At 33.2% G+C, this 72089-nt stretch overlaps 4 protein-coding genes across 5 annotated transcripts in view; 3 read left to right on the top strand and 1 right to left on the bottom strand.

Annotated features, from left to right (window-relative positions):
- Window positions 1–1304, top strand: part of LOC119840758 (dynein heavy chain 7, axonemal) — a 53336-nt gene extending 52032 nt beyond the window's left edge. Inside the window, exons 73-75 of the mRNA XM_038367494.1 lie at window positions 9–146; window positions 621–764; window positions 1069–1304. Of these exons, the coding sequence (XP_038223422.1) occupies window positions 9–146; window positions 621–764; window positions 1069–1275 (489 nt within the window). The 3' untranslated portion in view covers window positions 1276–1304. The remainder of the gene's footprint in view (window positions 1–8; window positions 147–620; window positions 765–1068) is intronic.
- Window positions 1305–32070: 30766 nt separating this feature from the next.
- On the top strand, window positions 32071–35695 carry LOC119830042. The gene is made up of 2 exons (XM_038352876.1): window positions 32071–32848; window positions 33844–35695. The coding sequence occupies exons 1-2, from the start codon at window positions 32825–32827 to the stop codon at window positions 34345–34347; spliced, it is 528 nt and encodes a 175-aa protein (XP_038208804.1). The 5' UTR covers window positions 32071–32824; the 3' UTR covers window positions 34348–35695.
- A 19468-nt stretch (window positions 35696–55163) lies between these two features.
- Window positions 55164–61297, bottom strand: LOC119831337 (centromere protein I-like). Of its 2 annotated transcripts, none has more exons than XM_038354643.1 (13): window positions 61055–61297; window positions 60812–60964; window positions 60590–60675; window positions 60385–60492; window positions 59779–59925; window positions 59616–59681; window positions 59245–59360; window positions 58874–59034; window positions 58277–58434; window positions 57699–57845; window positions 57492–57624; window positions 56867–57095; window positions 55164–55851 (listed from the first exon to the last, which is right to left on the bottom strand). In XM_038354643.1, exons 1-13 carry the CDS (start codon window positions 61221–61223, stop codon window positions 55473–55475), a joined length of 2052 nt encoding a protein of 683 aa, XP_038210571.1. In that variant the 5' UTR covers window positions 61224–61297; the 3' UTR covers window positions 55164–55472. The 2 variants fall into 2 exon arrangements, with proteins under 2 accessions (XP_038210571.1, XP_038210578.1); XM_038354650.1 differs by having other exon boundaries at window positions 59616–59678; window positions 61055–61296.
- An 878-nt stretch (window positions 61298–62175) lies between these two features.
- Window positions 62176–68163, top strand: LOC119830289 (BRCA2-interacting transcriptional repressor EMSY). The gene is made up of 6 exons (XM_038353253.1): window positions 62176–62353; window positions 62491–62665; window positions 65020–65314; window positions 65387–65555; window positions 65642–67519; window positions 67586–68163. The coding sequence occupies exons 1-6, from the start codon at window positions 62293–62295 to the stop codon at window positions 68053–68055; spliced, it is 3048 nt and encodes a 1015-aa protein (XP_038209181.1). The 5' UTR covers window positions 62176–62292; the 3' UTR covers window positions 68056–68163.
- Window positions 68164–72089: the final 3926 nt, after the last annotated feature.

The following is a 72089-nucleotide window of genomic DNA, read 5'->3' as shown; positions in this document are numbered from 1 at the left end:
TTCCCCAGCACTGGCACCAGTACGGGCCGCCGGTGGTGTTCTGGCTGTCGGGCTTCTACTTCCCGCAGGCGTTCCTCACCGCCGCGCAGCAGAGCTACGCGCGCAAGTACCGCATCCCCATCGACCAGCTCGCCTTTCACTACGAGGTACACCGTCACCAACTCCAACCAACTCCTTCTCTCCCCCCCCCTCTACCAGCCTCCTTACTATCTTGACTTGTTGCACTATGGAACGCGCTAGTTGGATGTGTTGTGGCCATAGGATTAAGGTTTTACTCAATGCATCTGATAAACAGCCGAGGAATAGAGTTGACACGATGTTAAAGCTATTTTCATAATTTATTATGAAAAACAGTTACAAAATACAATGGTAATGCCTTAAAAGAGGGTCGTTTGTTGTTGGTGTTTAAAGGTTTGGATTAAACTACAAGTCTTATCTTAATTGTATTAAAAATAATTAATTCACATTAATTTTTTTGCGTTTAATCATTATTTTATATCTTATTTAAAAGACAACCCCAATGTTCATTATATTAAATTGGAAAATCTTTCCCAAAACTATACCTGTATGTTTCGCAAATTATCACAACTACCGGCATTTACCTGATACCCAATTGTTAGGTCCAACGCTCATTTACAATAGAGGAGCCGCCGGAGGAAGGCGTGTACATCCGCGGGCTGTTCATGGAGGGCGCGCGGTGGAATATGGAGGACTACTACGTGGACGAATCGTATCCCACTGTGCTGTACGACGAATTCCCTCCTGTAAGCGATTTTTTTATTAAAAACTGCTTATAAGCATTTTAGAAAAGAAATATTTTTTTCTAATGAATAATTTCTTTTGGCTATTCCGAGATGTTGTATTGTATTGTAATTGTGTGTGGAACGAGTGTGTGAGAACACATGGGTGATTGTGACAAAAAAGGAGTTACTTTTAGGTCATAACTATAAGATAAACTATCTGCCCGGTATTCTGTTTCATTTCGAAGAATATTTTACCATTCAACCTGTATATTTTATGTTCGTGGTATGAATGCTACCTATTAATGTGTACATTGTGGCCGGCCAGGTGTGGCTGATCCCGCTGAAGCGCGAGGACATCCCGCAGGCCGTGTTCTACAACTGCCCGCTGTACAAGACGGGCGACCGGCGCGGCGTGCTCTCCACCACGGGCCACTCCACCAACTACATCCTGTTCATGCGCCTGCCCACCGCGCAGCCGCCCGACCACTGGATCATGCGCGGCGTGGCGCTGCTCACGCAACTGCCCTTCTAGTTGTGTAACAATAAAGCTATCGAGCAAAGTGTGTGTTACTGTAACCCACCCCCCACTGTGTCACGCGAATCGCGCGAACATACATATAAAATAATATAGTAATTTAATATTTAATATGTTTATTTAAATAAGCGGTTTTTTATAAAAAGGCCTCATCCATCTAGGATGAGGCGATTGATCGTAATTTCTATCTAAATGGTTGTCAATACATCCAATAAGTACATTGGACCAGCAGAGATTTGCCCGAGTGGCCCCGCTAGGTAGAATACAATACTGGAAGCATTACTAAGATAACTGATGACGCCATTTGTAATTGGCAAAATCAAACTATTTGCCTGTGACATACATTATTGTCTATATTTTACTGATGGTCTACCTCGGCTTAGCCATAGTGCCTACCTGCATTCTGGACTCACGTATAAAACCAACGGTGAATAAATGATTTGAAATCGGACCAGTAGGGACTGATTTCAAAACATCGCTTCCAGAGATTAGCGCAGTCAAACAAACAAACATTTCAGCTTTATATTATTAGTATTAAGAGATAGAGAGAATAGATTATATGCATTACGAAAAAAAGTTATCGCAAGTTATTATCTAGTAAATAAGTTTGGAAATAATAATTGAAAAATGAGTCTATGAAAGGAAACAGCAAACCAACACCCAGAATTTCAAGTATCTATCATTTAATATATTAAGTAAATTTTACGTTTAAGTCAATGTTAAAACTAGCTTATCATTATCAAATCAATCGAATCAGTGAAACAGGTGTTGGCAATATAAAAACCACATGCAAACACCAAATTTGTGAAACAAAGCGGGAGAAAGTGCTCTCTTGGAATTCCTATCAAAACTTTTTTCTAATTAACTCTTTATTCTCGTAAAGATCATTGTTGAGTACTTAATGCTACTTAACATAACGAAATTTTTGTCCTGCTACGATACACTGCATTCAAAATTTAAATAAGACGCCAAAGCCAGGCCAAAGTTAGCTACGAATTAATGACGTGGAAGGTTTCTCATAGGGGTCAATGTCATTGCAATTTTATATTCGACTGAGGGAGCCCGTGGCCACGTCGGCCATTACGGACGCGGTGACTCGGAGTTTAAGCGTATTACGTTGCCCTGTCATTTAGCATGAAAAACCTCGCATCCCAGATACGGCATGTATTAAATAAGCGAGTGGGGTTGAAAGGACGTTATTCTAGGGCTGACGAGTTTGAATTCAGGAACGATTTAAACCTAAATGTATGCATAATAATATGTTTAAGAAATTTCCTTCTATTCAACATCTCAAAATTGTTATGGTTGTCTTGACAAAAGCAGCACTTATTTTAAACACAACATAGCTAGGGCGAATGTGGGCGTGAATAATAAAATCTTCATTCATTTTGTAAATTGCTTTTCACATCCATCTAATCAAACAAAGAAACTGAACTATACACACATTTATGAATATATTATGTGTATTTATTTTATAACGGGATATTGATCTAGAATTTTTATAAACATTTTCTTTACTGAGTTTGACATGTCTGTTACAATATTATGGCTTTGTTCTGACATTTAATTTTCGTCACAGAGTAGCCCTAGCGCAGGGGGAATACGGGAGGCACTCGGTCTGGCTCGGCGTCGCCCCGGCAACGTGAGATATTGATCTGCGCGCGCGTCCCACTCCCCGCGCCGCCCCCGCGCAGCTTCCCTGCTCCCCTCTCGCTCCCCACCACCCCACCCGCGCCCTTGATTCTGCACGGCCGCCGCCCTCTCACCCCATACAAATATGTACTTATTACACTTCACACTACATACTCTCGTAATCCAATGAAGAAATTTCACTTGAGCTTTTAAAATAACGTAAAACGCACCCCCTACTGTATACTTCCCAAAATCTAGTCACGCTAGTCTTGAGGGCATGAACTGCGGTATATCACATTATATTCAAATAATTTGTACTGCGTAACAAACGCGGCCTATTTCTGTTGTTTGTGTAGGTGTTATCCATGACAAAATTAACACTTATAAAATCGAAGCTTAAGCTTAAGCTTAGCTGGAACCAGTGCAAATATTATGATAACCTCCATTTTGCTCGTTAATATTATAAAAAAAATAAAGGTAATTCTTTTGAATAACAGATCATAGAATGAAAATGAACCACACACTCGGCATGCTTAAAAGTGTGAAAAGTAGAGACGAGCAGAACTTCCAGTTTATCAGAAGAATCTAATAGTGATGAGAGAACGAACACTCAGCACAACATGTTGGTGTGGAATATCCGATATAATCAAACTCTTTTTTCTTCATCATAGCATCCAAAATTCACTTACATTATATGTGTTTAAGATTTTGGAAGAAACGAGATACGAGAATGAATAGAAGGATAAACAGATTTTTAGGGACATTACATGACAAAATGTACTTAACAAATCAGCCATAGTTTCTGAATACTTTTAAAGTTGAAGTCCATTTTCATAAATACAATTTTGAGCTAGAAAAAAATATAAAAAACGGTTCTCCTAGTTATCTAATTTTAAGATCGTAAAATGCGTGACAGGGAGAATGGTATTCTTAATATTCTATTGATAAATTATGTAGGAACTTGCTAATCACTCCTTGATTGTATGTAGCTTGAAGAGTGTTGGTAGATTTTCCTAATAATTATTTAATAAAATTGTATCTATTACTGAACATATATCTTGTATGTATTAAAAAACATGTATGGTGTAACTATAGGAAAAGTTAAACAAACCGTTAAATTGATATAATCTGAAACATGAATATTCTACCCTATTTAATTTTTGTTTAATACATAATGTACTGAGAAGTATATTTTTAAAGCTTTGGCTTTCAACTTCACTCAATTTATAGTAAATCAAGAACGGTTGGACTGATTTCAATATTCTCTTATTTCTTGTCTCAGATCATTTTAGTACTGTTAAACTGTAAGCCATTATTGAAATTCGAAATGTCTGTAACACATTGTCAGCTGTAAGCCTACGTAGTACTTATAGTAGCGAAATTCCATCTGTAATTCTCTCAGGTTAAATTGATCATAGACAATGCTTTAGTGTTCAGAACAATGAAGCTGTGTTACATACCTACCTTATATATTTGTTTGCTGCACAGAAGCATGGTGCTCTTTTCAATGCAAATACAAATATTTTACAGTTTAAATAATAAAGAAAGATGATATCAGACAGATTGAATTACAGAATGATCAATTGTTATCATTGTTACCTAACTGAGGAATAACTATAAGTGAACGACGAGGAATAACTTATTATAATTATAATTGATAAGTAGCCACATTTACCTAGCCGAAGAACAAATGTACAAAGTACGAATGTTTGCCCCAATGTAGGGAAAAAACAAAGCGTACGTCGTTATGCCGTGTTAAGATGTAGCTGCTGGAAATTATATTAAATTGATTTATAATATCCTGAATAAACTACAAACCAGTTAATTAAAAAACGCATAATGTCCCATACAAAAAATTAAAGTTATTTTGTTTGGATGATAATTTCATATCACAAATAAAGAAGAATTCTCTTCAAAAGATAATCGCTAATTAAATTTACTCGTCACGGCGCTCTACCTACTGAGTTACTGACTATAGGTGCTTTTTAGTTTATTTTCCCGGAGAGCTCAGGAGTCAGGGGTGGCTCCCGATACCTGCGTCCAATTTGCCCGTTGCTATGACGAGAGACATGCTATTATCTCAGCGCGAGTATTGTATTTCATTTAGAACGTTTGAGAGGAATTAATTAGCCCGCCAACTCGACCTCTGATTGAAACACGCTGGTGTATCTAATTGAAATTGTTAGCAGAGTTGTTCTTTGTTCACGTTTTACACAGGTTTCAAATCGAAACAGTTAATATTTTTTATTTATTACATCAAATGCTGCAAATTGCGAAAGAACTCTTTTAGCTATGTTTGTTTATATTACCCAATATTATTCATAAACTTTTCAAATATTGTGTTATGTAAAAGTTGCCAAAAAATATATAAATGAACAACGCAGGAAACGAAGTTCTCTTATAAATGCTACGTAAACAGCCAACTCATCACCATAGCAAAATATTAAACTTTCTCTGCCTTTTCAACAAAATCGGAGAAAAACAAACTGTTCGTGTTATTTTTGCATTTAATTTCTATATTTTACTCCGTCCACAAACTTCACAACTGTTCAGATTCTTTCCGCTATCCAAATAAACGTTCGACCCTTTTAATTGAATGATATACGTTCCAGTGCTTTCAACCTCCGCTTTTTATTTGATACTTATATATTTAATGACATTTCCTTTGAACAGTATAATACTTATTAACAAAATGTATTCACATATGATTACAGTTCGTGGTTCTGAAGAAAAATGATCAACCGAATTACAATTATATCAAAATATGAGATGTAAATATATTAAGGTTAGATTGCAAAAAAAAAAAATGTTTAAAAGTTATACTCCATTTTGCATTTATTCATTAAAATCGAAAGAAACAAGTGTAGAGTTGACCGTTGTCTGCTTTACAGTATTTTTGGTACGCAGATGGTTAAAGAATTATTATTTCAATAAGTATAATGGTATTATTTCATAAATTACGCTTGAATATTAAGTACGTTATAAGCTTTGCGGTTTGCATGTCGTAATTAAAAACTCGTTTATCTCAAAAATACATTTTGAAATGCGGTTTCGTTCGTTTGTAAAATAATTACATTCGAAACCGTTGGTATTAATGTGTTTAAGCCGAGGGAAATGTAATGAATTACGGTTCAGTGTTGGGTTACATTTTTAAAATTTCATAAAAAAATAAATTAAAATGTATTAAGTATATGCATAATATACAGAGGTATATTTTTACAAAACATTAAAAGGGTAGAATCTACTATTAATTCCATTATGGCAAATAAACATTTTTTTAATCATACAGTCAATCTAATGCGATTAGTGTGTGCCTTTCTCATTAGATTGACCAGTCTACCATTTTATTGAAAGCAAAAGCCTGAGTTGTCTCCTTTTTGTCAGGGTCGTTATGACACACTCCTCATATATGATGCTAGTCTTCGTTTGTGTAATGTTATATATATGTACTCATCTTTATGTTGCTTTTTATTTGTATAATTCACTAGCTACGTTCCGCGGTTTCATCCGTGTAATCCGTATCCCGTAGGAATATTGGGATAAAACGTTGCCTATATGTTATTACAGTTGTCCACCACGTAGACACGTATCAAATTTAATTGCAATCGGTTCAGCAGTTTTTGCGTGAAAGAGCAACAAACACACACACACACATCCTTACAAACTTTCGCATTTATAATATTAGTAAGATTTCATTAGTGTGTTGTGCTGTCCCTGATAAATAAATAAATTATTTCTTTATTTCTCTCAATAGATGTTCACATATAATCTTCGTAGGTACTAGCAGATTTCCTTTGATATTGGATTACGAACCCCATAGAGTGCTATTCCGAATTGCGCCACCCCATTATACCCGAGCGCATATACAAATGCACACAGGTGTATTTATTAACCCAAAACAGTTCGGTTTTCGCATTATGCGTGTTCATCATCGCTAACGTGTGAATCATTGTTTAATTGAAGCTGCGCAGGGAGCGGGCGGGAACGCATCGATCGTCTCCCGTTGCCATGACTACGCTCCCCGTTCTCACCGCCCGATTCATTTGTAATCATTTGTTTCGCGACCATCGAATAATGGTGCTCGTCAAATAGCGAGAATTTGATGAATTACTATCTGGTACATAGCACTGTAACACGCGACGATGTGCGCATGTACCTCAATATGGGACGACCTTTGTCAAAAATTTTTGAAGCGTAAGACGTAATACGGAACACGCGTCGCTTAAATTGTTCCCAATCAAGTAGAAAGAACGGTATTTTCAACTTTTGCAATTTTGATTTTACCTATAATAAAATTCGAGATGAATTTTTTTAAGGAAAAAATTTAATTTAGTATTATTACTGAATAGCATAATCATGATATGAATGATGATAGAATTCTAACTATAATAAGAAATATTATAGGGAAAATTTGATCACCAGTAAGTGAACAATAAAGATGGGACACGTTATAAAGAACACATATTCAGTGAGCCGCAAAACATACAAACCCAAACCCTCGACCTGCGAATTCATATCATTTAACTGGCTTTAAATTCGGAAATATCTTAATACCATTATGTTAAATACATTGATGACTAGCTTTCCGCCCGCGGCTTCACCCGTGTGCAATTCGGTTACATCGCTTTCATCTCCCTATTTCAATTCCTTCCACCATTTTTTCGCAATAAAAATTATCCTATGTCCTTTCCCAACTTCAGTTCTACCTTCATACCAAATTACAAAAAAAATTATTCAGTAGTTTAGACGTGAAAACGTAACAGACAGACAGACAGAGTTACTTTCACATTTATAATATTAGTAGGGATTATCAAACATGTCAAAATTTTCTAAACATCACGCCATACGATATACTATCCATGAAAATGTAGCACACCAATTTATTTGAGTATATTAAAAACTCTTGAGCGAGTCGTTATCGTACTTAGTTTTAATGATTACGTACTGTATTTTTACGAGCTACGGCGGCGAAGCTACGCCGTAGCCCCTTGAGTTTGAACAAGCTCTCGCACAATGATGTAAGGACGTGTATTTATGCAGTGTGCATATTTTGATTAAATTTACATTATTCCTCCCTTGGTTAAAATTTTTGTTTGAATAAAAATAGTAAAAAAAACATTGTGGTCAATTGTAGAACAACAAAGAATATTGATGCATATTAAACCAAATTAAAATTCCACATGCTAACATTTTTGTTTGTTTTAACTCCCTGCGCTCGCCTGTCAGCTTGCAACTATGTTGAAATTTTCGATAACATGCATTCAACGTTCAAGCGGAAATTTCTGTTATGCATAGAAGAGGTTGCACAAAATAAAATATTCGAGCTTCGCAAAGCAGCTTCAATGTTCGTGAGCATAATAGAATTTCAATTTTTCTCTCTTTCTACAAATACCTTCGATACCTTCATATGGTCTTGAAAATTTAGAATTTCGTGTTAAACAATAGATATTTCAAGAAGATTAAACAAGCCGAAGTGCTATTCATCCATACAATTTAATAAGAATATGTACTAATTAATAGAAAAGTAATTTAAGCTCATATCGCTAATAGCGTCTATAACAAAAACAATATATTGTTACTTGGATTTAAAATAAAATACAAACCTATTATATATTAAATAAAAAAAACGTTATTGTTAATTAAAAACCACTTAAAGGTCACTCATTTTAGTCCGGTTGCTTTAGTGATAACATCTGTCTAATAAAACTTTTTTTCTAACCAGTACTACAGTTTAACTGGCGAACGATTTCCTTTTCGGTTCCCTGTTGCTTAATAAGACTACAAAGATTAAGTCTCAAAGGTTTTCTTATTAATTATCCTCGATCAGACTACAAAAGATATAAAAAGCGTACCCACCGTGGTCGTAAGCTGGGGTGACGAGCAGCGGGCGAGAGCCTGGCAAAGTGTTGGGTTTTCTCGAATAATTTTAATAGAAGTTCTGTGTGGGTCGGAGCGAGGGAGGGTGCGGCCGGGGGTAGGGAGGTCGCAAAATGAGATTTCCTTTGAGCCGGAGCGCGGCGGTGACCGCGACCAGCTTCGAATCGTGTCCCTCATATATCATGCGACGCACTCATGTACATTTCATAATATACGTCGGGCCCGCTCTCGCCTTGTGTACCACTCGCACACTTTTGCTTCCATTATTAATTGCAGTTTCCGAGTTTTTTATGATACAAATAGTTAGCATTTTTTTCTTATTTCCATTGTTTTGCGATATTCTGGGACATTAGAAATATTGATACTCATAAATTACATTCAGTAATTATTAATATTACAAAATGTAGTGACAATATTATACGTCAATCACACCTAATATTGGAGTCAAAATTTGGAATAAAATTATATTTGAGGAGCTTGTGTATTTGCTGGATCAGCTTTACAAGCTCCTTGCACAAGTAGGGATAATTATTTTTATTACAGACAATGATGTTGCAATAAAGCGGTCTCAAGGCGCTATTTATCGGTGTGTCCCAGTTGACTTCCGTAAAATCACACAGAGCCCACCTCCCTGCAGCCACCCTCGTGTCATCAAGAGGGCCATTAGAGACAGTATCGGAGGGAGATCCCACTCAATCACGGATGTCCATCTCGGTGTATAGCCGCTGCCCGCCGGCGTTTTAATTTGACTCCGCATCCCAGGGCTCTCTGTTTATAATTATGAAATTGGAGCCATATTTACGTTTAGTCAAGCGATACATTTTCTTTATATTGTGTTTTGTTGTATGGTCTATTAGTAACTTTATAATAGACCTCATAATTTTAATAATATCTTTTATATATGCAATATGATGTGCTAATTTTGATAATGATTGTATCTTTAATTGACAAGGAATGTAAATATTTATTATATTGATACTAGCTTTTCTGAGCATTCATTTGTAAGTTTCTTAATTTTGAACACTTATCATCCTATCCTACTAATATTATAAATGCGAAAGTTTGTAAGGATGTGTGTGTGTGTTTGTTGCTATTTCACGCAAAAGCTACTGAACAGATTGCAATGAAATTTGGTGTGTAGATAGCTGGACAACTGAAATAACATAAAGGCTACTTTTTATCCCGATATTCCTACGAGATACGAACTTACGTGGGTGAAACCGCGGGGCGCACCTAGTAATATATAAAAATCATTAATATCCGTTCAGCCTCTCTTGGGTTTAAAATAGTACTAGGTCTTTAATTTTGAGACAGTATTTAGATTTCTACGTCAATATAAGAAACGAACTATAAATTTAAGCTCCACGAAGTGAGAACTTCTTAAAACTGAAATATACTTAAGATGCAATGTAAATACTTATGTGTAGTTTACACAAGTTACCTATGTGCCAGTTACGTTGAAGTTCTCTTAAGTTATTCGATGCTCGGCGGAGGCTTAACTGGCAGAGTTGGACTTTCTGGGGTAAGTTTGCTACACGTTTTGTACTAGTTTTCTATCCCTACGTACCATCGACGAAGGGGAACGATTCGTATTAGTTTGAAAATGTGCTACAAAGTGTTTAATCTCCTTGTAATTATTGTATATTAAAACTGGCAGTCCGTTTTGGCTTCGCTCATGCTACATGTATAGCCTATAGCGATTAGGAATCACGTTCCTATACAAAGGTTTTTTTTAATCGCTACAGTATTTTCCGAGATAAGAATTACAAACTAACAAACTCCTCTATATATGTCTTATAGTACAGATTTACGTTTGTGAAATGAATAAATTAAATTAAACGCTACTTAGTCCTCCGTAAGTAAGGCGCAGCTTTGACCACACACCGACAACTTATCAATAAGTAAACGATACCTACTGTACTAAGTACCTGAAAATCAACGATATTATTAACGATTGAAAGTCAATGCTTTTATTAATAATTCTAAGGATATAAATGAGAATAACTCTGTATAGTTAATGTTGATGTTAATTTTTATACAAATTTTATGTTTATTTAATTATGACACAATGTTATTATATACTCTCTCGTAATAAAGTGTGCAATATATAATGTTCTTATAGGGAGCACATCATATTTTTTCTCTAAAGGACCGAAAACATGAAGCTATCTAATGAAATACTACATACATGTATCTAAAAGGAGGATACTTTATTTTCATGCGGCTGTTACGGAAATGAAAATTGGTATGTGCAGGACGTATAATTATTGTAAAGGCTCTTAAGCCTAAGTGAATTGTAAATTATGGGAAGGCATTGCAATCCACTTGAATTTCACAATATTCCGTGAAACTCCAGCTGCGACCTCGATCAATTTTCTAAAGTGTCGTAATTCACAAAGGATGATCCGAGAGACGCAAATAAGATTTGTTTTACTTTCTCAGTAAATTAAAGTCAGAAAGTAGATGTAGATTTAGAAAGCTTAAGCACAGGCTATAATTATTTAGGTTTTCAATTAAGTTTGTGTAGACCATGTTATCTTTTTGACCCTTATCACTATAGTAAGGCCATGCCAAGCTTTGTAAATATTATAAATACAAAGTCTTTTTGAGTATATTTGACCTTCTTAAGTTATATTATAGATTTAAGTATTTTTCTACGGAACGATAATGAGATTAAAATAAAATGCAATGGCTTGGATAATTTACATAAGTGACATTACAAAAACATTTGGCTACACATCATTTTTCATTTTAATTTATATTCTCTATAAATCTGCGACAAAAATTTTATACAATATTTTTTTGTGGTTACTAAAGCAAAATAAAGAAACGGTTGTTTATTTTATAGTGCTTTAAAAATTAAATTAAATTCTGAAAGAGGAATAGAGGAGGTTTCCTGTCACAACAGTGAATTAAACAAAAAAAAAACGAAGCAATCAAAGTTCGTGTAGAAGTATAACCATATATAACTTGCTGTTGCCCTCAGTATTTTCATGGTACAAACATTCATCCATTATTTAATCCCCATTGTGATAGAATTTATCAAAATCCTTTCATAGCGGATGATGACATAAAAGTTGTTATCTGCATGCCAAATTCAGCCCGATCGATCCAGCAGTTCAGCTATGCTTTGATAGGTCAGTCCGAGAGTCACCTTTGCGTTTTATATATAAAGAAAGTATTCATTATTAGTACAAAACTATCTCTCTAATTATATATTGAAAAATCATCTTTCTAGCAATCCCATTGATATCATACACATAATAAAACTATAGAAGAGTCAATTCTCCACACTACAAATGTAATTACTTATCCTCGGTAACATATAGACTACAATTTATTCTGAAGAATTTAATTTAAATTCGAATCTACGCACAACTCGCGGATATAACTAGTACAGAATATCCTACTAATATAATAAACGCGAAAGTTTTTAAGTATGGATGTATGTATGTATGTATGAATGTCTGTTACTCTTACTTGGTTTGGAAATTTGGTGCGAAGATAATGGACAACTGGAATAACATATAGGAATAACATATTATCCCGATATTCCTACGGGATACAGACTTAAACGGGGCGCAGCTAGTATTATGTACATATACTATGATACCACAAGAGAATTTACTCCGGAATTCTAAACAAAAATACAAAACGCATAATTACCTATATACCTACATTTAAACTTAATGTGTTCCTCGCTCGGTTCATACACATTTAATTTTGCTACACAAAGCATCTATTTAAACAGTAATTACGCTAAACTATATGCGATGGAAATACAAAGAGTTACATCGCACTGCTACGAATTATTTTTCACTCCCATGCACTAGGCGACTGTGAAATAGTTTCATTTGACTATTGCATCAAACATTTTCGCAACATTTGATTAAGTACATAAACAAATAATATATCCCTTATATTAGATATCTAATAAACAATATAAATCTGCAACTAAATATAGACGATTCGTAAACAACTAGAGCGTAATTTGATCTAACAAATTATTCATTTATTACTTTATATTAAGCCCTGGCTGTCACCATGGCGACGAGCTCTGCCCGGGCCGCTAGCAGCCTCCGCGCCTCGTGTTAATTCACCTGTCTACCACGCACACACACAGAGCTACCTGTCCTGTCGCTCGTTACATACACGCACATGTTACACGCTTCTATGCACTTACAGGCTCCAGACCGTGGCTGTTTCACATGCGACTCTATTGCAATGCGCAACAGTTGTATTTGTAACGGCGGCGATGTCTCGCCCGGCTCAGAGCGCGATCCAGGCTCCGCTAGTTGAGCCCGGCTGCAGCCGCCTGTAAAGTAACTGCATCGGAAGCGAAGCAGTCACTTCAGAGATTGCTCCGACCTCAGGCCATAGAATTTTAACCCGTTTTAGCCTTTATGTTTTCCGCTAGTTTCCCTTCTCACTCAGTGAAAATTCAATTCAAATGGCTTTATGAGCTGTCGCGTTGTGTTGTGTTCCGACTTCAATTTGAGGTTTGTAAAATTTGTTTATGTTACAGATCGCTATGAATGTACTATGATGTTATCGCGAGGTTCTAAGATGATCGTTTCAAAACATTGGCGATAGGCCAACTTACCCTTGATTTCATTTCACAGAACTGTAAAGTTCTAAACAGAACTAAACAAAAATATATTATCGGGTATTAAAATATATATAGATATTATTAACAAAATGAAAAAACATATAATGAAGGTATAATATTCTTGATGAAAACAAAAAGCCCAATGAAAGTGAAGGGCAAATAAATAACATCAAAGTGAATTTATATTTTTGTTTTAATGTAAATCTATGTTTTAAATATGCTTCTTTTTGAAACTTTCATTAAAGATATATGAAGTTACTACATCATTGTAAAATAAAACAATTGCTTAAAAAACAATAGCAGCGCTACTCAAATTTTACAAAATGGAGAGCTCAAAACATTCATTGCCACTCTCCAAGCAGGCATTCATTAAAGTAGGCTTTGAGCCGGTGTTTTATTAAAACTGTCGCAAGCCTCGGAATATTGCATTTCAAGCACTACTTAACTAGGCGCCTGGCATCATTCCAAAACCCAAAATGCTATCTTTACGCAAGGGTTATATTCCGATTACGACGTGGATTGTGAGCTATGAGCTATAAAAATAGTAATATAACATATGACACTAATATAACATATATCGTGTTTATATTATAATTTATTGTAATGTAATAAGTGTTCCCAATTCCTGAGCATTGTCATTCATATAGTATGGGTAGTATTAATTATGGCATATATAAGTGTTTTAAAAACACAAACAGTTATTATATAGGATCAACACTTTTTTTCAATATTTGTATATCATAAATATTTTCCACTTAAGTTTTATTCTGAAATTAAAATTTTGATCTACAATAATTTTATCTTTGTACTGGCCACTTGTAATGTTGGTAAACACGGATAACTGGGCCATTTTTACTATTATTTATTCAAACACTAGAAAAATTGGCCCAGAAGAGCTAATATGAATTTTAGCTCCTCTATAGCTCACTTTTTTTGAAAAATTGTTGTGTTAAGGAACACAATAAATGAACCTGTTAGTAATAATTTTTTTGACATTGTTTTCGATACACTTTCGATGACGGGATTTCGATGATCGGGACTTTACTTTGTAGGACAATCATCATCATGATTATTTTAATGTCTAATAATAAAAAAGAGAAATAATATAGTATATTAGGACGCAAGACTTAATTTTAGCTATAGCTATAATAACTAACTACCACAATTGAGAATTTGTTGTTGTAAAAATAATCACAATTTGACAATAATTGTACAATGTGTATTCTTTATTCCGTGCTTTTTTTTCATACTCTATAGCAGATGCATTTGACCTCAATTTAACTGATTGATTTCCTTTACGGCCAAGTCGATGATCTATTTCTTATTGATCTATTTATTCAATGCCCTGCCAGACAGACACTTTCTATAAACATCGGCCGATATTCGAACCTATATTTGCACTGGATGGTTTAATACATTGTGCCAAAGGCATGGAAAGATTAGGACAGTGGCTAAAATAAAAGATGAGAGTGGGTAGCCTGCACTAATCGAAAGTCACTTACATCTTTATCCCCTTGTAAATATAATAGGCTCTGAGATGAATATCCGAAGATGATAGAATTAAGCGCCATTGTAATATGATTGTTGGCAAGGATCGAGACCGTAACGAGCTTCCCGCGGGACCGCTCGCAATGTCTCCGGTCATTTTCAATTCAAATAAGACCAAGCTTTGCACTCACTAAGGGGGAACAATATAATAATAATGGTCAAGTGTTTTATTTTATATTCTTATTAATTAATGCATATGATGTAAACAGTTCATATGATTTGCGATACTAAAACTTACTTACATGCTCAGACGCCGGCATTAAAATATTCCAAAAGCCCCAATACATAGTCCTATATGTATTGTATCTGTTTATGGGTTAAAAGTTGTTTGGATTGCAAGTCCATTTAATCTTTAACTAAGGCTAAAAAGGGTTGCCTATAAAGTATGCAGAGAGGCTGGACGTAATGTTTGAAACCCTTCTAATAAAACAAGAAATCGCGACCTATGTGATACGTTTTTTTAGTCGCCATGTCCGTCTGACTGTTTGATGGAGATTTAGCTTTAAAACCATTAATACTAGAAAGTCTAATTTGGCATGAGTTTGCACCTTAATTACACCGAAAGAGTAATATATTATCTTGAAAATGTAGAATATAGAGGTACCTCAAATCTCAAACTGAAACTCAAACTTTTACATATTTAATTAGACTTCTTTTAGAAGCACTTTTAAATCGTCATAAAACAGTTTTAACAATTACCACCGATTCGGAAAGTAGTTTAGTATTCGGAAACAGAGCAGGGCCGGCATGTAACTCAGTAGCTGCTCTTTTTCAATATGTCACATTTTAATACATAAGTAATATGTATGTATAATAATGGTTTCGAAGAACATACTACATCTAAAGTGGGAATGGTATTTTTTCTCGTGTACCCAATCGCTATAGTGTGGGAAAAATATAAGGTGTAGTTTTTCAATTTAATAAACCGTTCGTGACACATGTAGTATTAACGTCCTGCTTTTCCTTTAAGTCAGTCTCTCTGTCAACTAAATGATTGTTGTTAGAAGTTGAAACGACACATCGAAAAACGATAACGAAGTTAAATGTAAATTTCAAGTGTTTTTCGAATATTTAGAACGTCCCTGTAGAAATTTCGATATTTCTATCATCAGTTGCATACTGCTTCTGTTTCGAATAAAACTAAAGAATGTGTGCGCCAATATGCTGTTCATTATAATAATAATTAATATGTGCAAATATGAAATACATATGGCTAGTACTAAAATGCTATGTTAACTAAGATTTTTGTTTGCTTTATAATTTACAATTCTGTCTCGAACACATTTTTTTATAGAATAATTTATATTTGTAATAATGGATTATTAACTTAATATTGTAACTGAAGCAAAGAGGCATTATTTATTGTTGTTACATATATTTAGTTTTAAAATTTTGCTTTTGTCGAGAACTTGTCATTTTTCCCATAAAAGCTCAATAAAGCTAACAATGATGAACAAAATGGCCAACTAAAACTCCATTGAGTCTTATTAAAATTAAATCGTAGCAGATATAGATGACGGGGCAAAAATAAAAAAAATCGATTTCTTCATTTCTAATTTTTTATGTTTGCGTGTATTATAATTTGACAGTAAATTTGTAAATAGATCGACTTTTATTCTTAATAGGATCGGTCTAATCGCCTGAGGGACGAACATAAACAAAGGGATTGCTATTGGAGAGATCGTAACGAAGAGCCCTCAAAGAGGCGAGCTGGAGTCGCGGCCCCGCTGGCCGGCTACCTCGCGAGATGCACCGGCCAACCCTTAATTGAATACCCCGGCCGGGGCTAATCGGAGCTCAGCTGAGTGCGTGGGGTTGGAGGGGAGGTGGCGCGGGGGGCCGCCGGAGCCACGCGGGCTGGCCGCGCCCCCTGCGCGCGCCGCTCCGCCCGGGGAGCTCATTCAAGTAGCGAGCGCGCCCCGTACCAGCCGCAACCCTCAGGTATGTCCATTTTGCTTTTGGTGTTTGCACGTTGTGTATCGTTCCGCGCTCCGCGAGTGACAGTCGTGCTGTGACTGAGTGAAAACTGAACCGTACGCGCTCGAGGTACGTACGCATGCACGCAACACGGTCGCACGGCTCTTATGTGTCGCTGAATAACGCTAACGAAGATTTCGTGTCCGTTTTTGAGAGTGAAACGCGGCTGTGACGGATATAGAAAAAATTAATATTGAAATTAACATCTTAGCGAAATATGTGAAATGAAAATCCGCGATGTAATCGGTCATTGAAATTTAGAGTCACGATAACAAATAGTATTTTAAAAACGCCTTCCACCTAAACTCGTTGACATATAAACGCACTTTGTGCTTGATGTTTGCATGATCTGTCTAAGCTTTCTTTGTTGCGACTAAAATTCAAGACACGAGATGCTGGGTAAGTATTACAATGTGCATATTATTACAAAGTTAATTTTCTTTTGTTTCAAATTATTATCTATTCTATGATATTTGAATGAAATTCAAAAATATTCTACAGCTTCTCCATTTGTCTACGAAATAAGAATTGTATTTCATTTGATAGTGCTATTTTTAGTCTACGATCATCATTTTCTTACATAAAGCTTAGTTGAAGAAAAGTTCTAGAGATTTCGATAAATCGTGGGCGAGCGAGTCGAGACGAATCTCGCTCGGAGGCTGGGGTGTAGCGAGACGACTTTCACTGGCGCCTCACTTCACCTTGTCGCCTGGCGTGGTGCCAGCCTCCAACAACTTAACAACCCTTGCAATCTAAATATTCTGATGTCACGCGGTTTGAGTTTTATTACCTATTTCCGAGATTATTGATTCAAGCCTTAATGAACCTAACTGGAGCCGTAATGTATTGATGTAAGCCTTTAATATTGCTGAGAAGTACGCCATCTGAAGACATCATGCAAGCAGTTATACGATACCATATCTGTAGGTACCTCTATAATTATTTAGCACTTCAAGTAGTCGTATATCGCAAGTTGCAACTTTATGTCTAAATGTTACTCGCTTTATGTGTCACATAGTCGATGTTGTATGTAGATTTTGTGCTTAATTAATAAAGGGAATATCATCTTCGTTTAACACTCCTTAATAATAAAAGAAAACATACGAAAAAGAAATAGGCAGTCTAAATTTTTTTCGCCAGATTCAATCGTACCATTGACTTAAAATGTTCTATACGGTAGATATCTTAATTATTAAACGTACTCCGATACTTTCGTACACATTTGATTATCTACAATAATAGATAAGCTATTTTTACATGCGATTGGGTATGTTAGGTAAAAATTTGTGAGTGCGTGAGTAGCCGTAGCTCGTAGCAGTCGCTACGTGCTCGCGCGTAGACCGTGCCGCGTGCGTGTCGCGTGTAATTATATGATTGGTAAATAACATCTAGTGAACAATTCCTAATAAATCAATAATATATAAATCATAATTAATTAAAAGGCAAAAATTGGGTTTTTCTTTTATGAATGATAAAATACAATTAAATCATTGTGCTAAATCGAAACATATCCCGTTTTTCTGATGGTCGTTCAAAATTATTTAAAATGAGGTTGTAGTGTCGTGTACAACACAAATATTCACATTAACTCCATCGATTGGAAAGCTTTGTTCGATAAACATAGCTATTATCAGTATTTCAATCAATGACCGTTGATAAGGTAATGGCGAAACTTTTACGGCTTTTCACTCGTATCATACAATGTGATATTTAACTAGTTGGTATTTATTTGAATATTTGTTAAATCTTACCGAATAAAAAATTCGATCAAAATAAGAAAATATCATCTTTATTATAGGCAAACAAGATTGTTCTAAAAACATTTTATTTAATTGGAAATAATCTACATACTTCAATTTTTTTTTATTCTTTTAGATAAATAATAAATTTCAATCGATAAAATTATTAGCAAGACGATTATAAATATTACTAAACAATTCTATATCTTAATAATTTAGCATTGGGATTAAAAATGCTAATGAAACCCACATGAATTAAGTTACAATTTAAACATATTCTATAAAACAGCACTGCATGTTATTGTAGGTTATACATAAAGAACGTATTATCACAGATTGCAGTGATAACCCGCCGACGGCTGGGGCAAGGGGTCGCGGTCGTACACCAACCATTTATGTATGCAAATACCTTTCTGTTCACTGAAAAACATATCTGTTTATCAGCGTATTATTTTTTTATTTTTTACTGTTGGAACGTTATTGTAATATAAAAATTTAAATAAAAAAAATTTTATGTCTTAAAAATTATTAGGTAATTATTAACTGAAACATTTTTATACGCATTTTAAACGAATAATTAATTATCTTATTACTTACTGACCTTTTTATGGCAATAACTGTAAATTAATTCATACAAATACATCATACTGTATCAAGCCGGCTGCTTTTAAATAATTCATTAATATTTGATACAAGTATGAAAGGGCCGGCTTCCCTGGCCACATTGCGCGATGCGTGACGCACGCGTGACGCGACATGTGTGCGTATTATCGACTCGCGCGCAGCTGCGTACGTTCACCCCGACTAGACAATACTATCACAAAAAACACCCTGTATTTTGGGTGATTAATCCAAACCCGCATTGTCTAGGAACAAACTTTCAATATTTGCACGCGCAAGATGTAATGTATAATATAAAACGAAGCCAGCGTATGCATATTAATACTTACCATTTAATCTCGTAAACTAGTTTCGTTTGAAAAGAATTTCATTAAAATTATGACCTCTGTCCAGCTGTCTCGTTAAATATATTATAATATCGTTTATGTCCTTAACAGAAAATTACTCGTAATTAATTTATAATAAGTTGATTTGTTTATATCACGATACAAAACCTATTAATAATTAATTTTCCAAATGTGTTGTTGAAATAATTAGGTCTCGAACTCGATTATTTTTACTAACTATTAAATTACATTTTTTTTTTCATAATTATAAGGACGACTAAGTGAGGTCAAAATAAAATAAACGTGTGAACAATCTACGTCACACGATTATCGGTGACCCCATTAATTATATGTGACCTCACCATAAATTTAACAATAGTGGATGCTGAATCGGCTCTTTCAACGTCTCCCTGGAACAATAGTTTGACTCAAACAATCGATTCATCGATCGAGTCAAGCGACAGCTGCGGGGTGGGGTCGCCGATTGCGGGGTGACACATGCCCCTGCGCCTTTAATATTTGAGCGCAAATAAATTCGATTGAACGTAATAGTTGTTTTTGTTTTCAGTTTTTACGGGTTATTTTTGACATAAACAAAACTTTGATAACCAGTTTCACAGCTTTTGTTCTTTTTAGTTTATCGGGTAGTTAACATTATATATATTTTTGTTGTATTTATTATTATTAAACAACAACAAATCTTACAGACAGACCATAAAATGACAAATTAATTACGAAGATTTAAGTGAAAAAGTGTTAAATGTCAGTGATTACATTAGCAACTCATGAAACTGGCCAACGTAGTTAGAGATTGGTGTATAGGTATTTCAATTCGTCTATTATACATTGAAATCATAAACATAATCACTAAAATATTCTTATTTCTGTCAACATTACATATGAACCTAATAATTTGAAAATGATCAATTATAACATTGAAAGTTCAATGTCCTCGCCACGCGACTCGCTAGAACCCTTCTGTATCAGCACCGTTAATATTAAAATGTCATTCAAACAGCCAAAAAAAAGATTTAAAGTGTGCTAAGGTCGTCCGTGTTTTTTTACACTTCAAAAAGGGGTGATATTATTCACGAATAGGGGTGTATTAGAAAGTAAAACGAGCAAAACCATTGTGACTTGGATACTCGGTTTTGCTTTTTTTGCAATACAGGTTTTGATACAAATGAAAAAATTCTTTATTTTAAATCATAAGATAAATATAAGAGTTTTGGTGTTATTCTTCTTACGAGCTGGTTGTTGGTTTGGTTTATCATTTAATAACACATTGCTCAATTAATAATTCTATCCGCCGGTGATTTGCGTAGAATAAACCCAAGTTTAATTTTTTTTTATTCAAATTTAGTTCCGCGATTGGTCTATAACCATATATAAAGCTGCCCAGTGGTTTTAACGTGATTGACGCACATACAAACGGACAAACAATCAGACATATAGAAAAATAAAACACTTCTCCTATTTTGGGTGTACGTAACATCCAGCCATTACTCTTTTTAAAAAAATATTTTATGGACACAAATGATCTGGTTACTGTTTTACTGCTTTCTTATATTATAGATATACATATGTATACATTAATACATTTATTGTAGATCTCAACTGCTCAAAAGGTCATAACTACTGATGTTAAATTCTTATATCAACGACAGTTAATATATTTACAATGAGATTTGTTCTAAACCAACCAACATTCTTAAAGGTTAGACCATAGTAAAAAAGGTGTTTATAAACAACGATCGTACAACGAAGGGGCAATGATCTATAGTACGAAAGGGTCAACACTGGCATGCCTCAGTGCGCGGAAGTTGACAAGGGCTTCCCTCTTCTCGTCCACTTGCACCCTCGGCCTTATGTAACTTATACTTGAATCATAGTCGCACTAATCGTTCGTAATATAGACTTTCTTATTGCTCTTACAATTTAAAAAATATTGGCACAATTGTTGACCTATATTAACTATTGTCCTAGTTTTTCTTTATATGCTATTAATAAATCAACCTTCATTGAATAATATGAAATGTGTATTAAGACTTTTTTTAAGCCGAACAGTTATTGTAACAAAAGAGAAGTAAATATTCTGTAAACTTTATAACAACAACTCTCTACCTATTTATGAAATGTAGGGTATCATCTTATTAATGTTACGAATTTAAGGTTATTAAAAACATTGCGAAATGCGTATGTGATATCGAGGAAATAACAAATATAATATATGAAATGCAAGCCACAAAACGCAGCAAAATTATGTTAAGTACTCTTACAGGTCATTTGTGGTAACGTCATTATAGAGGTGCACATTTTTCTACCCTTTAATCTCTTTTAAGCCTTGAATCACATTCTACAATCGATCAAACTACGTGCGATTAAATAGGATATGGAATCTTGAAACTGCTATTCTCGTTAAATAAGTAACTTATTATTTTAAACAACATTTCCTATATTCCTCCTAAATCAAATATTTCTCGTTTTACGACTTTCATTCTATTATAAGTAAATAAAATTCGTGTCATCGACATATAGAAGTACCGATTACAATTTTCTATAGTTTTTCTTTCATTCACGGTCATATATAGCATTAGAATTACGTGCTTCATCTGATTCATAGACGAAACCACAAAGCTAATCGACTCTAATATATCGGCTACTTAGGTGTAAGCTGTAGACAGCCCCTTAGTGACCCCACGTCAAATAATTACGCATTGTTTACATGCTTTCACCATGGTGAATGCAACGTAGCCCTTGTCCACTGTTTGACTATTCGCTACGTGATTGACCAAAACAAACTAGGCGATCGAAATCAGTGGAAATGTTAGACGTTTTAGTGTAATTTTGTATCTAACTAATAATGTAAAACTGTGTAAGGTCTATAAATCATAGAACACGTTTATTCGCTCGATTATATAAGCCTAATCTAATTCAAACATAGTGTAATTATACAAACATAAATATTATTACTTCTAGCTGTCTCAGCACACGTTGTTCTGTCACTAGATTTTTATCATTTAGGGGTTTGAAAAATAGACTATGACTTATTCTAGGACTTACCGAATATAGATGTAAAATTTCATAAAAATTTATCGAGTCTTTTCCGAAAAGCATGAAATATGGTAACTAGCACTTTTACTTGTGGACTTGATTTTATTAATTACATTTTACAAAAAAACATAATGTTAAACCATAACTCATTAAAAGTCACAGTCCATGAGGCCGCCTTCGTAATCAATCTATTTGAAATACAATTTACCTTTATTGAAACAATACCAACAACACCGATCAATGCCTACACAAACCTTAATCGTTTATTTTGTTTACTTGCAATGATTGAACGTGGTTTTAATACAAAGCCATATAAATGTAGAATGTTCTCTACTGTTATTATTAACGTTTTCAATAAATAAATAGGTATTTATCAAATAAACTACGATATAGGGATTAACAACAAAGTTATAAATTTTCTAGAGTATTAACTTCAACGTCGGAATAAAATCATATGATTTAGATTTTACCTAAAAATGTTATGGAATATATGCCTTTATTAGTCACATTGGCAAGGTTTAAATTATTGTCACCAAATGTTCGTGAAAATTAAGCTTATTCATTGGCACTTCATTGGCTTTTTGACCAAGTCCAATAGATTTATTTGCCTTTAAAAAGAATAACGACAAATTTACGATTATTTTATTAAAATTGAGTTCAGAAACGAGAAAACCCAAAGATTAGGTAAAATCATCTGTGTTACCTTGCAAATTTGCCAAAAAACAATATAGGTAGCGTGTCTTCGAATCGTGGAATGAAAATGAAAGTCTCGTAAGGGCTATGACGAGCAGGTGATCACGATCAATGGTACCTCACTCCACCAGCTACAGACCTAATATCTGTTATAAATAGACCGATTATTGTTTCTTTTACACACGAACCCTTTTGCTGCAATCAGCCTTGAACATCTTTGAATATTCTGATGTCTAAGGAAATATCACAAATCCTACTAGTTGCGCAGGCTTCCAATTTGGTTTCCTAAAATTTTATTTCTTCTCATAATTTTATGAAATAAAGTATATGTTCAAAAAAATTTAATAGAAGACCTTTGAAAATTATTCATTATTACACAATTATTTATCAACTCAATTAAAAATGCTAGATGAACGTTTTTTTAATAAATTATAATCTTTTTCGGATCTGCCTACTAACGACATCTGCATACTGCATGCCACCCTGTTTTCTTCTCTTTGTGATAAAAAAATGAACGAATTAAAACAAAAATTATTAAAATTTATATGGATATTTTAGAGTGAAAAATAATACTTGTTAATAATATTAAAAAATATGTAACGCACGTATTGTAATTTCAACATCAATTTCATTTAAATGTAAAAGAGTAAGTTCAAAACCATATTAGGCAAGTATTTTACATTTTTGTTTAACTTACAGAACCCAGGCAAAAGTAATAATTTTATGTGCATCTAATCAAAACAGCATATTATATTTTTATACCCATCTAACAAAATAAGTAGCCAAATTATTCCCTGCGCGTGTGACAATAGAACAGCTGCATCCCTAGGCTATTGTACTATGCACCCCAACTAACGGCAGCGTGTGTAGTAGTGCGCATGTCTATGAAAAAACTAACTTTTCAGTTTGATGGGGTTCACTGGCCGTTTTAGAGTAAAAGCCGTGCCGTTTTTTAATGTTTTAAAACCTCTCTAAACAGACGTCAGTGTGTGAGAACCGTGGATGGGACAGTTAGTGAATGTTTTATTCAACGTTTGACGAATAAAGGAATATAACATGAACTAAATGATGGGTTCATTTATGGATTTTATGGAAACCAAATACAAAACATAATAATGATAGGAATTGCTAATTGCTGCATATTTACATATAATTCTAGACGTTTTTTATTTTGTATTTTAAATTAATTTATTTAAAGAAATTAACTTAATCTTTTTATTCCTCTTTCGTTGTTAATAATAATAAATAAGTTAAAAACTTTCAAATTAGAATTAATTTAATAATTAGAATTAATTCTATATAAGAAGCAAAAATATTAATAATAACTTTATTGTACTATATAAAGATTTAAATAAATAACTCATAATTTATAAATCATACATGCTTGAGTTATTTTCTTAAAAATGGGCGCCTGCAAAACGTACAAGCAAAAATGTTAGTCACCTGAATAAAGTTTAGGGGCAAAAAATATGCAGCAATTTTGCTTTTTATTTTTTCTTTCTTTTATTATTAATCTTAAATCGAGCTTAGGTGTATAATATTACTATTCATAGATGTATATGTTCTCGGCAATATATGAAAAAGACATATAATACAGAAAAAGATGACAGTCACGCGGTACTCCCAACATTGTTCCCATTTTTAGATTTCTATGAGATTTCTGGGATAAAAACTGTAACATACATAATAATTAATAACTATATATGTCATATCTGGGCTTTCAACCTGTGTACAAATTTAAATCCAAATCGGTACAATATTCCTTCAGATTAATGCGTTCACACAAACTTTTCTGCTATATATTATTAGTAAGTATAGATTTTAATGAGTGCGCGTAGCAAGAAGGCGTCTATTGTTTGGTGTTTGGAAACAAATCGAAAAGAAGAATGAAGAAAACGAAAGAACAGAGCAGTCCACCTCCTCGCGTTCACTGCTGGCCATTATGTTTATCACACAGTCATAAGGCACGCGGTGAATGCCAAGAGCGGGCTCATACGACGATCGGAGAGAAGAAAGAAGACAGAAAACAGAAGATTTCGAATCGACTTTATATTACGTGCTTCTTAAAATCAATCAGTATATGATTTATACGAGTTTGTCTACCGATACGATGTAATACATTTATTTAATATCTTATTAATTGAATTAGAATAGTAATATACAAATAACAGTCTTCATAGTTGATAGTGATGTGTTTCATTTAACGAAAACCTTTAAAGAATGTATCAATTATTTTATTTTTAAAGTATAGTATATAATTGCTATATTCTACTAGCGCTGCGCCCGTGGTCCACGTGCAGTCTATAGCACTCAAGGGTCACGTAAATATCCAACGGTGAGAGAAATTTTGAAATCGGTCTAGTACTTACTGAGATAACCTAAGAATGTCACAATTAAAAAAGAACAATAAGCCTTTCATATACATATTTATATTTAAAGTAAATAACATGAATGTAATAATTACACACTGCGATTTACAAATATTTAAATGGAGAAATATGTAAATTATTGGTTTATTTAACGTAATTGTATTGTCCTGCAAACAAACGAGATACAGAATCGACCTTAAAAGCGGCGCAATCTTCCACAAAAGGGTTGCTTATGTCACCGTTACTTTAAAATTAAACAGACAAAATAAAGATTTATTATTTACTAAATAACACACAATTTCCTTCCTTATAAACAAAGCCTGAATGATTATTCACACATTCAAATGCGAAATGTAGATTTTTAAATTTTATAGCACTGTATGCGTATAGGTAAATATCTTTATACAATAGTAAGTTGGTCGGTTACCTTGTTCTGAATAAAACAGCTGAATTTGCAACTAAAATATGCAACGTAGAGACGAGAGACATCCGTGACAGCGGTTCTGGGTCGACGATCGTTGTTAGTAGGTACTTTGCCGAGTTTTGTTCCAAATCAACTTATGATGTAGTCATTGTTGTATTTTCATTGTGACTATAGGAAATAATAGGCGATTAAAACATTCTTCCCGTTTTTTAATAGTTTAGGTAACCTTTTTTTATAAAATCGCTATTTTTAAAAGGTCTTTAAACTAAGATAATTTACACTTAATGTTCGTTTCTTGGTGTGCGTTATGAAAGAAAAAAAATGCAAATAAGTTATTTTAAAAAGAGTTTGATGCAATTTGGAGATAATACTCAATCTTTTGTCATTGTTAGTATTTCTAAAAGCAATGATCGAATGTACAATAAAAGTACTATCACAGATTACATAATTATGATGTAGAATAAATATGTTTGTTAATAAATCACTTTGAAGCGTTAAATTTTTTTTTAAATAAAACAGTATAAATCTTGTTGTGCATTTACTACTTCTCTAGTGCCTCATATCATAATATCCATATCCTCACAGACGAATGTCATTATCAAATTTATTCAACAACACGAGATATTCAAAAATGTAGAGGGATATTTTACATCAATTATATGAGCATTTAATGATTGATTGATATGATCTAATGATTAAAATATAGAAAACAGCTTATTAAAAGAAAAAAACAAACAATAATACCTACAACAAGCTGGAATTCGAGGCGTCACTTGCGTGGTACCTAGGTAAAAAGTATCCTATACGCTAACACACACTATAATCTGTGTCGATTTCATACACAACAGTTGTTTTGCCTGAAAGAGTAACATATACATTCTTATAAACTTACGCGTTTATAATATTAGCAATAGTAGATTTATTGATGATATTGTATCTTATTGACATTTCGATTTATAGATTATTAATTTAACTCAGCAGTTTTGTTCACGTACGGTTCCCAGATAAAGGCAGAGTTTTTATTTTAGGCCATAGCCTATCTGCATAGCAAATTACAGTCAAACCAGTTCTGTATTTACGTCATAAAGCAACAGCAATACAGCTTTTTTATTGTATTAATAGTCACAGATTGTGGAGGAAACCCCAAAAAGATATATGTATGTTGATTTGATACTGAATATTGCTAGTATTAAATTATGTTATAACAATTATTCATATTTATGTGACGTCATCTATCCAGTTAAACATGCAACAACAAGATGAACTATGATTTGTATATCTATAACTAGATTGGGCTTTTTCTCATCGCTTATTGATCCGCATCAATAGACTTTCATTTAGTTCTAATATGTGTCTTCTAGTTACAATATTAGTTTAATATATTCGTAACGATATACACCTACCATTAATTGCTAATTTTCAACTCTAGTGTAGTACAAATTATTGTGATCTCAGTATTTTGCAATACAAATGCTCTTTTATTTCATATATTTATTTAGAATTGTAGGGAAAGCTTTATGAATTAGGTTAGATTTTTTTAAGATATAATATAATATTTACTAGGAAACAAAGAACTTCGCAATGGACCTTCATAAATAAATGACAATAAAATATAAAAGATAGAGTATATTTTTTTATAAAACTGTTATGCAATATCAGAGAACACTTCACTGTTGTGAAGCATTACTCATTTTGCATTTTGATACAGTTGCATATAACAGTAAAAATAAATATTTTAAATAAGAATACAATATGAAATCCGTAAGAAGAAAAGTCACGTAGAGCAAGGTTCGATATCTTTATACGGATTGACATGGTGGGTAATACAAATATATTATGTAGTATAAGGATTTGACGCAAAAAGCTTTATCGAGGATATATGTCGCAGGAACTTCATCTGACTTTATATCAAACAAAATAAAGGTGGATTTATTATTATTTATTGCTTGGTGAAGACCTTATTTAACTTTTGATTAAATGTTTATTGCTATGTAGCTAATTGCATAACTTAAAGAAAGTTTGGAATCATTATTCGGTGGATTGTCCATAATTTTAATATAATTAAATATGGAATTATCGATTATTCATGTGTCAGAACTCGAAAATTTTATATAATGCACATAGCAAAACTGATCTTGTTTAGCTTATTATGCAAAACACAGCATTTTCAAACACATACAGGACAAGATGCAAAGAGCAGCTTTATTGTATCATGATTTACAATAGCAATTTCTTCCAAGCAATCAGAAAAAAGTAAACTGTAAATATAGAAAGATAACTGTAAGAAAACGTACTGGCAACCGTAACTCTCATAACACACAGAGAAAGAAATATAGAAATCTATTCTATAAAGAGGTGAAGTTTTTGCTTCTGCTTCGATTATGATAGTAGGAGAAAAAGAATAGTAATCTCCTATTATGTAAATTCTGTCACCAAAAAAAGCTACTATTTAGTACTTAGTAGTGACTTAATCAATGTTTAATAATGATTTTATATGACGTCGAGATGCAGTTCACACGACGAAATCATGAATATTCATTAAAATTTATGATTTTGTCATAAAGATAATGTGATATTATGAAATAACAATGTAACCACTAACGAAGCGGGCACAGGTCAGCTTGTTAATATCAACATCACCTATTAAATGACATTTATAATTGATCTGCGTAAAAGCCTAGTCATTGTCATGACGTAAGAAAACCAACGTAAATAACTTAATAATAATGCACAGGTTCTAGTAGAAGGAGTAATAAACATTGTGAAATAATTACAATTTATAGAAACAGAATATCACGAATGCGTGATGTCTTTGGAATATTGGGGTAAAGCCACATACGACATACTATATCACCTACAATTATTACATTTCTTCAAATTAACATTTGAATGAGGAGGAGGTAGATACTTATAACTTTAAACATTTTTATTATTCTCTATAGGGATCGTGACCTTTAACTGCCATTGTGTATATTTTATTCACATTCTTTCACAGTTAATATGGAAAACTATGAATTAAATTGTTTTCAATAAGTTTTTTAAACTCATTTGATACATAAACATAATTTAATACGTTTCTCTATAATCTATTCTAATATTATAAAGCTGAAGAGTTTGTTCTTCGGACCAGTAGGGTCTGATTTGAAAAATTCAGTTTTAGATAGCCCATTTATTGAGGAAGGCTATATATACACCACGGGCAAAGCCGGGGCGGACCGCCAGTATATAATAAAGATACATATTTTTAAATTCCTAATTAATTAATTAACTATAGTATAACAATTATTTAATCTTTAGCAATTATTGTAATGACCTACATTAGATTAAATGGCGAAAGTCTATTTTCAACCTTTATGATAAGAGATTTTGATTACAAAATGTTCGCATTCAATACATCATGTCGAATTGAATCACAAACGTGTAAAATCCGAAACCTTTAAAAATACGATTGCGCGAATTGGCAAGTGTATCTATAGATATAATGCTGAAGTGAAGACTTGTGATAAGATCTTATCAGTCGCGGTCGCTACACCACGTACTGATAGCTATGAACATGCTCACGCTTTTATATTTATACATTTACACTTATAGTTAGACATTTCAATACAATGATATGGATTTTTAAAACATCATTGATTGGAGCTAGCGTGATTATTTTTGAAAGGTCAATCAGTCAGCAAACTGCCGACAGCAATTCCTGTTGTAGTTATCACAGTTAAAATAATATTTCTGTTATTAATCTCACTTAATATTCATTAAGTAGGTATTTTCTTAATGGTATCTTAACTGAGATATTTTAGTACATATACCTACACCACGGAATTCGTATATATATATATAATCTAGATTTAAATATACGACATATGATGACGATAAAAGAAATCAGGGAATTCGTACTCAATTGCGTACACGCGGCGGGAGAGCTCTGGGGTTAAACCCGGTGACTCACACATTGGCTACAGTTCTACTGCGGAATTTCTTCAGTGTCATACTGTGATAACAATTCTGGCACCACCTCAATAGTTCTATTGGAAGAAAGAAACCCAACTAGGCTCCATTTTCAATACAAGTAAAACACACACAACTCCACGGAACCGATTTTCATGAAATTATATAAATACGTATACGTACGTAAGTATATATATAATACGCAAAATATACAAACAGAAATTGGGATTACATCTGCACACAAAAGGGAAAACATAATTATGTACATGAAGCTATACATTTTGCTCGTAATAGTTTTCTTATAAGTTAATGGTATTTCTATGGAAACAATTACCTCTTGTTAAATTTGTAAAAACATTCTAACGAGAAAAGTATTTCACCGAATGTATTTTATATTAATTTTTTCACTAACGTAATTGTGTAAAATGCCACACATTACAAAATTATCAGGACACAATGCTTTATTTATCATTTACAGTATAGATACATCATCAGTAGGTATTTTTGTTAAAAATTGCAGAATATAATTAACATGATGAATACTATATTCATATAAGCTTAGTCGTAATTTACTAAAGTTGTCCATAAGCAATAGTACGAGATATGCGAGAGAACTACCATATTATGGATACGACATAAAAGGACTTTATAGAAGGTTTTCATTGAATATATTTTCAGTCATTATATTTCAGATCAATTTTTTTAATTTTGCTGAAACGAAAATTGTATCATTTGCACTAAAACCCATTCAGTGATAAGTTTTTTACAATAGCTATCATTAATTTTGAATTGAAAGATTTTTCACGGATTTTATATGTTGGGATAAATAATATAAATCGCGTTTAAAAACTGTTTAAATTATTTTATTTCCCAATGGTTGTCATTACGTAATTAATAAAGCCAAATCAAAACTGAATAAGTATAGAAATACATAAATTTCAATGTTAGAAGTTCGATAAGCACTTTGTTTTGCAATTCAACGTATGTCATTGCTTTTGTTATTTATTTGCCCTTAATTAATAATGTACTATGAGTGCAAATTATATCGGGTCGGTTTCTTAGTGTTTATAAAAAAGGTTAATCACCCTGTTTGATAACATGTAAAATGTGCTAATAGTTTATACGAGAATGCAAATGTAGCTTACGTCGAATTCTTTCGTTAATTTAAATTTTAATGTGGTTTTAACAAGGTCTGTTAAATACGCAGATATTGACATAACAACATCTAGCTTTTGAGCTGTATCAGCAAGCGGCCTAGCATACTTTGTTTACATTCAAATGAATGTTAATTTTTAACAAACACGTTCCCTAATGATGTCCGCAATTAGCGCAGTAACAATGTTGCTAAATAGCTGTTGCTACATGTGTATAGTACTCCATTTTAATTTTAACCATTAATAAATAATCACACAAATTACAACGTATGTTGTTTGTTGGCACTTCAGATGACACAAATGAGATGTGCTGAATCATCACAACGTCAAAACAAAGTATGCATTGGAAGTATTAATATTTTTTACTAACTAGGCCTAACAATGACTACCGATTTGTAAAAAAATTGTTCAAAAATGATTGCTAGTGAACGAAATGTTAATTAGTGGTTTATGCGCTAACTATTGAGCACTGTAAATGCATGCAAAACCAGATTGCCTTTTCAGTACATAACATTTGATTGGACAAAGGAAGGCGATAATTAGTAGTGGACAAAAATAGTCGTACAGCCGGGCCCTGGGCCAGGTGACGTAAGCGCGTCAGGGCCGCGGAGGGGCAAGACGGGCCCCGCGCCAGTGTCGCGCGCGCCGTCAGCCGGGTCGCACGCAGTCTCGCTACTCCTCCACCCGCCGCCCGCCAGCGCCACTCTGCCGCCTCCGCTGCCGACAGCCGCCTCCATCACTCACCCTCGACTACTCCGACGCCTCCTCTCGTGAGTACGACACCCCTTTCACCCTCGACCTGCGAACACAACTGAAAGCCACTTTCGACTCGGTGCATCGCAAATCGTGTTACCATCGATGCAGTTTCACTCATGAGTATACTACTACGATGGGATTCCTCGTTGTTTTGTTCACGCTCCATCGCGATCCACTATGTAGTTAGTTCATATTATTTCCATATTTGACTAAGTCTTAGGTTTCTTGTATCGACACGGAGGAGCGTGGCAACCTTGGCGCATCGTGCAATGCAGCGGGGACCTTGCAAGTCACACGTCACAGTAACCTCGGCTCACGCTGTGCTCGTGCCGCCACTGTGACGTGTAGATCTATCTATCTTTGTGTTGTTTTCCCGCATTGTACGTCATTCATTGCTTTATGTTCAGATTGTACGATATAAATAGATTGATTATAATGAACGATGTACTCTTACATCGTAATTAATCGCGAATCACATCTGTTGTTATTAAGGTAAATTGATGGATGCGTATGCATCGAATACAACAGCTGAGCGTCGTCGTCGTTGTGATACAGATAAAAAATATTACACGGTCACTCAAGGACGGTCAACTACTATCGAGTGGTATTTCCCGTTCAACGGGCGCCGAAGTGACACACTATTCACTAATGACGTGGGATTATAATAGCAAGGGAGTTAATATCAAAACGTAGAGTATGCATTCGTAGTGGAAGCTTGTGGATGTTTTCTACATAGGGGCCTCAGTTTCCCGAGTTATCGCAAAGGAAAAACACGCCATACTTAATCGCGTATTGTGCTCACTATCAGCTGTTGCGACGATGCGGTGTGCGGTCGCTAACTCGGTTAGTCACTATGTTCTTTACAATTATCAGCCTTAATGGAAGGAGATACCGTGCATTGTTCTTTAACTATTTTTGACAACTAACACATATTTTATATTTTTTCTTCTTTATCCTCTACGAACACTCGTAAAGTATACTTATTTACATGTTAATAAGACTTTCCACACTTATTTGTAAGATAATTTTTCGCTAAACCTTTTCTTATTTACATTTTAATGACTTGTAAAAAAAATTAACTTGACTTTTAATTGGTTATATACTAACTTATTTAAGATGCTCCAGGTTTTTTCAATATTTTTATGATGATTTAAGAATGAGTAAATGATAATATTTCAAGTAAATTAAATGAACTGTTTTATAAGCCGCGCGAAGCTTTAAATAGACTATAATTTGATAGACCCCACATTAGAATAGACCTTTACTCCGATATTTTTAAGCGTTTAGTTATAAGCATTTTTTTTTAAGATATTAAAAGAAGTATGACATGGTTTCAGCTTGAAGGTATTAGTTAGATTGAATTAAGTAAGCGGCTTACGAACATGTTATACTTTAACAATGAAAAAATCTCAGTTGTCATTATCAACACATAGTGGCGCAAAGTGGGAAGGAGTAATATTTACATATTCATAAATGTTGCTTCAACGTAACATTGAAGATAGCCTCTAAACATCTTTAGTCACATTTTTTTTACCTCGGTTCGACATTGATCGAAGTTTATAAAACCGGTAGGCCACGGTTACCCTTCGCTGGACACTTGCATGGCAAAATAAATATAATGAAAACTTGACACCATAATTTAAATTAAATTATGTAAAGTCATTAATTTTTCCAATTTTATTTAATTTTTTATGGATGTTCGTATTAACGCATCTCGATGGTGTCCAAACTTAAACGATTAATTATTAAAGATTTTGCATAATATTGTTTACCTTGAACGATACCTATTAAGTGTTATGAAATCTAAAATAATTATTGAATATTTTTTTTACTTGCAGATAGCCATGGTTAGAAAATATGAAAGAATAAGCGGACGCTTGTCTTGGAGCGAAGAAGAAATGGCTAAAGCGGTAGCAGCTGTGGTCTCAGGTAAGATGGGCTACAAGCTCGCCGCCAGAACCTTCCACATACCCCGCTCCACACTACAGAGGAGGGCCAGTAAGGTCCGCTATCAACAACCTGACGACCCTAAGCCCCTTATGGGCCATTACAGACGAGTATTCACAGATAGCCAAGAAAAAGATTTAGTTGGATACATAAAAAGCATGGAGCAGTACTTCATGGGGGTCTCCCGAAGAGACATACGCGAGCTAGCATTCCAATATGCCGAGGATAATCATTTAAATCATCCCTTTGATGTCAACACTAGAATGGCTGGCGAAGACTGGGTCAGGAATTTCTTAAAAAGGAATCCCGAGTTATTGCACAAGTCGGAGAAGGAACATGAGCTGGAGCCGGTAAACTTCGATCAATTCTATCACTTCATGTGTCAGTCGTCATGATGACTAGTCGCCGAGGAACTTGAAACAATCTAGTTGTAAGCAAAGGTCATGTGCCCACCCACCCGAGAGAGCCTCTCAATAAACGCATGGTAGTCCCAACTTGTACATAAACGTTAGCAACGGTTAATGCAACGAATTTTTCTCCTTTTTAAATTTTTTACTTGCCTGGTGACCTTTGTGTGCGAGGTAAACTGATTTCCTTATGATTAAATCGCACTCACGATACATGGCAGGAAGTGATAGCGGTGAATGTTAAAATTAAATATTTTATATACAATTTGCAATTCGGATCATAATTAATATCTACTAGGTAATTTTTGAGGTGTTTACGCAATTGAATTAAGTTAAACAAAAACAAACAGGAGCATAGCTCAAAATAGACATACATATATATAAAACACAATATTTAAATATGTGTATATGTTCTGTCAACATAATAGTTATATGTTAGTTGAAATTTTGCATGTGTACTTACTGAATGCAAACGTTTAAAGTTAATTCTTATTTATAGTTTAACTTATGTTATTTATTGATAATAGCAAAATTACGGGCTGTGATAAGGAGAAATTGTATTTATGGGAACATATCATCGAAAGATGTTTTGTATAAGCAAGTGGCTAGTATACTAAGTATATATTACAAGGGAGAAATATCCAAAACTGTTACTGTTACGTCATACCATATTATAATTAGGAATATTGAATTGTGTTGATTGTATTATTATATAAAAATACATAAATGTAAAACGTAACGTTTTTCAGCATACTTTTATAAATTTGATATAAACCGTTTCAAACACAGTAATAATTACTTAAATATAGATACGTATTAGTATGTAAATTGTATCCAAAATAGTTCAATGAAAAAATAGTAGCTGGATATTAACATAAATTCATAAATACGTTATAACGATGTCATGTCTTGCTTATAAAGCCCTAATTAAGAAATGTGATAATGGTGAATGGTGATAGTAGTGGGATTACACCTTAGGTAAATTCTTTTATACACTTTTTAAGAGTTGTACTTATTCCAAGGATACATTTGGGATATATTTCATATTTCTATCATAAATTATCTACATATTTCTAAAAGAAAGTACCTTTGTGAAGTACCTACAAAGAAGATGTTACCTGATTTAAGTTTTGATCTCTTAAACTTAGTTTTAATGAAAAATAAAATTGATATATTTTATTCCTTTGTGTATGTGATTGGGATAGGAAATTTTATTTTATCTGTATTTATGGGGTGAAAATATATATGGATAATAATGTCGAATGCCAAACTAAGTTGTTAATTTTGAACTAATTTTATTATTTAAGTACTTAAGTTTTTGAATACAATAAATGATTATAAAAAATCTCGCTTTTTTCTGATCCCAATAAATAAAACATTTAATAGCATCGTCCAAAAAAATATTATAAAAATTATGAAATAACCTATAAAAAGGATAACAAGATATTATATTATTATTATTTTGTCAAATATGAAAGACAAGCGACCCGCGACGTCGCTCATTAGAGTTATCATTCAGATTCTATGTCCATCATCAATAGGTTTGCTTTTACAACCGAAAATAATCTGAAAAAAAAATTGTGCAAAAAATATGCATGATATTTTGGCATCCAATTATTCGATACCTAATAATAAATAGAATGTAAATGCCTAACACACGAGTGAGAGTTTTATCTTCTAGTTTCTTTAGATATAAAATAATAAATTACTACAAAAAAGGTCTCCCCGCTCCTACAACACACAACTTGTACAAATTACAACAATTTAATCAAACGTAAAAAGAATCACTTCAATCTGTTGATAACCCACGGAGTTATCGAGTAACAAATTTCATGCCATTTGTCAAATTTTATTAAAGAATAACAGCGTTTTGGGAAGTAATTTCCATTGAAAATAATATGAATAACAAATATACGAATATACGAATTCTACAGGTACTCTAGTCACGTATAATGTTTTTTCCCTGAATAAGCTTTATCCTGTTTCAATTAGTGCTCTGAGTTTTCCAACATAATGAGTTTACAACTTGTAGACAAGCTTTGCATTGAATACTTTATAATTATACCTGAAAGCTTATAAACTATTATAAACTTCCTAACTTGCTCTTGGCTCTTTTCGAATGAGGCTGCATTATATTTAATCAAAAGGCTTTTAACTAATTGCAACTTTGTAAGCATTAAGGAATACTCATCTGTTGGGAATATCTATATATATAAAATTCTCGTGTCACAGTTTTCGTTGCCATACTCCTCCGAAACGGCTTGACCGATTCCTCTGAAATTTGGTAAGCATATTGGGTAGGTCTGAGAATCGGCCAACATCTACCTATATTTTTTATCCCGATATTCCTACGGGATACGGACTTACGCGGGTGAAACCGCGGGGCGCAGCTAGTGTCTCTATAAAATTGCTACAATGTGGTGTTCTGTCTTTCCAATATTGTTAACATGTGAAATGTCTTGATTTTTATTCATTTTTCAAAAGAATATCATTGTCAAGATTTAGGGGGACTCTCTGTTTGTCTAACTGCTAAGTCTTAAAGATATCACATCAGAAGTCGGTCACATGTACAATTCATAACAGTGCATCATTTCTAAACTTCAATTTGTATTATTTGTTGTTATAGTGGCAACAGAAATACATCACCTCTGAAAATTTCAACAGTGCAGCTATTTCGGTTAAGGGTAGGTAGGGCTTAGGCTCTCATTTACTAAAAACGATAAATTTTGGGCCTTCTGTTTACGTTAATTGTTGATAAGACGGAACTAGATATTTTTCTTTACAAATCGCTCATCAATTAAAGTTATACGAACTAAGCAAGTTTTCATTGTCCTTTGTTTATGATTTTCTCATATTAAACTATGACTTCTTCTCATATAAAACTAAAAACCAACAATGCAACCGATTGAAATGGATAATATTTCCAAAAAGTAGATAATTAATATCAATTCAAAGCATAAAAAATAATTAAGAAAATTTATGATACGAGATTGATAGTTTCGTGGGACCCTTTTTGTTATGGACAATCTCATAGAGAATATTATAAAACACTACGCAGTAACCCTATCAATGATATCTCAGAAATTGTATAAGTTCAAACAATAAACTATCATACCTACCATTTAATTTCTCTTCACCGCACTGCTAGAATAAGCCAAATTAATCGGACTTAAGTAAACGTAAAAACATGCTCTTAGAAAATATTCCCTGGCTTGAGTATTGCGCATGTTATTCCTTAGAGGTCCTCCACAAAGAGCTTAGCGGAAAAGAATAATGAGATGCTTATAGAAAAGATCTATAGTACAAAGAAAACGACACGAGACTGGCTTGAATTTTGTTGCGGTAATACCATAAAAATAACTGTAAAATCTGCTGAGGTCCTTACTGTTTTATGTTCTTTGCTCCGATATGTTAAACATAGAGATTTTACGATTATGGCGAATCAATATATTCACTCCCGTCGGAAGTGGAGTCTGATATTACTTTAACTACCTCCGTAACGCTTTAGTACATTATTTGAAAAAGTAGAATCATAGTTCATACGTGGCATATGTACGTTATTTTTCTTTTTTTTTTATTCTATTTACGCGCTATGACTCAATCAAATACATCAATATGCAGCTATTTTATGTAACAATTAAAATCTCTCTTTACTTGGAATTTTTAGTTTGAACTAAGCATTTGTCTGAATACAGTCAATCATAATCTGGGAAAATTGAAGATGTGAACTGGGGAGGAAAATTGAGCAACAGCAATATTAGACAAACGATTTCAGAAATTACATTAAATATTTATTAATATGAAAGGTCATGTGACAAATCGCAAACGCTTCTCATCTATTCAATTTACACATATATTTTTGACTTTGCAGTATACGACGGTTGGTGGCCAAACATACGACAAGTGGTCGAACGCTTATTCTCTTTTGGACTGGATGCCAATATAAAGAAATAATGTCGCTCAATTATATTTTGTGTATTTTACACTCAAAATTGCCTCTTTAAACAATGAATTAATGATGAATAATAATTGATTCTAAGCAATGAATGTAATACTGAAATAAAATATAAGTAAATATTAAATTACGTTATGTGAGAAATATGCGCGAGAGTCAGCGATTTATGATCCCGCGCGACACACCGGCTGACTGTACTGTAGGAGCAAATAATAAAAACGGACAATTTTTCGTTTTGAAATGGTTTTAAAAAATTTGTTTTATATTAATCAGATTTACAGTGTGGTATTTTTTCCTATGTGATGTCCATTATTGTCAGGTAAGGACTAAAGCTCAAAAATCTAGCCCATAATTTTTAACCATACCTAGTGATTGAATTTTAATACCATTATATAATTGCTATTAAATCTCAATTGAATAATTGCCATTTCGTAGCATCTCAAGATTGAGACATAGAAGTGTTTAGTGTTCGATTAGCTTAGTCCGTTTACAATCAATTTTAAATTTGTCAAAACTGTTAACGTTACGTCAAATTACTATTTATCGAGGTATAACGCTATATAATATAGTTGCTAGAGCAGAAAAAGGTTGCCAAAAATTTAGACCAGAGCTTCCCACGAAGCAGCTAACCCTCAGAGATTGCCACACCAATGTCAACTGAAATTAAAATTAATAAATTTAGTTTCATAGTTATTTAATTGCTGATTTCTTATCAACTTATATGTACTTCTCGGGGTCATATAGTTGAACTTTTAGAAAATAGAAATCCTATTTAAGAGTTCAAAGTTTTTTACTACGAAGCTGAATTTTCAATAAATATAAGTTAGTATGTAACTAAAACATATACCTTTTTAAAATCCATCATATGCATTTTCCACGAATATTTCACTAGTTCATTTCAATATTTCTCATAGATAATTAAAGTGTATTGAATCATATTGGCTGTACCGGTACAGTCCACTCCCCGGGCAAAAGTAAGTCGGTATCGAGTTCGTTGTTTAGTTAAGCATCCCGAGGCAATCCAATTACATCGATGTTTGCTGCCTCAAAGGCAGGGTTTCAAAGCTCACAGTGCACCTCCTTCCGCCCCGGCGCACCGTTGAAAGGCTCCAAGATCCATCCAACTGTACCAAAGATCTTTTTGACTGAAGAAAAGCCAATGTTCCTTATTCCAATGCTCGTTAGCTACTGTAATGGTATTGACGACGTCTATCAGAGAAATGCAACGAATGTACTTTTAAAGATATCAAAGGGAAATTGTAAGAGAGCGTCGAACATTTTTTTTGTATGTATTTTTATTTAAACTTGAAACTGATTTAGCAAACCCCGCGTTAATAAAGTATGTGACATTATACTTTATTACGTAATTCGATTTTGTTTGCCACGTATAAAATCATTTTATTTCTACACCTAGAATGTTAAATAGAAGAGCGGAACCTCTTGGCACAAGCATTTTTTGCTTATTAGGAGTGTTCCAATCACCAAATAGTTTAAGACAACATTTAAAGATTGAAATAAATTTGAATTTGAAATTTTTTTTTTGACTTAATTAACCAGAATAGAAAAATCAGCCCCTAAGCGAATAAAAAAATGTCTTGCCTGATGCTTATCTAAATTGAAATTAAAAATTAATCCATGGAAAATCTGGAATTTTTAAAACGTGTTAAAGACGGATCATGTAGATTTACTGAGCTGTTGGCACAAAAAAGGTGAATAATCATTACGATACTTATTATAAATAGGTAATTTTTCGATATCGACAACGCATTACTCCAAAGAGACCTGCCGTGTTATCATATTTAACAGCTATTGTGATGTGTTGCTCGCCTCCCACAATTGTATCGACTTCTATTTAGTTTATGTATTTAAATATTTTTGACTACTATTTATAACTCACTGCAATTTATCGAAGTGACTGAAACATTTATAATTGATTTAAATTAATGAAACCACTTACTATTAGTCTTCATCTACATTTAATAACAACATATTAATAGTATACCAATCAGTATAGATTTTACAGATGAAACCTGTTTTCCGTTAGAACACGTTTTCTAGTTCTAACTAGGGAAAACGCGTTAAAAACTAGTATAAATTAACGGGTGTTATTTTTTTGTCCGTAATTTGATTTGATCGTTTGTTTGAGTTATAAACGCTAACGCGGCACGCTCGCTTCGCTCGCTCGGCTCTTGCAGTTATTCAAAAACAGCTTAACAAGCTTGTTGCTTCGCTCATTGCTAACCTAAACAAAAATGACAAAGACAGTTTATAATAATGCTTATTATGATACCAAGTAAGGGAAATAATAAAGATATGACAAAGTAATAGTGTAAAAGACATTTTTGTTTAGAAAATATAGCATATTCCAGTTTTTAACACGTTTTTTTAGTTAGAACCTCTTGTAACATAGGCATTTAGTTACAACTAGTTCTTACAAATAATAACATATAAAATATTTGTTTCGAATAAATACAGAAGCATCGGCTGCCTACTTCTATTACAATAAAATGTCTAGAGAGCAACTGCCACATTATATCTTGTCAATACAGCATCTCATTAACGTCACAGAGATCGATTACGTTACAAACAACAATTTTTTTTTGCTTATATTTGAAACTAGCTGGTGTCCGTGACGTTATTCGCGAATTTTGACCCTGAGCCTCCACTTGGCTTTCAATAAAATTGACACATCAGACAGAACAACTTTAACTAAGACATAATTTCTATTCATGTCATAATGGAGCTGGACTCTAGGAGTTCCACATATAAGTCAACAGAAAATGTTCATCACGTGCAAAAGTTTTTTTTATGGTATAAGTTTAAGATCACATATTATTTAGTTGGTCTTTCGCGGTTCTGCATCAGGTGTTCCAGTTTCCGAAATAAGTTATAGCCTATATGTTTCTCACGTCCACTAGTTCCGGAGATTAGCGTGTACAAAAAAGCAGACAAACAATCACCACTTTTTTGTATTCGTATTCTATTACTATTTTTAAACCCCTATTTTAAATTCTAAAATTAGAAAACTTCTCTAGGTAGTCGAAAACATAAATGCTTCTCCGATAACACACAGACCGTAAACTTTAAAAGAAAAAGGGGATCCCTTTCCATTATCCTAAAGGTAAGAAAAATGACGCATCAAATTTTTCAAACTTGTTGACGCATAACAATGGGCGAGTTATTCTCACGTTGTAAGAAAATAATTTCGCTTAACTTTTCTTATACCTTCTATATAAATTTATGTCGAACCATATTGTAGATTATATTCAGAATGTAATACTAGGATATAGATATATAAATGTTTCTCGCTGCTCACAGATCTAGCTATGTCATCAATTCCATGCCCTGGAGAAATAGGTTGAGCTCGCAATGTGGCGACAAACTGATGAAAATATCTCTGATATACAAGACCGTGTATTATATAACATATAATGTATGCTATATACATAATCGTAATCACATCAAAACTGTTCAACTATTTTTAACAAGTCAGTTCTTTCAACCTCCGAAAATTCAGCAATTGCGTTATACAGAAAATATGATATTAAACGTTTCTTCCCTTGGTTACAAAAGTGTTTTTATGAAAACATTTTTGTGAAAAACAGGGACAGTTCCAAAGTTTAATAAAATGCAATATGAACGCAACAAAACGAAAAATGCTGTTCCACGGCCACTCGAGAGACAAAAGCTCACCGCGAGATAAATATTCATATAAAAAGCACTAAAAAACATTTGAATGTGAATTCTATCATCCGATATTTAAATCTGGCAGCGGGTGTGCGGTCGGGCGGGAGTTTCCTTGGGCAGGGCGGGCGCGGGCGAGGGCGCGGGGAGGGGCCGGGCTGGTAATTAGGCGGCCCGGCGGAGGCTGTATTGATCGCCCGGTCTCCTAGCAACGCGCGAGATGGCAGCACATCCCTCGCACCGGTGCCGGGATCGCGTTTTTTGTTCAAGTTCGCTCTAGGTGAGACCGTTTTGATGTAATCTCAAAGGAAATGATTCAATTCGATTCGCTCGCTATATTCAGCGGGAGATTATGCTGCTATTAGTCAAAGCGTTTTGCAACGAGTCGTATCTAAGTAGGTAATTTCTTAAATTATATCACAGTCGTTTTGTAAATAGGTGGTATGCAGCTGTTCTGTAAGGAAAATTTAATAAAGAGTCAGACGTGGCAGCAATCCAAGCGACGTGGCGGAGGTTGTGTAAACATAATTACAGAAATATTATGAGGAGCCGCACATTTATCTAGATCATCCGAAGCATCCGCTGCAAGGCACGTCTCGGCTCCCTTGTTTGTTTCTCACTTATATCTGTGATATATCGTTACACAAGAAAACGGAGAATTATAGCATAAGGAGACATGTAGAGTCTTCGTTGACATTAAATTATTGCTAGAACGCTGTTATAAGTTAACAGGTTTCATATTCAAATTATTCAAAGCATGCACCTTTACTCATGTCAGATAAAAGCATATTGTTATTTCCTTTGTTTCCTATTATAACGTGAATAAGAGCAAAATTATAATGATATTAAAATAAAATAAATTCATAGAGGTGTATAATAAAACTGGTCATAAATAAAAAAGTGTAATAATTCCACGAACCTAACCTATAATAATGAAAATACGTATTATGTTCGAGCAGGTATTCGTACTTGCAAGCGCGTATTTTTCGAGACTCAAGCAAAATGTAATAATGTCGTAGCGCCATCCTTGCGCTCCGCATTTTATCTGACATATTTCACCCTGTCCTACTTCCTTATAAGCATTCCCCCTATAAAAAGAGAATGATAAGTCGCAAACAATTTTTTGTTATAAGTATCAACGTTGGACTTGATCTCTGATAGTTTGTTATGTCCATTGGATGATATATTGTTGATGAATTGTACTTTCATGGTTAACATACTTAGGTATTCTCGCAAATGTGACAGAAGAGAAGAGAGAGGGATCTTCTTCTTACGTAACATTTTTGCATTTTAGAATTTTTAATTATGTAACATGATTTAATTAAATTCTTTATACTGTCAATTGAAGTAGAAAAATTACACACTTGTGTGAATCAATGAAAAAAAGAAGAGACAGACATAAAGACGGTCAGACAGTCAGAGTTACTTTCGCATTTAAAATATCAATATAGATTAGGGATTAATTAATACTCATATTTAATCCAAAACATTCTCACGCGGCAGAAGAGGAATACCTTTATAAATATACCTACAGTTTACTTTAAATAAAGTCATATCAATTCATTCCATGAGCAATATTTTATGTAAACAAAACATCTATGTTTTCTTCGTCTATTCAATGTTTCTATTATACTAAAGAAAAAATAAACAAAGGAATATCAATGGACGTACGAACCGGGCGGAGCAGACTTGCAAGTAACGTCGTAGCGGTTCTACAAAGAACAACTTGCTAACGAAAACGAACCGCTTCCCAGCAATAGTCTTTGTGTTTATGTACTCAGTATTCTCAGTGAGCCGAGAAATTGATGCTTAGAGCTAGAATTTATACTTCATTGTGCTAGTAATTACCATTTTCTCATGTTTGTGCACTTCGTTTCTCTCGTCGCTCTACGAGTGCATTTGCGTAACACAGTAGGTAAATATATCATTGTTGAACATTCTATTTCGTTTATGTATTATTGACCATTGTATACATACTGTAATATTACTGTTCCAAATGTACTTTAATGTAAAAATAAAATGATTATCAACTCTTATTAAACTCTATTGCACAACATAAGAATTCACGTATAAAAACTATATTAGTTCAGGTTTTAATTTCAAAGAGGATATATAATAACACGCGAAAGTGGGAGATTGCGTTTCCCAAAATTCCTGATTAAAAATCCACCCCGATGTCCATCATTTCTGTGATGCTGTGGGCGACCACCTAACTTCGTTGATTAAAAGATAAAATGCTATGCTATGACTGATACATGGCTCGACAAAAATGATACGCAAAATATATTTCGTCAACTCATTAGCTTTTGGCTAATAGGAATAACATGAAAACAATATAGTCCTTTATTATTTTACTTGTACTTAAATAGTTAAAAAAGGACTTTGCTTTGGTGTTTGTACAGTGCGATAATTACTTAAATTAACAGAGCTTATCGTTTTCTACTATTTCCTATCTTTGATGTTTAAATCAAAAGCAGACATCGGCAAACGACAAGGTAAACAGTGCAGCGGAAATTTTTGAAGAGTCGAAAGCACTTGAGTTGCGAAGAAAACAGAAAACGTTTGTTTGCAAGTAGAATCAGGACAATTAGAAGAAAAACATATTTCTATCATTTATGAATAACTAGAATTGAGGAAAATAAATAAATCAACGATTTCCTTATCTTGTTTGATAGAAAAACTTTATTGAAAAAGATGTACGTGGCAGGTATAACATGCCTATAATGCCTTGGGAAAACGAGGACTTGAAGAAATAAAAAAACAGAATAAATTTAAGTCCTTTATTTCTTTTTCTAGATAGTTTATCTATAGCTTGATATCTAATGCCAGGTTAACTCTACTATTAAATTATGTAAAAAATTTACCTCCTGGCGGTGATGTATCGAAGGATGGAAGGATTCTGCGCTGAACCTAGCTTAGATGTTATTCAATTAAAATAACTACAAACATTAGCAATATTATAAAAATATTTTGAATGAAGGAAATCCTTTCAATAAAGGAAAATATGAAATAGAAATTACTTTTAAGTAATAATTACTTTAAATGATTCCAATATATGAAATATAAGGTATGTGTACTGAACAATATACTCATTAAGACCACCGAATCACTAATCAGAAATGCAATTTTATACATGAAAATATAATATTTACCAATAATAAAGCGATGATCGAAATATTCAACGCTACAGTAAACTTCAATCAGTACATTAAAGGGTGGCTCTCCTTTGTAAGCTCCAATCCAATATCAATATATAATTTAGGTACGTTCCCCGAGCGGAGTATTAATTTACAGTTCCGAATTGCTAGCACAGAACTAGGTATTTACCATTAATATATAATAATCCATGTATAAATGTTAGCTGACTGGAGCATGTCGGCCGGATGTAACTATTGGCAACAGCCACCCGGCGAACCTCCTATCGCCCACTGCGACCCATTTTAGCGAATAAACCAATAGATATACAGACTGGAATTGCATGGTGTAAGGGTGCCGGTTACGATTGTATCCCGTTGTCAATTGCATCACCTCGCTGCCACCTGATTCCCGTTGCCGGGAGGGCGCCTCTGGCTGTTTGCCGGTTGCCTTCGCTTTGTGTCCGCTTAATAAGTATATTCAGCCATGTTGACTGCACACGACAGCGTTGATGTGTAGTAATTACTTTTCGAGTAGATGTTCGATATAACCATTGTTATGAAAGTCCGACGCTAAATGAAAACCCGATGGATTTATGCAAGCGCTTAGGCCAAAGTGGATGTAATTCGATGTCTATTAGTCAGGTTCAGGTTCAGGTTCAGGTTTCGATTAAGTACATTTGAAGTGAGCGAATTCAAATTTGTCATAAGCATCAGCATCATATTTTATATACTTCCATACAATTCCGTCATATTTCCTTGGGATTTCTTGCAAGGAATACCATCCTGGATTTACTAAACAACATTTAAAAAAAATTACAAAAAATGTATCGGAATGTCTTAAACACGCAGTAAGTAAATTTGTTCAAATAATTTCTTCCCCTTTGTTATTAGAAATGGAAATTTTGTCTTTTACATCGTATGTGCATGCTATCGCATCGTATGTGTGCAGTTCGTGCTAAATCAATATATAAAACTTTACTAACATTCGACCCTTCAAGGCAATTCGATGCAATAATACAAAATTTCTCCAAAATTAACTCCATCTCGCGAAACCCATCCGTTAATTGGGCACGAACCGAGACACGTGATAGAACTATGCGAGGCATGTACCAGCGCTGTGCGAAATGTGCAGTGGGTATGCACGCCATGTAGGTATGCTTTGTTCTAATTTACGCGTCTCGGAGATGTTGCAGTAGCTACTAATTAAACATTACCACATAGCATGTGCCCCAAATTCTCTCTCAGTATATAATTGCCTTATTTACATAAATGCAGAGTCATGAGAGCCGCCGTATTTAGTAAAATTTAATAATGTTGAGGACGTATAATGGCGTATGAAGGTGTAATGACATTTTCGTTTACATTAAAGTGCTTATTCGATTTTTAGTGAGGACAAATTTTCCACATACATTATTTCTACAAACGTATATTACTATTACTATATAATAGAAAAACAAAACTTCAGAAAGGCTATACCGGCTTTCAATTCTACAATTAACACGAAATTTAGCTTAGTCGTGTATTTTTAAATTGCGATGTACAATATTTTTACTAAATTGATTTGATTCCTTTGTTCTAACGTCTTTGTGTAGAGGCGTCGGCGTGTAAATGACTCGAGCACCAGAGCCATTAGGGCCAGCAAATGGGCCCTAAGAGAGATGAGGCGCCGTCCGCATGCCTCGATGGATGATATAACTTGATTGAATATCCTCCCGTCCTCCCGTGTCTGTTTATTATGATATAGGTATATTTTTTAGATCGGAAAATTTCAAGTAGCTTGGGGAACCTGAATTTTATAGGTAGTATAGGTTTTAATTATGTACCTTTTAATATTTATAAATAGATATAGATATTTAGACTATATAACATACGTAATTGTCAAAAATAATAATACATTATACAAATATGTAGCTACAAATGCTCCTTCACAGTCCAAGGAGGTGGCGATCGGGAACCACGAGATAAAAGAGCAATATTTAAAACACTGGTTTGAACAGTAAACACGTCAATTATGAATGCATATTTTTAAAGAGGCCCGTTTTACTTTTCTCACCCATCCCAGACATTTCTTTCTCAGATAGTTATTCCTTTTGTTATATCATAAAAACTGAAAACGCATTTACAGAGGCCCTAACTCTGCAAATGCTCTTGGGAGCTGGAGGTTGCTTACCATCAGGCGATCTACCATCTCGGATGCTCGCAGTTACAGTTATACATAAAAAATTTAACGATTTATTTCTTGCTTACAATCTCTTGAAAAGGGGGTAGACCCTTTTCCTTTTAATTTTTGCATTTTTCCCTCTAATAACTTCCTTCAACTTCGATAAAATCTTAGTTGACACCTTTCAAAATTAAAAAATCTAGTGACGGTTATTGCTCCACTTTTTAACCGTCCTCAAAAAGGAGATAGTGAATTTGACTGTATTTTTTTAATGTTTGTAACCTTATAACTATTAACAACAAAAAAGTTTTAAAATACTTTGTTTAATAACGGTATACTGTGTGATCGACACCACCATCCTACAGCTGTGCTAGACGTAGATGAAGACCATATTTACTAATTTATAATGAATAAAAACCAAACTTTTTTTGCAGATAATGAATAGCAAAGTATTCTCCGTACTTTTTGTGTCAGTGGTTAGGGGACACAATAAGATTAATGTCGTAGAGCTGAGAGATAGCCTCAACAAATAGGTAGACATTTACAATAAACGGATTACACGTCGATACTGTGTGAGGTCAAAGAGATCAGTGATACTGGTAGCCTTTTCTTAAAATGGTCCTATTTGTTCACATTCTGAGAAATTAGCCCCTTGTCTGGTTGCTATTTCAAAAATAAGAGTCGGTTAGGGTTGGATGAAAAGTATTTCATTGTAATTAAATCAAATGCATGTTTTTTCAAAAGCATATAAAAAAATATTAAGCTAATTATTAAGCGGACTGGGACCTGTAGTTACACTACGTATAACTCAAAAACGGATGAAAATGAACGGATTTCAATGACTTTTGGTTTGTTGAAAACCTACATACCTGTTTTTCCGTTTTATACATTATTTTTATTTTAAATTGGTGCTAAATAAAGTGTATTATTATTATTATTTATATTTTAGGTGGTATAACCTCGCCCATTGCTGGGGAAATACTCCAAAGTTGCGGGCTTTTGGCCAAAGCAACTTTAGATGAATATATAAATATACAAATATAAGTATAGATACATAAAATATTATATTCAGGGTATAGATAGAAATTTCCTTACAATTCTACATGTGTTAAGTATTACAGCTTTTTGTAATAATGTGTATGTGCGGGGATGTACATTAAGTGTTTTGAGACTTGTGTGTAGAGTTTTGGGGATGACTATTATTATTACATATTATGATTTTTTTTTTTAATATTTATACAAGCATCTTTAGAAAATACACAAACACGTAGTGTAGTTATTAATTACAACAATATTCGATGAATCTTTCTACCTTTCCAACATAATATGATCCAGCTTCCATTATTAAAAAAGTATCGATTCGATTTTTTGTGGAGAGAGGGTGCGTCCATCAAGGCTAGTCGCATCACGCGCTGATAGCGGTCCCTCCGGCTTGCGGAGGATGGAACAGCCCAATAAATCACTAATAAGATTCATGGCTGCACGTCACACCACCCCTTTTGCGATGTCCTGTTTTTTTGTCATTGTACTTTTATATTTGTAGTTGGATGTGAACATTTGAAATAGAGAGTGTTAAATAATATCAATTCAATTAATTATCATGTTATTGTATTATAGGACAGTGTTAGCGAAGAAAGTCAAGCATCCGTCAATTAATTTTATGAAATTACTATTCTTCTATTTCTTTTTCTTCGTAAAACGTGTTATATCCTAATAAGTTAACTTGACTACGGTAGTCAAGTTTAATAAATGTAAAAATATACTAGTGCAATTTTGAAATAAACTCATAGCCTATTACAACTACTCATTTACATCCCTGGTACACATTTATGAAATACTCTTTAACTTTGCGTGATTCTAAAGTAATTAAACTTTAATTAAAGTTCTGCGAAAGCAAAGCGTCAGTCGGTGCTTTCATTTCAAGTTGCAAATATTTCATTGAAACAACACATTTACAAAGCTCATGTAACTAAGTAGGTACGACAGCAGTATTGCTTTCCTTATTATCTGGCCCTCAGCGCTGAAACAACAAAGTGTCGTGCGTTACGGGCTCTGAAAGTGGCATAAAAGAGAATAATTAAAAACCTTGTTACTCTCAAAGCAATAAGAGGGACCGGCAAAAGAACGTTGAGCGCTCAAAATAAAGCAAGAACTGTTTTAGACGTTCCGTGGAACCTGTATAAATGCAAGCACATTTGCAGGCGTCTGCCTCTTTATTGCCTGCCGTGCAAGACAAAAGAGCTAAAAGTGCGCCCGGGGAATATTAATAAGAATTTATCCTGACGCTTTTAAATTTAAAACATAGAGCTACAAAACTTACGTAATGTACGCGTCGCGCCAGAAATCCGTTTTCGCTTTAAATGCAATTTACTTATTCATCGCTGAATAATCCCGACCCGCAAAGAAATGTTTAAGCTCTCAGTGGGTAAACAGGGTTTATGAGTGAGAGAAAGTTTGCGCGCCCCCGCGGTGGTGGCTCCCCGAGAGCCTGGGTTCACTGGCGAGGAGCGGCCCGGCCGGGGACTGCCACGGAAACATTGTGTACCAACCAAAAACATACATTTATAATTATCTGCTCCATGTGACATGAATCGAAATCGTTTTGCCATGTACGACGTACATACTCCTGTTCTCTAGTAGGTACTTTTAGTGTGCAGATTATTCATATAGTACAAGAAGGATATAAATATATAACACATACATTTTTGCAATGACATAATTAAATTATGTTAAGAATGAACAATCCCTTGAGCAAATGCATTAATGATAGATATAAATTGGATCATAATTTTCATAAACTGGTGTCATAAACATGTTTATAAAATCATGAATGACTCCTTTCCGCAACCGCACAATAAGGAAAGCTCAAATGTGCAAACTCACGCAAAACGTAGCGTTGATAAATAGCACTACGAACGTATAATTTGTAATGGCGTCATGCCGTCTACCAAAATGGTGAACCGTCCTCCAAAAGCAGCTGGAAGAAAATGAGAAACATCCTCGTTTAACATAAAACAACTATATAGATATTTTAACGAATTTATTTTTGTAAAACAGAAGACGTGAGTACTCTTCAGAAAATCTTCGTTAGCCTAAACGTCAAACACTTTAAACTCCTTTTACATGTAACATAAAACCATTAATAAGCCTCTTACCCTATCCGTCTAAGTCAACATCGGTGTAGCCCGAGCCTGAGATGCGAGGGGGAGGCCCGGAGGGTTGTCATGGCGACGTACGGGGGCGCGGACCCGAATTTTATCGATTCTGCTACAGACAGCAGCCGAGTTCGCCCACACTAACGCGATTCAACGCTCGTGTTTGTAGATCTCAGGGTTTTAGAGAGCTTTGACATCCAGCAACACGTACCGCCGCTTCTGTTTAAATAGCTATTTACAGGCTCTCCGCCGTCGTGTGCAAATTTTAGGCTAAACGTTTTATGCTCTTGACGTGGGTTAGTTTTTAAAATGCTGAATTATTCATTATCTTAGATGCAAAAGTTACATCACTTGCCTCGCTTCAAACTCTCTTGAGAATATTTGCAATTTTAATTAAACACTGGAGATATTTTCAACCTAGATATTTGCTAAGATAGAAATGAAAGTCAATATTATGCTAGGCAATCTAACAAATTGAATCTAGATTGAATACTTGTCTTCTCATGGAGAGCTAGTATTCAATAATAAAGAAGCTATAATATTCTGATTTATTTAATTGTAATATCGTTAAGGTGAGATAGGTACTATTACGATAATTACGGTAATTTATGATCCAATTCTTCACAACCGAGTCTCTACAATATTGTACATTTATTGATATGAAAACAATGCTTATTTTAATATTGAAAACCTAGCCGAAAAAAAAACAAACACGCTAATAAATTTTTCGATAACAGCAACATATAGCAACAAAAAACAAACATAAAGCACGCGTCAAGTTGAGAAAACCGATTCACCCTAAGGGAATCGAGATCAGTAGTGTAGTTCCGAAAACACAAGCCTTGAAGCGATTTTTGAGTAGGGATAAAAGGAATGGGATCACAAAGGGTTCCGCGATATCAACTACTTTACCCTTCGCACAGTTCCCCTATCAATTGTTACCAGTTACGCATATTTTTACCCGCAAACCCGGGCCGTGGGACACCGTCACATTGTGTGCGTATACGAATACAATATGATGTAGCAAGGACAATTGTATGTAATGTAGCTAGGAAATCTGCTTGCGACCTATATGTTTTATCACCTATTTTATATTATAAATAATAAAATATGTAAAAATATTTGAGAGATTAGGCATATACGTTCAAACAATGTTCAATTATGCTTACATATGCTACGTAAGCATAATTGAAGTTTTATTGCCTTTTCAATTGTTGTGTTCAGATATTTGTAGTCATAAATTCCTCAATGTCTCTTTTTAACAGATACTCACAAAAATGTATGAATCTTACAATATACGATGCCAACTGAACCAGATGAAATCATTTTTTCCAAACGACTTGAAGAAAAATTCGGTAAAGTATCGCAGGGTCCGATTAACACAATATCCTTGACGATGTCGTTCACAAAAAGGGGCATAAGGGGACAAAAGTCCCTGAAACATTTCTCATTGAAGCGTGGGGGGAGGCCCCACACCACCCAGCGCTCAGCTACGTAGCACTCTAACCACGGTGTCCATAATTTATGCTAGCGAGCGGACCACGAAAAATAAATGAGCATCAGTAAGGAGAGGAAATGGAAAAAATAAGTTACGAAGCGGGATTGCGATTGCATTATGAAAGCAAACATGGACGGGTTATCTATAGACTGAAGTCGAGTTTCGTCTTCCATTCCTTGGCTACCGTTTGTTAGACTGGTTTCGTTTTCAGAACCACTATTTCGATTTTACTGTCGTTTTATTGGTTTAAATCTAGGAGAACATAAAATCACGTTTGATTCTTCACATTCCCGAAACCTAAAATCTGTTGCGAATCATGTATTTTTCCACAACTATACAGTCTTATTTTTGATACAATTTTAGGACTAGTTTTCATTCATCGAAGGACCAAACCTAATTTTTTATTCGATTTATTATTCGTAGTACGTATAAGGAAAGTTCTTTCTTTTGATTTCTTTTGATGAACCGCACGTAAGCATTTATAATATTAAAAAATGGATGAATTACAATCGTTCTACTTACTTAATAGGCATACTTGTTTAAGGTTATGTATAAAACCTTCCAAATGTAAAGCTTAGTCAGTTGCGCCTATCCCCAATGTTCCCACGCTCGAGGCAACAGCGAAACTTTTTACCCGTATTTAATGGGGGGCCGAAGCACCTCTCCAGCTTGTTTTAATTCCTCGTTTCTTTACAACTCTGTCAAAATATAATGGATGGGCACGGGCCGGCTAATTGAATCCATTTTTCATAAATGACGAAACTAAGAATTTTTTGTTACTATTTAAAATGTATGGCGGCTGACTATTCGCTCTAAATCAGTTTAGATAATATTAAGTTGACAGTAATTAAAGAATTTAAAGAATACATTTTAGTGTAAGTATATTTAATACTAGCTGCGCCCCGCGTTATATAAATATTAATTTCGGGATAAAAAGTTGCCTATATGTTATTTTTTTCATTAGAATCGGTTCAGAAGTTTTGCGTGAAAGAGCAACAAACACACACACATCCTTACAAACTTTCGCATTCATTACATTAGTAGGATAATAAAAGATAATGTGCTTATTTAATAAAAGGCAATAGTATAATTTGTAGACAATTTTATACTAATAAATCGATTACACGATGGAGATTGTTGCTTATCAAATCTTCATTATCTTTCTTATTCTTGTACATAAAAAAGGAGTTTCTATACGTGTTTTTGGTCATATTATTCATTGTACGTTACTGTGCAAAGGCAATTTTTATACTTATTTATATTTCCCCATTATACAATAGAAATTAGCAATAGGTACGTAGTAAACGTGTCATATTTTCCAGTTTTATACCAACACTAAGTATCTACGTATAATTATTTTGGTAAACTACTTTTAGATTTAAAGACTTTATTTTTTAATAATAAGAACAATTCGTTCACTTAAAATGAGTTACATGTATTATATTATTTATATTATATACCTTAAATTAATTTATGCTTACATCTCTAGTTTAAGGTAAATACATATTATAATATTCAAATCAACAAGCTACATTACCGTTATAATCTAAGTTATATATGATTTTTAGTAGTTTTAAATACATTGAGACTTGCAATTTTTTGTTTTCTTTGGTAATCTGTTAAACATCTGTGTTCCTTCAAAGAGTATGGTTATTTCCATAGTTCGAGCATAAATAGGTTGCAGATTATCTTGGCTTCTTAAGTTAAATTTTATTGATTCTTTTTTTAGTTGTATATTTCATTGGGTTGAATTTGTTATATTTTTTATTGATGAGCATGCATGCCGCATATGCGTACTTTTAAAGTCATTCTCTGCCTGATTATTTTCTATTGGTTGTCCTCTTATAAAGTGGTCATTTGATTCATTATTTTTCCTATTAGTCATTTGAATGTGTTTCAAATAATTAATAGTTTAAACACTTCAGAAAGGAACAGATGTGTTTGATTATATGATACATTTTGGATGCCTACATAATTGAAAATGCGTTTTATTTTCATTGCCGTAGTTTGTAGCTCCTATTTACTGTATAATCAGTAATAATTAAATATTTGGAAGTGCATTACATGATAAGTATGAAAAGTAATGAAAAGAGATATTGAAGGTATAATTAAAAACAAAGAGAATGGAACCTTCAAAGCTTAAAATTTAACGTAATTAAAACCAAAAAAATGTATATGATTGGACGTTATTAAAAAGAACACAGAATAAAACAAAATTTTCATTATTTAGTTTATTTCATAAAGGTGGGCTTATAGTACATGCGACTTGTACATTTATACATACCAATACAATCTCTTATTATCATGACTACTACATCACCAATCCTTTTTTCTTTCAACTTATATTACAACAGGCAACTAAAATTTATTGCGTGTTAAATGTGCCAATTTTGATTCGTTTACTAAACTGCGCCACAATGCATTCGTAATAATTTTTTTTTACTGTTTCAGAAATTAATACAATTATTACAAAGCTTCATATACCAAATCTGTAGCAATTAATGGGTTTATGTAAAAAAAAATCTTTATACTAAATAACACTATATTTACATAAAACAAATATTGAAACGCTACTAGATATTCAGTAACCGTCAAAAGGGTAATCCAGTATTCGCATACAAATTTGTAGAATCACGAGTTAGCATATTAATCATTTATTTTGATGAAAATGATCCATATATTTAAGATTACATATGCGTTTTTAGGATTTACAGCTGAAACAAACACGTGATCACGGATGGGTGTTATCGTTTATAGGGCATTTTTTCTGTAATGGTGTACTCGTCAAAAGGCATTTTATTTTTATGGCCTTTAACTTAATGAATATTGCCTGTGACACTTGCTAAATCAACATTTGCTTCAATTTGCTTAAATTAAACATTAACAATTCCTTAAACGACTAAAATAAAAGAAAATAAAAATCAAGGCGGTATAATTTTCTCCACATCAAATTAGATACCACGATCATATTATCAAACATCATTAAATATCATGTTTTGATTATTTGTTTATTTTTATTATCCACTAATTACGTTTATTAACTACTAGGCTCTCTAGGATAAGGACAAAAAGAAAACCTGGCTGACATAGAAACTCAATAAAGAAAGTTTACGTCTTTCTCTAGAGCAAAGAATATTTGATAATAATCTGGTAGTTTTTGAGTTTATTCTACGGGTTCGTTCTTAAATTATGTCATACTGTAAAAGGGGGGAGGACATCACATCAACATCAAATGTTAAATTGTGTGACAAGGGGCATCTAAATGTATCAATGTACTTTACTTTTTCTTTTATTTTTTTTATGAATACATACATGAATTTTAAAGTGAGTGAAACGGGGAGGGGTCAAAATAACATTTAACGGGCGTGACATAATTTATGGCTTCTACACTACACATTCAATACTACCAAAACCAAAATTTTCCACTCTACTGTAATATATAAAAAAAGACATATTTTCGTTTCAACGTAATAAGCAGAGAATCAAAACACGAGTCAAAGCGAGAATAAACAAACGCCTAACGTTAACATAACTCCGGCATCGCCATTTTGACAAACTCGCTCAAATTCACAAACTCATTATCTATAACCGTGTCGAATAGCAGTTTGTTCTCCGCGTCCAATTGATTAATCGCTTGCAATCTCATGTACGTGTACGGCGAGAACGCCAAATGATTGCGGATACTCAATTTCGTGTCGACATCTGGCAACAAATTGGCCAACTTGTTGACGATTTGCGGCTGCAAGTTGCTGAATATCACGCCCTTCCCGCGATTGGCCAGAAACTGCTCGTAGTAGCAGCTGACGAAGTCGGACGTGTACGCTTTCAGCATGCGCATCGGCTGCAGGTAGCGCTCGTCTTTTCCGTATTTCGCTTTTATCGCGGAGAAAATTTGTTTGTATCTGCAAATAGAATATTGTTTATTGTGCACATGGTTAATTTACTGGTTGTCTGGGAGACATCGCTATTTAGCCGCCATTTGTGATAATGTAACTAGATTCAGCCTTAATTTGTAATAATATCCAGGGCAATAAAGCATAAATAAATTAAAAATTTATCAAGTACCTTGTAACTTCATTTACTAAGTGCTAGTATCAAAGCAAAAATTTAATTTTAATTTTTGGAAACAAAAAGGAGGAGGATCTATGCGACGGTATTATTATTACTTTCAAAAAATTTTTCCCGTAATTCTATTTAAATTTGATTAGTTCTGAAGATTCGAAAGCAGTTCAGTTTTTTATAAAAAGTGTTATGTATGTATTGTGTATGTTTTTACATGTTCTTATTATCAACCAATCAATGAAGATGATTTTTCAAAAACATGTAAATATTTTGATAAGTAACTAAAAAAAATATAATTAAAATCACAATATGGCAAATACCTTACAAAATATATAAAATATCAATGTAGGTGAAAAAATATTTTCTAACAATTTTAATAATTAATCTCATCTGTGAACAGAATAAACACCCATTGTTCAATGGAATCCTTGGCAGTTAACATTCAATTGACTTTTTTTCTCAATCAGCGAAGCGAAGAATATATTCGTTTTTTCGCATTTTTCCTTGTTTCTTATCAAATTTTTTTGTGTTCAGTGAACTTAATGAATTAAAAACTTGAACCGCTCAAATAGCCAATTATAAAGTAAAATTGTCATAAAATCTAAAATGTGTTATCTATGTTGTAATGATCACATGTTTTATGAATATTCTCAAATGTCTTCGCCAAATGTAGTCCGCTTTTCAAAATCCTTGTTCAATTCGAAAGAATGTATTATTCAGATTTTTTTAATACTTGATATAGGTTATAATACAAATATTCTGCATCTTAAAAATGTTATTCAAACCTGTTTCTGGCCGTGTAAAGTAAAGAAGACTGACTAAAAAAATAATTATAATAAAATATTATGTACTAACAACAAGATAAGTTCCGCGAGGTTGTCTTGCATCACAGCAGAGGGCGCCAGCAGCGGCAGAGCGAGCGGCAGCAGCGCGGGGGGTCGACTGGCGCCGCAACCCCCGACCCCCTCGCGACCTCCGTGTACCCCCTGACCCCCGCGACCCTCTCGTCCCCCGCACGCGAGCGCGTCGCTGCGGGCGCTCTGGCGCAACGAACGCACGGAAGAGAAAAGTACGCGCATGTCATCTACGAAAAAAAACTTTTAGATAACCACTTTCTTCTATTACGGAATTCTAAGGCATTTGAACGAAATCTCGTCTGATATTATGCTTATATTCTCTTATATAAACCTTCCTCTTTAATCACTCTATCTATTAAAAAAAAAACCCCATCAAAATACGTTGTGTAGTTTTAAAGATTTAAGCATACATAGGGACATAGAAAGCGACTTTGTCTTATACAATGTAGTGATATCAAATTTAATCTTATCTAACAACTGATCCGATATGAAAAATGCTTTCACTGTTTTTGTCTGTGTCAATTTACTCTGTCAATTTACTCAAGAAGGCTTTAGGATATATACCACAAACCACTTGAGCGAAACCGAGAGGCACAGCTAGTTAAAATAAATAGTAAACTAACCAGGATTTGCTTGCAACGCTTTGCTGCACATATCGTTGAGTTTCGAGGCAACCAACTGTATCGCAGCTGCAAAACTAGCGCCCGACGACTCTATACTTAAAAAGTACTGCCGAGACCTTGTACTGGCATATACCTGAGACAGAAACCATATCAAATAAACACATAAGTCTTGACTCTAGTGGAATATACATTAAATACTGTTCTTACCAAGTTAGTATACATAGATGTTACACTCTTGAGTATAGCACACTGTTGAATTGGATGCGCTCTGCAATATATTTTTGTTAATGCGTCCAATATATCCACTATGTGCTCTGGACTCTCCACGTTGACCCATTCTATTAGATCCAAAATCTGAAAAAATATTGTTTTTAATTAAAAAAAGAGTGATACATATAAAATAAAGATTAATTTATTTATTTTGTAAATGCATTGTGAACTAAAGGTTATCGAAGACTTTTGCGCATTGAATGTTTTACTGAAAATAGAATTATTTATTTATTTATTTATTTATTTATTTACACTTTATTGTACAATACACATACAGTTTACAAAACCAATAAACAATATCTATTGTACAATTTGGCGGCCTTATCGCTTTGAAGCGATTTCTTCCAGGCAACCTTTGGATACAGGAAATATAAATTTTGAAAAGGTAGAAAGTGTATAAATACATACAAGAAAGTGTACAAATATATAGATAAGAAATTAATGCATATAGGAGCAAGGATAGTATAAATATGCAGTAAAGAGAGATAAATAATAGAGAATTAATAAGTTAGTACCTCTACAAAGTAGTCCTCTTCATTCCAGAAAGGCAAGAACTGCGCTAAGAACCTCGTAATCACCGGCAAGCCCTGCATCAGGGTTGACTGGAAGACTGACAACTGACGCAGCAAGTCTTGCTTCTCCGTGTAACTGTGGGGTGATATGTCTAAGAAACCTGCAATATTAATAAAACCATAACATCTGTTACATGTTAAATATTAAAATATTAAATAAATAGTAGTAGTAAATGTCAATGGACTTGATTTGATATACTCCTTGTATTAATTTGTGTCCTTGCTTATATAGTTTAACAGTGGCATAAAAAAGAAATACTCGTCCCTTAATAGAACTGTTCATTGAAGCAAACTGCTTGCGAAGGACACAAAGAACAGCATACTACTGATCGATCGATCAATGATATGCAGATTGATGGAAACAACTTAATGTAAAATATGCTAATCTAATATAATGGAGACATTCTCTTCTACCAATTATCCTAAATTGTATTTAATTTTGCAAATCATGGAACTCAACTCAACTCTAACCAGAACCTCATCAATAACCCATACAATCTTACAACTCTACTTTAATTATAACTTGCGTTAAATACTCACAATTAATGAGCAAGTGGTGCAAATCATGCATGAAAAACGCGTGATCGGTTTGATCAGCCAGCGCCAGCAGAGTGAGGCCGGTTGTGTTGCACAGCAGGGCGCGCAGCCGGGCCGGCCGAGACATGTTGTGGTTCAGACTATACTGCAGTAGCGATACTGGCCTGAAATGTTAGAATTACACGAAAGGTAGAAAAAAGTATGACCTGACCTGATTTTAGGTATTTTGGATCCAACTTACATTTTTGAAGTTTAAAAAATTACAGTAATATACATAAACAATGTTCTCAAGATACTACAGTTGGATACATTAAAACTCTAAATTAAAACAAACATAAAAAAATATAAACATAATTTGGTTTTATATAACTCACTCAGAAAAGTCCAAATAGTTCTTCTGAGGTGCTTTATTGTTATATTGCCTTGAGCCCACATGAAGGAATTCCATGTTGGGCACAAGTGGTTCAGCTTTTTTATTCCTGCTGTTTTCCTACAAAGATAATTAAAGTCAGTTTTATTCAAAAAGTGAGGAGCTGAGCCAAAGATTTAATAGTTGCAAAATTTTAGTATCAAATGCAATTTTCGAATATAATTATAGTGGTCAGCTACAGAGATAAGATTATAAATCGGTAGATATATTATGTGGCAAAACCTTTATTTTACACATATAAATTAGTTTCGATTCAAGTACTGTACAAAATAGATGATTATAGTAGCCAGCAGGGTGATGCTAGAACAGACTTACCATATTTAAGGCATTAACCCAAATAAGTCTCTGCTTTTCTTCACTTTTACTATTTCTCCTGTTCTGCTAAGAAACATTAATTCATTTCATTACTTTATATAGAAAAAATATAAATGAAGCATAAAAATAAATACATAAAAAATTATCAGAGTAAAAAACTCACCTGACAATTTTGGAATCTCATCAATAGATTAGCATTTATTTTTCTAAATGCTGTGTGTATAGATATTGATGGAATATCTTCAGGGACACATTCTGGTTTGTAGGATTTGAACAAACCTATGAGCACTTGCAACTGTCTGAATAAATTCTAAAAAAATGAAAGAATATTATAACAATATTAACATAAATCACTGAGACATCAACAAATATGATTTAGATATATAAAACTACCTTTCTGTCAATATCCATTGGAATCAGCCGTTGCATGACAAGCAAAAAGAAAAAAAGAATGTAAATCACATTATAACATGTTCATTCAAATAGCTTTAGGCTGAGGGCTAAGGGATACCATAAATAATCTGATATCAAATAAATAATCTAATTTACATAAATGTTACTACACAATCTTATTAACTATGTTCAATTTAAGTATTCAGATGTGTGGATTACAAAACTCCACTTCATTAACATAAAATATGTACAACATCAGGCATAGCTTCTTTTAATTTATTATTATGTATTATATTTTTTGTATTTAATAAATTTATCAACAGTATTGAACACATTTAGTACAAGTGAATGAAAAAGTAGTGTTATTTGTACTAACTTTCTTGCTTTCCCTCTTTTTAGCATGTTCCATCAATTCTAGGACCCTATTTCTTGTGACATCTGAGGGTTTCGTCAACATATACACAAGTTTCATAGTATGTACAGTCTGAAATAACAATAATGTTCACATTATAATCATATGTTAGTTCATATATACACAAACAAAATTGGTAATAATAAAAATCATTTAACAATATACTCACAAGCACTTCATACGTCAAAAATGTATAAAATAATTCATAGCCCATATCTAATGCAGTCATATCTATAGAGTCAGCATCCATTGCCGCTGAAATGTATACAATAAGTCATTATGATGATGACAAAATAGGTATTATAGGAAAGAGCTTTATGGCTTTGGAACAAACACTTGTAAATTAAAGTAATTTATATCATATTGATATTAAATATTGCTAAATACCCACCTGTAAGCCAATCCAATACGTGACCAATTCTAGGGAAATTATTCTGGTTTTTATAATTTGCTAAAAGCCATTTTAAGCAATACTCCACGGTATTTTGAGCCACTTTGTCTTGAGGCACGATGCAAGAGCCTAGGTTCACCCATTTCGTAATGGCTATGAAAAATAAAATTTAATCATTATGTTTAATAGAATTTTCTAATTGTTATAGAATTAAAGAAAATATAACATCCACTGCCTACTTACGTATACTTAAATTCAGCCAGACTTTGAACAATGTGTGAAAATCGTCGTAATCTAAACCAGAACTATCAGCTAGTGAAGCTAATTCTTCTATTTTACTTTCAAACAATTGCTTATCGAATCCTTTTTTTAGAGATTTTATGTAATCAATAATTTCTTCGACGTCCGTCATGTTGAAATCAAAAAAAGTTTTTTAATTTCACTTATAACAAAATCAAAATTTGATTTCAAATTTTAAAATATACGTTGACTACTTGACAATAAACATAGAATTGACAAGGTGTTTGCAAACAAGAACAGTGTTGCAACTTGCACCATTTCTAAAATATGTTTTATCGACACCTAGTTATTATATACGAATATTTTTATTATTCTATGAAATAAGAGCAATAAGTGAAAAAAGCATTTTTTTTTTATTTAATTAAAGAGCTTTATGGTTTTTGAATAAAATTGCCGTGAGTAAAAAAATCAGACAAACTTTTGACTGATCATCAAAATAATACATGTATGTATTTGTATTTTTACTTATGCAATTCACATAAATTACATGTACATACCTGTAATGGGATCCTTATTTTTTACGTTTTTGAAGACGGTATTACAAACGTCTATAACTCAATATTTAGTTTTGAAAATATGTGATATTAATTATTACAAGAAAACGTCATAGTGACATAAGCTGTAATTTGAAAACAGTCTCCGTAAATGCATATAAACGCAGAACTTCGTCTATGGGTATAGAAAAAGTGTTGTCCATAATAAAATTTCGCCAAAAATAGGTAAAATTAAATTTAAGAAAAATATTTTTCTCCATTTCCGATTATTTGTCTGATTTGCAGACAAAAATAGCATACATACGTATACGCAACTTGGTATTATAAATATCAATACCTTAAATTAAAACATTTTTAAAATATTTTCATAGCCCAATGTACACAATAAATTTAATAAACATTAATTAGGATTTAAATTTGTTAAATTTTAATATTTTCAAGCAAAGATATTGCTTGTGGTTGATAGAAATATATCATCTTATTTAAAATTTTTAAAAAATTACTGTAAACCCTTAATCATAGACAATACTCAAGCTATCCGTTAATCGCATCCGAAATGTCAAAATGAACGAATTGTCGTTTGAAGTAAACAGTATGGATATTTGCCAGTAAGATATTCTAATGAAATATGGTAAAAATCATATAATCAAGAAGTGATTTAAAAGTGTTTTATTCCAAGGAATAAACATGTGGCCTATGCTCTTAGACCTGACCCGCGATGAATGTCGTCGGACGCTTAGAAGACTCGGTATATATTTAGTTTTATAAATGGCATTCGTTTTCCCTCCTATGGTTTACTTGTGTCCAACAAGCATTTTAACAATTGAATCCTATTATTTTGTTAACTTTTTCTATACAAATGAGTGCTTATATCCTTGTTTATAGAATTGGAGGCCTACTCGAATATGGTAAATGTGTTTAGAGCACAAGGAGCATTAGAAGACAACAGAAAAAAGTTGTTGGAGGAACTGCGCGCCGTTTTGCATATAAGCCACGATCGCCACAGTGCTGAGGCGCGGCGCGTGTCCAATGATGAGGTGTTAGCTACCATAGCTGAACAGTAAGTTAAGAATGCCATATTATCTCTAAAATTTAATATAAATTTTCAATTATGTACCCTGCACAGTTAAAGATGGCTGATCATACTTTAGCAATACTTATGTTGCAAAGCTAATTTTAGAACAAATGTCCACAACTTCATTATATTTCTAATCAGAATAAACAAAATGAATAATGTTACTCAATTAAATTGTTTTTTATCTTTTATGTCATTTCTTTCCATGGCCATATAGAAGTAGGTATAGTATTAGTAGATGGTATATTTATGAAGTTTATTGTTAAGGTTTAGGTAATAAAAGTAAGTTTATTTCTTGATCATATTATATATATTTTGTATTAAATATAATGACAAGCATTGACAGATAGATAACCTATCAAAGTGTCAAGCTTTAATTTCAGTTTGAATAATAATATTAAAAAGGATTATTATCTATTGTCATAAAAAAGGATTTATATTGAAATGTTCACTTGCATTTAATATTTTTCGAATGTGTAAATAGTATTTTAATATGAAGAACTTCCTTTACAAAATTATTTAATTTTTAATGTTTTCATATAAATGTCAAATTTTAAAAGGAGTTTAAAAACAGAAAAAAAATTTCCAACTAAGTAGTATTAGATAAGCAAAAGAAATTTATCTGAATTTCACATAAATCCTTATACATTTTTATTTAATAAAGTTTTATATATTTTTTTAAATCATATGAAATTAAATTTTTTTAACACTAAATGTCCTGAATGATGAATCTGTAGATACATTTATTATTACTTGATTTTTTACGTTATATACTGCATCATAAATATAACCATAGAAAACAAAAGTGATTTACATACTTTATCTGTCAAGATGTATTGCATACTTTCTAATTAAAATAAATGTTAAATTGATAAGCTCTTACAGAATTTTCCGTTGATGTACAAACTTAAATAGAACTTTTTTTAAAATGTTTCTTTATATATCTACATAAACATGTATGTATATTGTAGGATGATATGATAACTTGGTAAGGGATGCTTCTCCAATGTTTGTGATAATTGATATGGATACTCAATACCAACATGTTCTGAAATAATTTATATTAAATTTTCTTTTATGGCTTATATTGTGTGTAATTAATAATATGCACTACCAAATGAGTTGCTAAGAGTAGCTCTGCCATTACAACTCTTTGTATATTGTGTAATTTATAAAAGACTTTGTATGAAAATTGAAAAAGTAATAAGAAACCTAAAACAGTAGATATTCAATTAACTGGACTTATTCATTTTAGAAGTCTGGGTATTTGGTTAACAATTTGAATATAGTGCAGGAGAGCTGGTTGTCTACTTGAATTTTTGGCTGGAAGTCTACTTGAATTTTAGTCAATGTATGTAAATGATGTTAGGTGTTAATTGAATACAAATGCATATCAAGGAAATTTAAGTTATGAATTGTCAAAACATCAGTTATAAATTCCTGTAGTTTTTAATTTCTCTTTAATATTTTGCCACAAGGGTTTTTTTTTATTAGATTCTTCTCCATAACGAATATAATAAAAAAGGATGGAAGGAAAATTGGTCCACCTATTCACATGTATTTCACATATTAGTGTTTTTGTTACTTAATAAGGATGATATTGTATTATTATAAGTAATGTGACTAATTAAAAATAAGTATTTAATAATATATATGATTGTGGTTGATAGTCTGGATGAGTATAACACTGGAAAGCTAAGGGCCAGATAATCAAGTTAAATAAATAAATAAAGTATAATAAGTAAATGTTACTAAGGTAATAATACAAATAGTCTTATCGCAATTGAAATCTAACAGAAATCTTTTAAGGTTATCAATTATGGATGTCCTTGAACCTATGCATATTTTTTTGGCTATTGAGAATACAGAAGTTAAGTTAGAAGGTTCAGTGAACAAATATATTATCACAAAATAATTTTAATTATTATTTTATGTATATTTATAAATAGCTATAAATATTAATATTACATTATTATTTATATTATTATGCAAATAGGAAGTTTATGCTGTTGCAGTAATGCAATAAAGCAATAGCTTTATATCTTTTTATTTCATAATATTATGATGAATAAGCCTAAAATTATATATATCTGGGGTATTAGATAGTTGCTGATTCATATTATTGCTATAAAACTGAAATATAAATAGACTATAAATTTACCTTATGTTTAATGTTGTTACTTAGCATTATGCTTCATTTATATAAATTAAAAATTGTATTTACTTTTTAAATATTCTGACAAAGTAATGCCCATGAGTAACAGGACTGGGATGAAATTTGCATAAATTGTGTGAGTGTGGTATATCTATTTTATTAAAGTTTATTTGGAATGTTGCAGATTATCTGGTCCAAACACAGGTCTAGGATGGATTATCGAAGGTCGCAGAAAAATTCCTTTAATGCCGCGTGGCATCGCACAGACTATGTACACCGAGATTGCGGATAAAGTGCAAGAGACGACAGTGGAAGAAAATAAAGAATTGCAAAAGAAAATGGATGCTGAAGAACTTGCAGCGCCGAAGTCTAATGAAGAAGAGATTTCTGATCCAGCCACAGCTGATGCAGCATTGCAATGCAATGAAAGCATGGAAGAGATATACCCACCAGTTGCCATGGAAGACAACTCAGCCAAAGTTGGTGATCACCTTATAGTCTTAATTTTTCTACCAAATACTTTTAATTTAATAACACTCCAATTTTTCTAGATTTGGGAAACTGAATTAATATGTCGTAAAAGAAAAATTCCTGAAAGTAGCGTATCAAATGAAGACATCTCACCGCCAGTTAAGAACATGAGAAATATACCTGTGAATGTAAATCAGAAACATCTCAATATATCACAAGTATACTCAAAATATTCACAACCAACCATCAGTAAGTACATAGTGTTAAACTTAATAGTTATATAAGAATATTATTAATCATCTTTGGTATAAAAACATCTACCTTGATTTTTACAGGCAAATCCTCAAGTCAATCCAAGCATTCGTATAATCAAGTTAGCAAACTTTCTTCAAGTAAATCAAGTCAGACACAAGCACAGCGTTCACAACACAGACATAGAACGCATAAACCAAGAATGCCCAAGTCCCATAAAAAATCTCAAGAAATACAAATGTCACCTAATAAACAATATAACCCGGTTTCGATGCAGCTAGAATACTCAGGGCCGCCTAACTCATTCCAGGCTACCTATGCTCAGTCCATATTGGGAAATAAAAACAAATCTGATTACATTGACGAAATGAAAACAAAAGTGAAATCTTCACCTGGGATGGTGAGCGAATCACCTACAATGCATTTGTTAAGTCAACCAGCGACTGTGCCTCACGAATTAGGCGTATCAGAAAACGCACACCCTGACGATCACTCGTCCTTACAAGCTCAAAGTACCCCAATACCCAAACAGAATGCTGCGGGCAAACAATGCCAACTGTTAATTAAAAATAGATCCGAGACAGACAAAAAAGTACAAATGCAAGACTTTAAAATTGTACAAAAGCCTAATGATAATATAAAGATACTCTCTAATCGGCAAGTCGTCGTTGCGCCAAGTTCTACTCAGAAAGCATTGAACACAAGAAAACTTGTCACAACAAAAGTTATTGGTTCGATACCAAAGGGGCGATCTTCCACAACTCCAGTTAAATCGATGTCAGAGAAGATGGTTGTTGTATCAAAACCTATTGACAACAGAATATCACACCCGAAATTTGTTATAACCTCTTCCTCGAGTACATCAATGAAAAATCCTACAATTAGTGCAAATAACTTATCACCCCCAACTTCGGAACCTTTGACCCCCAAAGGAATTCCAGCAACAGATTTGAAGGTATCAGCAAAAACATTTGTTTTGAACCCCAAATCTGGACAAAAAATGGTCGTGCTGCCGGCGAAAACAAGCAAAGAAGGCCAAGTACCATTGTTCCACTTTAAAGGAATACCCACTGCAATGAAACTAGTGTCTGTAAGCTCGCAACCAAATACGCCCGTTGCAAAATTAAATCCAGGTATTGCAACACCGAAGCCATCCGTTCCGGTACCTTCAAGTACAAAAATAGTAGGTGTTGAGCAAATAAAAACTGCTAATTTAGCAGATATTGTCCCAGTGAAGGGTACAACCCCAGTAGCAACACAGAAAATTACGAATCCTATTGTCCGACCTGTGAATACCAAAGGGAATGTCATTGTTGTTCCGAAAGGCGCCACAATTGGAAAAGCGTTAACGTTTACAAAAAACGGGAATGATATGTCAAAAATTATAATGGGAAAAAATGTAAATAAACTTCTACAAGCTAAGTCTGAACAAGGAGAGTCATCTAAGTCAGGCAATGTAATTGTTTTAGAACTTAACAATGAACAATCGGGAAGGACCACTACTATGTCTGAAATACTAGATAGTCGCGTTCCTAATACAACGCGTAGTCACGAAGAGAGTAAACAAGATATTAATCAGACAATTACTCAAGATACGCCTGTATTATTTGAAAATCAAATTGCCGTAGAGAGTTGTAACACTGCGAGTTTAGACTCGGCTACGAGTATGGGTGATATAGTTCCTATGGAAGAAGGTTCTCTTGGCATGATTGTCAAAAATGAAGAACCTAAGTCTACATTTAGTCAAGACACTGAAGTCGTTAAAGATTCTTCAAGTGTTACAGACTGGGAAATGGAGCTCGAAACGGTCACATCGAGAAAGGAGAAGGTTGACGATAAACTAAACTCTTTACACCTAGATCTCGGCATGTCCAGTGAAAGTGAAAGCGAATACATGGTCGATAGCGGGAAAAACAAGAGCGAGCACTCATCGCAAGACAGCATACAGCAAGAGACACGAGGTAAGTTGCGTTCCTAGCTACTTGACTTACCGAGAGATCCTAGTTTAATGTTAATGCCATTTTTAGGGATGAGCAGTGAAATATATAGCGGCTCGGGTCTTTCGCTAGCCACGAGAACGTTGCTCAGCCAGTTGCAGGACGAGGGCTCGTCGAGCAATGACTCTTCGTTCGCGCTCAAATCCAAAAAGCCCGACAAGGCCGGCGAGGGTAGCGCCAAAGCGGACAGATCCGAGTCAGACGCGTTGTCCAAGGCGAAAGCGAAGCTCACTCAAAAGGTGGCGGAAGCGCAATCTCAGCAAAAGCGGATAGACGTGTACAGTACGGCAATAACGACGTCGGAGATAAATCTCGAATCGTTTTCGTATTTAGATGAGAGTCTGATGGCGGGCGACGACGAGTTCCCGGACTCGAAGCGGGAGCCGCGCCGCAACATGCTGGACGAGCAGCTCAGCCGCTTGCTCGGCGAGGACTCGGCCAACTCGTCCGACTCGCAAACTGTAAGTGAACGTTTGCCTTTAACGAGTAACGACCAGTGAACGGAGTGCGCTGTGCGAGGTTGTGCTTTGTGATATGCCGTGTATATATTGTTATTGTCTGTGGTGAACTTTCTTGTTTTCTGTGAAAATATATTGACACTTACATGCATTGCGTCTTTGAATGCGAAGAGGCTAAATTAAACGATATGACCTGAATAAATTTGTATGAAATGGAACATCATATTTTTATATACTTGTATGTACATTATATATCGTTTATTCCTTTTGTATTGTTTTACTCGAAATTGTTACGAAAGTGGGTGTAAAGTTTCAGTGATCTTGTACGTTATTGCCAAAACAAGTAACGTGTGCTCGCTAAAATGCCTTAAGATAAATAACCATTTAATAGTTGCGTTTCTGTTACAGTAGCCTTTCAATCTTTATAAATCTTCTCACGCCTGTTCATAATATGCAAAACACTGACGGTATTTTGACAGGAATAATTTTACTTAGACACTGTAAAATTATAAGTGTAAGTATTTATTCTATAGAAATATGACTCAAGATATAACTCAAGATCAGATACTAATAAAAAATTTCTTCAATTTAAAATTAATCTCGCTATGATTAAATCTTTTTTATAAGTATTTATTTCATTGATCCTTATGTCAAATCTGATTTATTCAGTGAGTCTTGCTGCAGCTATTTGAAAGAAAGTAAACATGATATTCTAATAGAGATTTGTTAATAAGAAATAAAACTCGGGAATTCCTTGCCTGTAACCCACAGGCATGAGATGTAGTAGGATAAAATTTTTGTTAAAGTAGATTAATAGTTCATAAAATTCACACTATAGCATATCTTGCCTTCTTTTCTCGTACTTAAAGCAATAATATTAATATATTTACTAAATAAAATACAAACCAAATAATATATTCATAATATTGTGTAGATACATTGTTATATAAATCCATTAAATATTTATTATACTAAATATACTTTTTCATAACATAGATAATATAATATCTATAGGGCAACTTTAAGTTATTTTATTTTGTGAAGCATTGTTCTGTATTTAATTTACTTGGCAACAAAGTTTGAATATACTTTTTACTTGGACTTTATAAAAACTTTTAAAATTAACATATCCACTTTATATAAAAAAAATTAAAACCCACTACAATACTATGACATTATAAAAAATATATTACTTACTAATAAGTCGAAAGAAATGCTCAAGCAATAAATTAATTATTTATATAAATTAATAATAGGTCTATTTATTTGATAGAATTTGGAAATATTTATTATAATATTGTCATTGTAAGATAATTCAGTTTTTTATATGTCTGGAATATTATCTTTGGGATATTAATACAATTAATGTATTACTTAAAATATTCACTGCAAATTTTGTCAATAAAGAGAAAAACATCTCACACTTCTCCTTTGGCGCAAATTATATAATATAAAGAGTCAGAATAAGATATTTTTCGTCGAAATTTCTACTGTAAACATTTAGTATACCTTTAATATGCAAGCCAGCTTAAGTGATAATTGTATAAATGCCCTGAAAAATTTTGAGGTCAACGAATTTCTGTATGTAGAATAAATTTGTTAGAAATTTATTTTAATTTTAAAGGCCAATGTTAGTGCAAAGTTACATCTAGATTATGAAGTCATTCAAGTATGTAAATTGCATTCATCGACTTGCTCATTTCTAAATAGAAACATTAATGTAATAATTATAGAATTCAATTATTTATATTAAAAGTAAAAAAAAATGTAAACCGCTAAGTTATAATTTGCTGTCATTCTTTCTCAGATAAAAAGTACAGGACAATTGAATGTCAATATTTTAAAATTCATAGAGTAATACTTCGTAGGATATGACATTATAATTATTGGATTGTAAAGAATATGGAAAAGGATCATTTATAGAAATTATGTATTTTGATGCAAAATAGATGATCAGCCAAGTTTTACTTTTGTACATTGCAATACCATTTCGTAGGATATGAAAAAGTATCCATAACTTCAAATTACATTAGTCTTCAGATCGTGTTCCTACAATAGTTGTTTATGTCACCGTATGATTGTGAAATCGGTAAGATTATAATCTAACTGGCGAGATTGCAAACTGTCGAAAAATTGTGATCGAAACATTTGCTTGCAAGGGCATTATTTCGTTAGAATCTAATGCGAATATCAATAATATCGCATTTATGTTCTATGCAGAGAATTTTATTTCCCCTAACAGCCGTCAGGTGCATGCAGGTTGCGAGTAGATAAAAATTGTATTAAATTGTAAGCAGTACGTTGCGGATCAAAATTTTTCGAGAGAATTCAGTTTTACTGTGACATCTATAGAAAAATATATATGTTATTCGTTAGAGCTTAATGTAGAATCGTTGTTTTATGTTCATGTTGAGATTTGCAATCATTATAATAATATACTATAATGATTGAAAATGCAACATTATGGCATTGTATATTACTCATACGCACAAAATAAATACTTTAATTTTAGTTTTATTTACAGTTATTGGAAAAATGCAACTCATATAAAATATTATTATGTAATCTTCTTTTTAAGCTGAACGTTAAAAATAGTGTGATTTAAAAAACAATTTGTTTGCAACACAAATAATGCATTCAAATTAACATTAGAACGGCCAATCTCTGATCTCAAAAGTAGTTACAGTGGATTAAATTTTCATAGAGCGGGTTGTATGTTCAATGGTGCATAATTATTTTAGGCTAATCAATCTGTTATAGCAATATTTGTTTTAGTTTAATTTTATACTTGACTCTGTCCAGGTCGCATGAGCAATTTTTACCTTATTTTATTTAATCTACATTATCATACAATTTTATTTCTTCCTGTAGAACACCTATTTATTTACATACAACACATAAATATGCCAATAAGTGTTATAAGTAGTTGTTACCAAATTAGAATATTTTATATAGTTAACATTTTAAAAACATTATTATTTTATAAACCCAAACAAACTTCAAGCAGCTTGGCCAGAGTAAAGTTATGTTAGTTTTTAAACATCGCAATGGTATATAAGCAGGGTTTTTTGAAATGTTAAATGTAGTGACTGCTCCAACGAAGACGTGGGAAACAATGTTTCAATAGGAAAATATATTTAGACTCAGTGAGTTTTTACTCAAAGACTTGCATGAATGCATTGCCGGCTCTGGGTAAAGAGGGTGTAGTCGTAGACAGTTGCCCTGGCGCTTGACGCCAGAATACATAGCGCAAAAGATAGCACGATTAGATTGGTTTAACAAAATCATTTTTTCATAGATTCATCTTGATGGTAAATAACAAAAAAGTAATGAAATTGATATCACAGATAGGGAATAAATGATAAAAAATATGCTACATATTATGTATATTTGTTAAAAATGATGTGAATGCTTCGGTCATAGGGCGACATGAAAGCTACGGCTGGCCCTGCATGAATGATGGTTTTTATTCAATTTTAGCATAACATAATTTGTTTTTGCACTAACACCAATTTTTAAATGAATTTCGTTAATTCTTAGCACGATTTTCGTTAAAAATGAACAGTATTGTGAAAATAAAACAATTTGTTTTTTTTTTATCTGTTGACAATGTTTAAAAAATTAAGTGGTAAATAATACATAACGTAAAAATACAGATTTGTATTACGGCGTGTTGTTAATAACATAATATAAGAATGTGAATATTTTATTAATTATTTAGGCGCGACTGTTGATGTGCTATAATGTAATGAGAATCTTTCCCTTCCCAATAAAATTTAAATATTGAACATCTATAGTCTATGCGTTTGTTAGACAAGGGCATTATTCAAAAACTCAAGACATGTCCTACCTACAACTTTAACTCAACCAGTGTTATTTTACAATAAGTTCCCAAAAACGTAAGAGGTTCTCAATTTGATTGTATTTTTTTTTTTCATTTGCTGTTCGAAAACTCCGTAGGTATTCTTAACCAATTGACGTGATTCCTTTTGTCTTTAATAGGTAAGTCTTGTCATGTGGTCCCATTATAGTATTTTGAACGGTACATCCGTCCCTACGCACAAATGCAATTATAG

Source organism: Zerene cesonia, chromosome 1 (genome assembly GCF_012273895.1).
Source record: "Zerene cesonia ecotype Mississippi chromosome 1, Zerene_cesonia_1.1, whole genome shotgun sequence".
NCBI lineage: Eukaryota > Metazoa > Arthropoda > Insecta > Lepidoptera > Pieridae > Zerene > Zerene cesonia.
This window is presented reverse-complemented; position numbering and strand designations above follow the sequence as displayed.

Bases quoted from the DNA above. Each gene is read 5' to 3' on its own strand.
- LOC119830042 (XM_038352876.1), top strand. From the start codon at position 32,825: ATGCGGTGTGCGGTCGCTAACTCG. The intron at 32,849-33,843 runs GTTAGTCACTAT...TTTTACTTGCAG, and splicing joins GGTGTGCGGTCGCTAACTCG to ATAGCCATGGTTAGAAAATA.
- LOC119831337 (XM_038354643.1), bottom strand. From the start codon at position 61,223: ATGACGGACGTCGAAGAAATTATTGATTACATAAAATCTCTAAAAAAA. The intron at 60,676-60,811 runs GTGGGTATTTAG...TATACATTTCAG, and splicing joins CGTATTGGATTGGCTTACAG to CGGCAATGGATGCTGACTCT. The intron at 59,361-59,615 runs GTAAGTCTGTTC...TTATCTTTGTAG, and splicing joins GGGTTAATGCCTTAAATATG to GAAAACAGCAGGAATAAAAA.
- LOC119830289 (XM_038353253.1), top strand. From the start codon at position 62,293: ATGTGGCCTATGCTCTTAGACCTGACCCGCGATGAATGTCGTCGGACG. The intron at 65,315-65,386 runs GTTGGTGATCAC...CAATTTTTCTAG, and splicing joins TGGAAGACAACTCAGCCAAA to ATTTGGGAAACTGAATTAAT. The intron at 67,520-67,585 runs GTAAGTTGCGTT...TGCCATTTTTAG, and splicing joins CATACAGCAAGAGACACGAG to GGATGAGCAGTGAAATATAT.